This window comes from Callithrix jacchus, chromosome 11 (genome assembly GCF_049354715.1).
Source record: "Callithrix jacchus isolate 240 chromosome 11, calJac240_pri, whole genome shotgun sequence".
In the NCBI taxonomy this organism is placed as follows: Eukaryota; Metazoa; Chordata; class Mammalia; order Primates; family Cebidae; genus Callithrix; species Callithrix jacchus.
Window position 1 is genome coordinate 104703187 of NC_133512.1, and position 71398 is coordinate 104774584.

At 43.2% G+C, this 71398-nt stretch overlaps 2 protein-coding genes and 1 gene segment (V, D, J or C); all 3 read right to left on the reverse strand.

Moving 5' to 3' along the window:
- Positions 1-584: 584 nt before the first annotated feature.
- LOC144578430 (T cell receptor beta constant 1-like) lies at positions 585-49172 on the reverse strand. The segment is given in 6 exon segments: positions 585-846; positions 1156-1262; positions 2032-2049; positions 2500-2886; positions 5701-5751; positions 48882-49172. Coding segments are annotated over 6 exon segments (834 nt in total).
- PRSS2 (serine protease 2) lies at positions 18666-22231 on the reverse strand. The gene is made up of 5 exons (XM_009002942.6): positions 22179-22231; positions 20998-21154; positions 19687-19940; positions 19156-19292; positions 18666-18868 (listed from the first exon to the last, which is right to left on the reverse strand). Exons 1-5 carry the CDS (start codon positions 22216-22218, stop codon positions 18716-18718), a joined length of 741 nt encoding a protein of 246 aa, XP_009001190.3. The 5' UTR covers positions 22219-22231; the 3' UTR covers positions 18666-18715.
- A 1701-nt stretch (positions 49173-50873) lies between the features above and the next one.
- Positions 50874-56994, reverse strand: LOC144578242 (uncharacterized). The gene is made up of 2 exons (XM_078341988.1): positions 56848-56994; positions 50874-54554 (listed from the first exon to the last, which is right to left on the reverse strand). The coding sequence occupies exons 1-2, from the start codon at positions 56992-56994 to the stop codon at positions 54000-54002; spliced, it is 702 nt and encodes a 233-aa protein (XP_078198114.1). The 3' UTR covers positions 50874-53999.
- Positions 56995-71398: the final 14404 nt, after the last annotated feature.

The window sequence follows — 71398 nt, forward strand, 5'->3', positions numbered from 1 at the left end:
TAGATAACTTTATTTTCCATCCTTCCATGAGTGATCAGGGGACATTTTCATACCCATTTAATTCTAGAGAGAAATTTATAAACGGATTTGTAACTTAAACTGGAAGACACGTCTCCCATTAAAAGTAAGTTTCCAAGTCAGAGCATCTCTTCTTCAGAGCTGGGAAATCAACTTGGTGAACCAGTGAGGATGAGTGGAGTGCTCAGGAAGGGCTGCAAGGAAGGTGGCTGATGCATGCGGAATCCAGCTTTGTTCGTCATGGGGACATGGCCAGCTGGAGGGCGAACACACCTGTGTGGACTGGCTCTTCCTCTGAGCACTTTTTTCCTGCAGAACAGTATAGTTGGATGTAGAAAATTCCTATACTCAACATCTGTGTCTTCCTAGATTATTCTAGGAGTAACCTCTTCACCTTCCATCACTGCCTTTTACATTGGATTAATCTCTGCTATTGATCTCAAGGTGGGCCCCTCACCCCTATTATGTAAAGAGTCTCCATTTTTCTCGAATACCTCTGGTTTCTATCCTGATTGAGTGCGAGAGTCACAGGGAGTTTAGAGACAGCCAAGGAACTATCCAGACACTCACAAGTCAAAGTCAGGCCAGACCAGAACATTTTTATTGGTTCAGTCACTTAGGGATGCTAGAGTCCCCCTGGGTTAGGGAGAGTTCAGCCCTGAGTGTGCAGCTGTACATGCATATAGGGGGCAGATATTAAGAGGCACAGAGGGGCAAGAGCAGCTCTTCAGAAGCACTGGTGAAAGAAGAATGTGTATTGAAATCACGACAGGTTAGAAGCTCCTAACTCCACTTCCAGAGCTGACCTCAGAAATCCTTTCTCTTGACCTGCAGAAGAGAAAGTTTTGGGGATTATTAAGTGCTAGGAGTTGTGGGGATTGAGAGGAATTAATAGGGCCCATTGACCATACAAATAGTAAGGTCACAACATCCATTGAGTTTTCAGGTGACTCCAGCTTCTCCTTCCCAGCATGACCCTTCCACTGTGATCCTCCAGAGGTGCAAGTTGTCTTCTGAGGCATCTGAATGAAACTTTTTCCCTCCCTACTGCCCAGCTCCGATCCTGGCAGGGACTCTAGACTTCTGGGTCTGAGTTGCTTGGGGTGTCAATGTGTCACTTCCTGCCCTCCTGCTTACCATGGCCATCAGCACGAGGGCACTGACCAGCACAGCATACAGGGTGGCCTTCCCCAGCAGGATCTCATAAAGGACAGTGGCAGACAGGACCCCTTGCTGGTAGGACACTGTTGGCAGGGAGGAAGGACAGGGATGAGATAAGTGAGGAGAGTGTGGAAGGAGGCAGGGAAAATCATCGGGTCTCCTGTGCCACCTTTAGAATTTGGGACTATCACCATGGTGACAGTGAGACAACGGAGAGCTTTTGAAGGAATTGTAGAAGTAGGAATAGGGCTGATTCTCTGTTTTAGATAATTTTATTTTCTATCCTTCCACGAGTGATCAGAGGACATTTTCGTGCCCATTTAATTCACTAGAGAGAAATTTTCTTTTCTTTTCTTTTTTTTTTTTTTTTTTTTGCGATGGAGTTTCCCTCTTGTTACCCAGGCTGGAGTGCAATGGCGCCATCTTGGCTCACCGCAACTTCTGCCTCCTGGGTTCAGGCAATTCTCCTGTCTCAGCCTCCTGAGTAGCTGGGATTACAGGCATGCGCCACCATGCCCAGCTAATTTTTTGTATTTTTAGTAGAGACAGGGTTTCACCATGTTGACCAGGATGGTCTCGATCTCTTGACCTCGTGATCCACCCGCCTTGGCCTCCCAAAGTGCTGGGATTACAGGCCTGAGCCACCGCGCCCAACCGAGAGAAATTTATAAACAGATTGGTAACTTAAAGTGGAAGACACATCTCCCATTAAAAATAAGTTTCCAAGTCAGAGCATCTCTGTGCACAGGTAGCTCTTGTCTCCCCGACCCTCCAGTGTTTGTGAGTTCTCCATGCCCTGGTTCTAGATCAAGAAACATGGGACAGGGAGAGGAAAAGGAAGGGCTTACTTACCTGAGGTGAAGCCACAGTCTGAAAGAAAACAAGGGGAGGAAAATAAGAAACTTTATTTTCATAGGTAACTAAATGTAAGGTCAGATTTGCAGTTGGCACAGACTCACAGACCCAGACCAGCCTCCTCTGACTGCCTAGCACCTCCTTTCCTTGCCGTGCCAATGTCAGCCGCATTGTCCTTGCAACCCATGACATGTGGCAGCACTGAGGGGACTGGGGGGGCACCATTCAGATGAGAGTTACACAGGCCATTAGGAAGGAGACCCAGCTGCATGGCTCTGTTGGGCTGAGAATCTGGGGGAAGAATGAGGTGCCCAATGAGGTGCCACAGGTGCCCAAGTCTCCTTTACTGAGTGCACTGGTTCCTTTCTTTTTGGATCTGGTCTAGTCCTCTATCTGGATCTTTCCATTTCCCCTGGTAGCTGGTCTCACCCAGTCTCCTCCAGGCATTCCCCAGGACCCACTCACCTGCTCTGCCCCAGGCCTCGGCACTGACTTTCTGGGTAATGGGTTTGGCCCTTGGCTGGGTCCACTCGTCATCCTCCGAGAGCCCGTAGAACTGGACTTGGCAGCGGAAGTGGTTGCGGGGGTTGTGCCAGAAGGTGGCCGAGACCCTCAGGCGGCTGCTCAGGCAGTATTTGGAGTCATTGACGGCGGGCTGCTCCTTGAGGGGCTGTGGGTCCGTGCTGACCCCACTGTGCACCTCCTTCCCGTTCACCCACCAGCTCAGCTCCACATGGTCGGGGTAGAAGCCTGTGGCCAGGCACACCAGCGTGGCCTTTTGGGTGCGGGAGATCTCTGTTTCTGATGGCTCAAACACAGCAACCGTGGGTGGGAACACCTTGTTCAGGTCATCTGGAAAGGGAAGAGGGGTTGGGGCCAGGGATGCTCTGAGAGCTGTCTGGTCCTGGTAGGGGCTCTGTGTGCATGAGAGAGAGAGAGGGCTGGCAAGGGCCATAATGAAGCACAATGATGTCGTCCTGGGTCCTTATTGTTTGGGGAACAAACATCCTAGTGTCCGTTGCTCTCTCTCTGCTTTGCCCCTTCTTTCTGTGCTGTCCCATGGATGCGCACTGCCTCCTGTCTCCCCAGCTCCCTACGGTCACATTATATCCGGATTGTCTTGGCTGTTTTTACTCTGAGGCTCATCTGATCATTTATCCAGATAATGTACCTGTGTGTCTTGATTCTTCAAAGCCTTGCTTGCTGCATAGCTATGTAATCCCGAAATCTGAGGTAGGAGACTGTCATCAGTGGCAGCATTATCATAGTGAAATTGATGTTTTCTAAATATAATTTTCCTTCTTAAAATCAAGGTATATATATTTTTGTCTCTTGGGCTAGTACTGCATATTAGAATTAACTTTTCTTTTCTAGAAAAGACACTTTTCCATTACATCTGACTCCCCTACTTGCTCAGCACCTTTTTAAACAATTTTGTTTTCTTGCATGTAACCTTTAAAGAGCCAAACCTGGTCAATATCTGAGGTGATGGTCCACATTTACTCCTCCCTTGGGGCACAGGAGGGTGTGGTAGCTTGTCCAGGATGACTGAAATTCCATGGAAGCTGATGGTGGTGGGATTAACCCTTTATTATCTCAGAGTGTCCAGTGACCCTGACTGGCCAGGATTGGAATCCATTCACAGTTAAGCTTTGCATTCTCAAAAGCAGCACGAGCTCTACCACTGAGTATGAACAAACCACAGAGTCGGAGGGCCATTTCAGCAGAAGGCTCACCCTGTAGAGTCCTGGGCCCTTTCACATGCTTGACAGAGGAGAGAAAGGATTTCTTGGATTACTGGAAGGAATGACCTCATCTGAAGACACATGAGGAGTGGAGGAAACCACAATTTACCGTGCCCTTTGCTTGGCTCTGTTCCAACCCTGGGAGTGAGCTTTCGGTGCAGAAATGTGGCGAGCCTAGATATGTATTCTTTATCCGAATTTGGGAAATGTTTTCGATGGGAAAATTGATATGCATGTTTGGAAAAAGGCAAACCCTGTGACCCAGTGATGATAAGCAGCAGGAATGGAAAGGATTGTCACAAGTTGAGTCCTTTACCAAGGATTTTCATATTAGTTAGTCCCTTAGTTTATGTCTCTTGGAGAGACAGCTTAAGTTGCTTTTTAAGTTGTACACCTCCCCTGCCACAGCCCCTTGAAACCAGGGCTTTGAATCTGGTGATTTGTACTTTCCACTCAACTCCTTGGCATGTGTCCCCACCTGCACGAACGTCTGCCCAACCCCACACTTTGGTAGATCCTGTGTGTCTCATTCCTCCACCCTTGCCTGTGTCTCCATCCTAGACCTCATCCCCTCCCAACCCCACTCCACCACCTGTCTGCTTCCTCCCCAGCATGGGGAAGGTTACACTAGGGTTTCCTGGAGGGCCCCGTACCCTATTATTCCAGTACAGATTCTGAGGCTTAAGTCAATGGAGTCTCCTACCCATTTTATCTTCTTTATACCTTATCTGTTGCTAAGATAATGTCAGTTTCCAGTTGTAACACTCTCTTTGGACCTATGTCCCAAACACCTGCCAAGACCAGTGCACCCCAGAGACTCCCTGCAGCTCATGCAATGCTGTGGCACAGACTTCAGCCCTCAGGAGGCCTCAAGAGCAGCCCTGAAACCACCTATCTCCCCAGCCTGGTCCCCCCAACTCATGAACCTTTAAACTACCTCAGGAAGACATAGCTGGATCTTCTGCAACTGGTAGAGAAAGAAAGAAGGAGGAAGATAAAGGCACAAGCAGAGTTCTGTGCTGGATGCTGGTACTGGGTTGAATCGTAACATAGAGGATAGAGCTAGTCACCAAGTGGAGTCAATAATGCAGAGCTGCAGTGAGAATGAGAAGGAAAAAATGGAGAAGACGCAATTTAAAAAAGGGAAAGTGAAGCAACACATCCACTAAGAAATGAGAGATGAGAAGAGTCCCAGAAAACAATGAAGAGTGAGAAACACACAGCCCTGAAGACTAAGCAGCTGGGGAGCTGCAGCCAACACAGCAGAGCGACAAGCTGAGCGAGCTCCGGGGAAGGACGGAGAAGGCACAGCGCTCCAGGTAGGAAGGGGTGACCCTGACCTCCGTCCTTACACCCAATTCCCTTCCCAGCAACTGATCATTGCGGCCAAACACAGGCACCCCCGAGTCAAGAGTGGAGCCCCCATACCTGTCACGGTGAGCCTGGTCCCGTTCCCAAAGTGGAGGGGCGAATTATAGGAGCACAGCTGCAGAGGCTTAGATAAAACCCACCTGGAGATCTCCAGCCAGAGGGCAGGTCTTAGCTCCCTGCCAGCAGGATGGCTGCCTTTCTCTGCCTGGATTCATGGCTCTGGACTAAAGGAATTCTGTTAGGAAGAAGGCCTAAGCATACTGTGGGGCATGAGGGGCAAGAAGAAGCAGCTTAGGAGAGGCAGAGCCATGCACGTAAGAGGGAGGATGAGCTGAGAAGGGAATGAGGAGGCAGATTATGGACTGAAGATTTAGAGAAGAGAAATATAGGGCACAACCAAGACACACTAAAAGGGAAGGCAGGCACAGCTCTGTGGAACCCCACGGGGTAAGAGATTTTACTCAATCGCCCTCCACCAACGCTAAGAGGAGAAGCAGAAAACTCTGCCTCCAAAGGACAATGGCCCTACCACCCCGGTGCAGCAACTTACCTAGGACGGAGAGTCGAGTCCCATCTCCAAAATGCTGTGCTTGATTGTTACACAGTGTATCACGAGTGTGGCAAACCCCAGAAGAACCGCTGCAGGCCCTTCCTTCCAGAAGCTGCTTCCTCACAGAACTCCTGGGGACCTCACCACACGCTCCACTGACCCACATTTTCTGAGCTTTTCTCGGCTGCGTTCTCAGTTTCTGCCCTCCCCAAGGAGCCCTCCGGGAACTCCGATCTCATGATACACTATCCTGAAAGAAGTCTTTTACATACCCAAGATAGAGAGCCGTGTTCCACCGCCAAAAAACAGCTTTGCATTAGTTACACGACATTAAAGACTGGGAGGAAAACTGCCACCTGCTGCCTTCCACTCCTGCCTCCCCACATCCACCTGCCAGGTCCTCTCCTGTTCCTTAGTAGAATTTTAACCCCAGGAGGCAGGGGGTGGTACAACCCAAAATTCGGTGATTAGGCCCCGTGTGATCCCCCAAGTTCCCTCCTCTGTGTCCTTCTTTCTGTGTGAGGGAGAAAAATGGCAGGACCATGGTGGTAAGATCAGATGGGCACCCTTCAAGGAGACAGGAGATGCTCAAGGTGACCCCTTCCAAGCTGAGTCTACCCATCTCTCAGTAGGGGAAACTAACTTGGCACAGGCAGTCTATGAAACAGTGGAGCGGGACGCTGTCCCCTCCTTGTCTGCCTCATAGGTCTTCCTGATAAAAATACACTTTAACCTAAGCCCCGGAGACAAAGGCTCCATCTGGATTCCAGCCCCATTTAGCAAGTTCCCAGCTGTCCAGCCTTGACTTACTCACCTACAACAGTGAGCCGATTTCCCTCTCCAAAATATACGGTGTTTCCAGAACACAGCCTCCCAGGGCCACTTTAAAACCTCCCAGTCTCTGCTGAGCACAGCTGGGATTCAGGCAGAGGGTGGGAGTTTATGGAACTCTTCCCTCACAGAGACACCAACTTTGTTTCCAGTACTCCGTGTTCCCTTCCAGAGCTTGCCCAAGACCCAGGCAGGTGACAGAAAGAGACACAGAGTGGCCTCCTATAAAATCCAGCACAGGAATATGCAAAGAATCCTTAGAGAACCTCTTTCAGTGAAGCAGATAGAGAAGTATTGTGGCTTGTTAATTACCTATTAGGCTTTCTCTGGGCTCCCCAATCTCAGGGAACTATGAAGAGAGGCATCCTCCCCTTCCCTTTTCTGTCCCATCATCCTGGGCTCAGCGCTGACTCTCTTCAGAGTCTCCGGGAAGTTGGGATGGATTTGCCCTCACAAGAAGCCTCTTCTGAACTCAATCCTGGGATTTGAGATGACATCTCCCTCAATCTGGCCCCAGTTCTCTTTGACATTTCCCAGGACAGAGTCCTCCATCATTGCACCCCTCCTAGAGACCCCCAGCCTTACCTACAACCGTTAACTTGGTTCCTGAACCGAAGGTGTAGTCATAGTTAGCACATAAGAATACAGCCACTCTAAAAGAGACACTTTGAACCCACTTTTCCCTATGATAAATCTGCAAAAGTACCTGAAAAACGTCTTACCTACAACTGTGAGTTTGGTGCCTTCTCCAAAGAAAGCTTCAGTGTTCACACAGTGACAAGGGTCAAGGTGCAAATCACATTCAAGGCATAGAGGGAGGAGAGGGCCCTGGCTAGGGTCGTGGACACTGAGATTAGAAATTTCCTCCTGTGCTTTATGGGTATTGCACAGAACATGTTCGACATTTGCTTTTCAGGACCATGGAGAATGACAGAGTCCATCCACAGGGACCTAGGTCCCTTTCTCAAAGGATGTCCCATTCAAATGCTCCCTCTCTGAGGGTCCATCGAAAGGGAAAGGGTGTGACCTGCAGAGGAGGGCAGGGGCCCAGAGCCTGTGGCTCCATCCATAGCTACCCCTGGCTTCTTCCCGAGTCCTCTGGAGAGCTGGTCACCTCCGATGCACCTTCCCTCTGACCTTGTCCCCATTCTGTGGGGATTGGGACCCTCCCTGAGTCCTCTACTTGTGAGGCCCCGGAGGCATTCTTCTTATCTCTGAGTTTTCTCTGCCTGGGAAGCTTTAGTTCTGATCTGGGCCATCCTTGTCCACGGTCTTGGTCTGACATGTGGTCAGGAGTGAGGCAGAGGCATTCTGAACCAAATTGCATTAAGACCTGTGACCCAGGAGGAAGGAAGAGGAACTCTGGGAGTTGGAACCACCAGAGGGGTTTTTGTAAAGGTTTCCCATAGAATTGAATCATTGTGGCCCCCCTGTCCCCACAATGTTACAGCTTTGTACAAAAACAGCCCCTCCCATGGTCCGCCCCCAGAGCCTGGGAGAAACCACCAGAGAGCAGCTGCTCCTTTGAGGGGAGTGGAGGGTGGGTGACATCACCCCCATTGTGCAAGTTGATGGTGGGGTATGGCCCAGGCCAGGGGCTTCCTCCTCACCTCCAGGCACTGTCCTCAGGACGTTCTGAGCTCCTTAGAGCTAGGTGTCTTTGTAAGGTTGTTTACTGAAGGGGCTGGTCTTTCCCAGTACCCACCCCTCTCCAAGCTGTCGTCATGTTGGGGCACCTCCCTGTTGAGAAGCCACAGCCCCCATTGTCACTACCTGGCCCTACCCAGAGGGTGTTCATCACTCAAAGAATTTTAAGCTATTACTTAAAATCCAGAAGAAAAAAAACAAAAAACAAAAAACAAGCTTAATTGCATAATGATGACATACTTGCATGATAAAATATAAACAGAATCAAAATATACATGACAATCTGGGAAAAATATTCACAGTTCTCACCATCAGGGCTAATCTCCTCAACATATGGTGAACTCCTAGAAATCAATAAGAAAATAATCAAGCAGCCCAATAAAAACAGGCAAAGAGCAAATTGTTCAGAGAAAAATAAATCCAAACAGTACCTATCAGGAAAACAAATCACAATAATAAATGTAAAATTTAAAAAAATATTCGTCAAAATACACGTTTCACTAATTTGACTGAAAGTTGAATTATATGCCTATCAGTAAGGTCCTGGATAAATAAACTGTGATATGTTCACATAAGGGAGTAATATTCAATGCTAAAGAAGAATGAAAATATTTTGTATTGCTATGGAAAGTTCTCCATGATACATTATTAATCAGAAAAGAGAAAGTCACAGAATAGCATAACTAAATGTCAGCTTTGTCTAACAGAGTGGGGAAAAGAAATATCCTTTTGTATTTACTTGATTTTATATACAGAAACACTGTAAATATACAACAGAAACTGACAAGGGTGATGACCTATTAAGAATGAGTGGAGTAGGCTGAGTGCAGTGGCTCACGCCTGTAATCCCAGCACTTTGGAAGGCCAAGCAGAACAGATCACCTGAGGTCAGGAGTTCGAGACCAGCCTGGCCAGTATGGCGAAACCCCAACTCCACTAAAAGTACAAAAAAAAAAAAAAAAAATTAGCTGGGTGTGGTGGTGGATGCCTGTAATCCCAGTCAGCTGCTTGGAAGGCTGAGGCAGTAGAATCACTTGAACCCAGGAGGTGGAGGTTGCAGTGAGCCACGATCATGCCACTGCACTCCAGCCTGGGCGGCAGAGTGAGACTCCATCTCAAAAAAACAAAACAAAACAAAACAAAAGAAGTTGATTGCTTTCATCCATTGGAATGTGTCAAAGCCTCTTCCCAGTACCTTTCCTAATTGAAGTACATAGTTTATTTTGATCTATTTATGCATGTTTTCCTGGTTCACTCACCCCGTTTACCTATCAACAATTCATCCTCTAAGTTCGTCTTTCAGTCACCTAGTGGGGGCCCTCATCCTGACTGCCTTATGAGTAATAATGCCACTCTGTCTTGGCATCATGGTTTTTAAAAATTCCGATGGAGTTTGTCCAGTGTTGCCTCGCTGGACTGTATACCCAAGCGCGCATGCAGCATTTTTTCCATAATAAAAGCCCGGAAGACCAGTTAGGCAGGTATCAAGTTGGGCTCATTCATCCACGTGGGCAGCAGGGGGCAGCCTTTCCTTATTTTTTAGACCTAAGTACCTGCACTCTGCGCTCCGCCACTTGAGGGGGCGAGAAGAATGCGCAGCGCGTGGTGGGGCGAGGACTGGAAGGAAGCAGGGTTACTCCTCGCCTCAGTGTCGGGGGCGGACACGCAAAGAACATTTTACACGCGCAATTCTTGAAAGCTTTCCGGCATGTTCATTTCAACCTAGATTCCTTCTGGTGGTGTTCTCAGTTGAGGAACTGAAATCCGAAGAGGCTAAAATGAAGCCGCAGAGCTGACACGGCGCCCCCAAGACTCCTTCAACTCAGGGGATGCCGCCACTGTGAAGCCCACCTCCTGCAGCCAGACTGCCGGGCTCCCAGCGGCCCTGTAGCGTGGCTAAACCTCTTAAACTCTGTCTCTTTGTCTGTGAGATGGGAACACTAATGATACCTACCTCACGGGGTTGTGAGAATTGCACGAGATAGTGCATGTCGCGGTTAATCATGGTGCCAGAAGAGTCAGTAAAAGCGTTAGTGGCTGAGGCTGGGCGCAGTGGCTCACGCACGTAATCCCAGCACTTTGGGAGGCCGAGGTGGGCGGATCACCTGAGGTCAGGAGTTTGAGGCAAGCCCTACCAGCATGGTGAAATCCCGTTTCTACTAAAAATACAAAAAATTAGTCAGGGGTGGTGGAACGCGCCTCTGATCCCAGCTAGTCGGGAGGCTGAGGCAGGAGAATTGCTTGAATCAGGGAGGTGGAGCTTGCAATGAGGCAAGATTGCGCCACTGCATCCTACTTGGACAATAGGAGCAAAAGTTCGTCAAAAAAAAAAAAAAAAAGAGAGAAAAAGAAAGGAAGGAAGAAAAGAGAAAAGAGAGAAAGAAAAGAAAGAAAGATGTTAGTGACTGTTTTCAGAGAGATACTCTAACTGCTCAATAGGTTCACCTTGCCTGCCCTGTAGACAGAGTCCATTTATCAAGACAGGGGAATTGCCATAAAGAAAGAGTGATTCACACAGAGTTTTTTTTTTTTTTTGAGACGCAGTTTCACTCTTGTTACCCAGGCTGGAGTGCAATGGCGCGATCTCGGCTCACTGCAACCTCCGCCTCCTGGGTTCAGGGAATTCTCCTGCCTCAGCCTCCTGAGTGGCTGGGATCACGCAGAGTTTTAAAGGATAATTTGGTGGGTGGAGGGGAAAGCATTGAGTTGGGAGTGCTCATCAGTTGTGTTGGAGATGAAATCCCTCCTGTTTTCTTGTCAGTTCCTGAGTGTTGGTCACAAGACCAGATGAGCTAGTTTATCCACCTGGGTGGTGCCAGTTGATCCGTGGACCTTAGGGTCTGCAAAATGTCTCAAGCACTGATCTTAGGTTTTACAATAGTGATGTTATCCCCAGGAGCAATTTGGGGAGGTTTGGAAGCTTGCAGGCTCCAGCTGCATGACTCGTAAACCACAATTACTAATCTTTTGGCAAATTTGTGAGTTTTATAAAGGGAGTCTAGTCTTCAGGCAAAAAAGGGATTTGTTTTGGGAAAAGAGTGTTATCATCTTTGCTTCAAACGATAAACTAAGTTCTTCCCAAAGTTAGTTCAGCCTACGCTAAGGAAGGAAAAAGGACAGCTTAGAGGTTTAAAGCAAGACGGAGTTGGTTGGATCAGATCTCTTTCACTGTCTCAGTTACAATCTTGCAATGGCGGTTTTAATACCGGTCTAGGGATGCTTTATCCTATCCATTCTCAAGTTTTCAGCAGGCATCGGAAGACCTGGAAGATGTGTTCAAATGCACGTTGCCAGCTGGGTGTGGTGGCTCATGCCTGTAATCCCAGCACTTTGGGAGGCCAAGGGGTGCGCAGATCCCTTTAGCCTAGGAGTTTGAGACCAGCCTGAGCAACATAGTGAGACTGCCATCTCTACAAATAATAATAATATTATCTGGGTTTGTGGTGTGTGCCTGTGGTCCCAGCTACTTAGGAGGCTGAGCTGGGAGGATCACTTGAGCTTGAAAGATCAAGGCTGCAGCGAGCAGTGATCCTGTCATTGCACTTCAGCCCGGGCAACAGAGAAAGAGCCTATCTCAAAAAAAAAAAAAAAAAAGGCTGTTTGTTGGGCCCTGTCCCAGGATAGCTGACTCAGTGCGTCTGGGGTAGGGCCTGGCTTTTATATGTCTCATAAATTCCCAGGTGATTTTGGGGTTGCTGGCTTAGGGACCACTCTTTGAGAGCCATTCCTCTGGAAGGGTCTTTCTTATCTCAGCACATTTCCCTCCAGTCCTACTCCATGTTTATTCCTCCACTCGCTGGGTGCTTATAACAGCCCAGGCTTTGCTTAATCACTGGAGAAACCAGGATACATAAGACAAGATGACCCCCTTCAAGGAGCACACAGCTGATTGCCCAGATGGATGCATCCATTGCACCTGAGCACCTGAGCAGGACCAGGACGGAGGCAAGCAGAGAGAGGAGGAGGACTCCTGCCTCAGACTGGAGGAGATGGGGACAAGGAAGAATCAGGAAGACTTTCTGAGAAGGGTGAAGGGGAGGTTGGGAAGGGCTTCCAGTCTGAGGGTGCCACAGTGTCCAGAGACAGAGGCTGGAGGTGCATGGCTTGTTGGGTGAGCCACCAGGGTTTCTGAGCAGGGGAGGGGATGAGGAGGAGAGCGGTGAAGAGGCTGGGAGTGGAGGCAGGGGTGGGGCCCAGAGCACCCTACATTTCCATAGCTTGGAGCTTGGATTCTAGTTTATCACTGTGGGAGGTTAGAGCGATGCCATGACCAGGAGCTCTCTGAGAGCAGTCGTCTTGCCGCATGGAAGGGGATGATTGGGAGGAGTCCCTCAGGAGGTGCAGGGAGGCAGGGAAAGGGTGATGGTGATGGGGCTGGAGAAACGTCAAAGGTCAGAGCTGATGGGCTTTTCATCACCTCGGACAAAGTCATAGCAGGATGTGAGGCGGGGCACAGAGAGCCTGTGCTTTGAAGCCAGGCAAACGAGGAGTCAACCCCAGACCTACCATCTGTTGGGGGTAGGACGTGGGTAAACTAACAAGCCTCTCTGAACCTGTTTTCTTATCTGTACTGCTGGATTATTAACTACTCTGGAGGGGAGAGGAAACTAAATGGGGAAATGTCTATGCATAGGAATAGTGTATACGTGTTGGTATTATTATGTGGGAGGAATAAAAGGCCACCTTCTCAGGAGCACGAGGGATGGAGATTTATCTTCTTCCTTCCAGACACACGGGCCTGTTGTTGGGCAACAGGGCTAGCAGGATCATCTCCAAGCAGGACATCAGCTTGTGGGGAGCACAGGCTGGGTGAGCAGGAGCCATGTGAAGAGGGGCTTCCGGGGAAGCTGACACCGTCAGTTCTGGCCTTTCCCTGCATGTGTTTGCTCTGGGCACAGAGAGGACCCTGTGTAGTCAAAGGTGGCAGTGACGTGTTGCCAAACATGCCAGCATGTCACACATCAGCACATGTGGAGCCCACATAATTGCCAAGGCCAAGAAACCTCTTTAAGATCACCATTCTGGAGGGTGGAGGAGAGGAAGGAGGAGGTGGCCGTGCTGTGATGGAGGTGCAGGAGCAGGAGGGGCTTGCAGAGAAGAGACTCGGGGTGGTGTGTGTGTGGAGGGGTGTGGTGTGTGGTGTTCCTGGTACTCCAGGTGCTGCCCAGCCCCCATCAGTCAGGGGTGAACCCCCATGGGATAAGCCTGTGTGGTACCAATGACCACGCCAAGCTATACCTGTGACACAGGGCACTGCTGTGGCTCTGGTGGCTCTGGCTCACGTGGGCCACGATCATTCAGCATTCTCCTGAGCTGCTGCTTTGTCTGCTGCCAGCCACCGCTGAGCCAAGCATCACCTTCAGACCAGGCGGGAGCAACAAGAAATCAATCCAATTGCCTGTAGAAGCACATGATTACTCAGCAGTGCCATTTTATTTTCAGGGTTTTTGCCAAACTATTTACTACCTTGTTACGAGGGAGTGGTTTCCCGACTTCTAACTCTTCCCCGACCTTATAGTGACTTCCAGCTATGGCATGTAGCTCTGCAGGTGGCAGTGCCCCTGGGGCTCCCAGGGAGCCCAGAGCAGCCCCTTGTCTGGGCCCAGCAGAAGCAGCACAAGACACCCAGGCATCTGACCCTGGGGCCTCTGACACCAGCCGACCCAGCAGCCACCTAAGACCCGGGAATGGAGCCCTGTGGCTCTCTGGCCAGCCTGGGAGAGTTGGACCCACGGGCCTTTCTGGGCAAGGATTTAGAATATAAGGAGGAGCTGCTGAAAGATTATAGCTCTGAGCATGACAGAGTATCCCCACCCTTCCCAGCTCCCCTTCCCCCCAAGCAAAGAGACGGTGCATGGAAACATCACAGCTTCACAGGTGACTCAGGCACCAAAATATGTGTGTGTGCAACTAGGGCCAACATGACAGTGGCCCCAAAGCATTTAACATGCTCATCGAGGATGCCCTGGATGGTCCCCTGGACTTCCATGACAGCTGTCCTGGGCAGTCTCCTGGTGATGAGAAGGAAGGCCTCTGCCAGCCCTGCAAGGATCCGGCTTGAGATTCTGGCACCGCACCTGCCACCGCCCCTCAGTGCCTGCCGCTGAGCACCATGGATGAGCAGGACTCTCCCATCTCCAGAGCAAAAGCTTCCCAGCCAGAGGCTGCCCTGCCTGCACCCAAGACCTTGGCAAAGCATCTGGGGCAGGAAACAACCATGAGAGAAGCTTTCCATGACTTTCAGAGAAAGTGGTGCAGCTGCTTTGTCCTTTTTATCTCTTCTCCTCTCCTGCATTTTTCTCCATCTCCAGGTACAGTTCAGGATGTGGATGCCTCTCCCCACACAAAAGCATTTGGGGTTCATTTCTGATACCCACTTCATCCCCATTTCCCCCATTTAAAGTCAAGTCTCACCTACCTGTTTGGGTCACAGAGATGTGTGTTTTAAAAGCCTTGAGGAAGGAGCCAGGGCTCCTGAAATGATTATTGGTGAAGTGGATTTATGCTTAATTTCAGTTTAAGAGAAAGCTGCTGTGTCTCAGCCTAGGACAGGCAGCCTGTTAGGGCCCTGGGTGATGAGGGAAGCCCACAGAGGCCCAGGGTTTGTCACCTGTGGTTTCCAGTGTCTGCAGAGCCAGAATTGAGCTAATTCTGAAAAAAGAGAGAGCTGACGGGCAGTCGTATGGTAGGTTGCTATGGTGCTTGTTGATCTCTCAAATTCCAGGTTACAAGATCCATGCATCCTTGAGGGGCCCCTTCCCAGCAGGCTCTGGTGGCTACAGACTGGTTCAGGTGTGGAAGATCATACCACTTTACCTTTGAAAAACAAACAACGAAAGACAGATGGAAACAAGAACTCTACCAGTGGGCAGGCCAGAATTCGCTTCTGGAAAAGGGATATTTGTAGCTCTTCTCCACATTGGCCTTCAGAGAGCTTGGCTACAGAATGGCCATTACTAAAAATTCAAATGATAGAAGCTGCTGGTGAGGCTGCACAGAAAAGGGAACACTTACACATTGTTGGCGAGGTGTAAAGTAGTTCATGGAAAAATCAATGCAGAAAGCAGATTGGAGATTTCTCAAATAATTTAAAACAGAACTACCATTCCACCCAGCAACCTCTTTACTGGGTATACACCCAAAGGGAAACAATTGTTCTGCCAAAGAGACACGCACAGTTGCGTGTTCGTCACAGTGTTATTTGCAGTAGCAAAGACATGGAATCAACTAGGTGGCCATCAGTGGCAGACTGGATAAAGGAAATGTGGTTCCTACACACCATGGAACACTATGTAGCCGTGAAAAGAATGAAATCATGTCCTTTGCAGCAACATGGATGGAGCAGGAGACCATCATCATAAGCAAATTAGCATAGGAACAGAGAACAAGATACCACATGCTCTCATGTATAAGTGGGAGCTAAGCGTTGGGTCCACGTGGATATAAGGATGGGAATAATAGACACTGTGACTACTTGGGGGAAGAGAGGAGGGTGGAAAGGGCTGAAAAACTACCTATCGTAACTGTGCTCACTGCCTGAGTGACGAGATCATTTGCACCCCAAACCTCAGCATCATGCAATATACCCATGTAACAAATCTGCACACGTACCCCCTGAATCTATAAAGTTGAAGTTATCTTTTTAAGTAGAGCTTGGGGCAGGAGTGGTGGCTCACACCTGTAATCCCAGCACTTCAGATCACTTGAGGTAAGGAGTTCAAAACTATCTTGACCAACATGGTGAAACCCTATCTGTACTAAAAATACAAAAAAAAAAATTAGCTGGGCATGGTGGCGGGTGCCTGTAGTCCCAGCTGCTTGGGAGGCTGAAGCAGGAGAATGGCTTGAACCTAAGAGGTGGAGGTTGCAGTGAAGAGATCGTGCCGCTGCATTCCAGCCTGGTTGTAGTTGAGCCTGGAGGAGATGTTTTGGGTGAAGGCTGAGGTGGGGCTCTTCGGAGCCTCTGTGAGCAGGAGGACAGAGTTGCAGCTTTCTGCTTCTTTGCCCTTCGGTCTGGACCTACAGGTGACCAGTACCAGCCTCCATCCCGAGCACACATTCTACAGGGCTTCACATCTCCCAGTTCCATGTGAGCAAATGGACTGGGAAAGCTGTGTGACCTGAGAAAAGGCAACCCCATGGCCTGGCTCTCACACAGCATTTTGTCTTGGATTTTGGATAAGCATTTTTTTTTTTTTTTTTTTTTTTTGCTTGTTTTGTGTTTTTGGTGGTGGTGGTGGTTTATTTTAAATGGATCACTTGGAAGACATCCCTTGGTTACCTGTGATTTTCATACCCTGTTTCTGCCGGCAACTGAGTGGGGCGACTCACTTTTCTGTGTAAAGAGTCCAAGTGGCCCAGGTAAGAGGTGGAAGCCGCTGTCTGGAAGGCCTGTGGGATCCCTGTGTCTGCCTCTTGGCTTCAGGTAACCAGCTGCGCTTTCACAGGAATGATCTGAGCGGAGACAGAAAACAGTGGAAACTAACACGCCCCTCCCAGCCCTGTTTACGTGAAGCATTTGGTTCTTCCCTTGACTCTTAACTGATGATGATATTCAGACGAGGCATTGACATTGTGGTAAGAAAGGGAAAAAAAGGTATCTATTTTCCTGTCTATCTGTTTGGATGTATATTTCCACAAGCAGACAAATTCAAGGCTGTAAGGTAGACTAGGGTCTGCATTTGGATTCCATACAAACAAAATCCACGTTGAACAAAGTGACATTTGTACACAGTGACTTTCTGTGTGACCTGTGTGCATCTATCCATCATGTGTGAGCCCTGAGCCCTGTTTTCCTCTGAAGATAATGAGTGGTAGCCATGTCCTCACACAAACCACACATCTGGAGCCCCGATGGTCCTCTCAAGGTAACTGATCTTACACACTTACTGTTTACCAAACAAGTGCCTGGTGCTTGGGTGTGTTCTGCGGCCTGTGGCCTGCAGTCCCCTGTGTTTGCCAGGCATACTGTGCTCCACGCAGAGGTTTTACTCTACATATCACTGCAATTCGCGTGCTGCTCCGTGGACACTTGGAGGCCTGTGCTCTCTTCCCTGTAACTGGAATTGTGCTCTGAACCCATATGTCTTTCTTGGCTGCGCCTGGCCCTTGGTACCAGCTCCCAGGGGTGTCTACAACCACTTGGGACAGAAGGTGAAAGTGGGATTCCAGAGAGAAGCTTGCTTGGATCTTCGGTGACAAGCTTGGATGAGCCATGGCCCCAACATGGGCTCTGCTCAGAATTGGCAGGAGGCTTCAGCAGTGCCACAGGTGCCATGGGTCCTGTCTCCTCCCTCTGCTGCATCCAGTGAGTGCAAGCAAGCTGACATGTGGCCAGAGTGGCTGGATGGTGTCACAGCCCTCAGGTGTCTTTCCTTCCACCTCTTTTTTGAGATGGAGTCTTGCTCTGTTGCCAGGCTGGAGTGCAGTGGCGCGATCTCTGATTGCTACAACCTCTGCCTCCAGGGTTCAAGCAATTCTCCTGCCTCAACCTCCTGGGTATCTGGGATTTCAGGCACACACCACCACACCCAGCTAAGTTTTGTATTTTTAGTAGAGATGAGGTTTCACCATGTTGGGCAGGATGTTCTCAATCTCTTGACCTGGTGATCTGCCTGCCTTGGCCTTCCAAAGTGTTGGGAATGCAGGTGTGAGCCACTGTGCCTCCTACCTTTTTAAAGAGTCCCAAATAATTCACTTGAAGTGTCTCTAAGGGAAGCACGTTTTACAAAAATGAATCCTTCTTCAGTTAATTGATCGAATGGGTGAATCCAGGCCCTCTCTACTTTCTTTCCCTGGCTAGAGTGGGGAGCTGGTGATAGCTGTGGGATTCACTGCGGTGTCCTAACCCCAAAGGCAAAGAAGACAAAAATGCAGCGTGCAGAGCTGGGCTTAATTCCCAAGTCGCAGTCTGGCTCCCACTGCAGTAGGGGGAACATCTCTCTAGCCTCCTCACAGAGATGGAACTAGGAAATTGAGGGAAGAATTGGGGCCAGGGAGATTTACTTGAGTCTGATTTTGCAGGTGAATAAGAAGGGAGGGCTTGGTTGAGGGTTTGGTGCCGACATTCCTGGGAGAGGCACGTCATCACCATCAGCATTTGTCATTACTGTATTTTAAGCAGTAAGATTCAGCTGGTCAGATTTTTGGGGTTGCCTCGAGGATGCTGACACATTTTCTGTTCTGTGATTGTTCTGAAGGCAGAATAGCTCATGCTGCTGTGAGAAGCCCAAGTTAAAATCAATCCCCCACAAAAGACCACCTTTCTGAAACACACTTTCCTCTAGAAATCAGCCCCCCTTTTCCCCAAGTTTCTTATTACTTTTAGATTCCATCTCTTTGTATGTGCTAATCTAGTGTACCATGGAACGTATTTTGGGAGCTGAGGGCTGTATTTATCTTTAAGGGGGACAGCCCCATCTGACCTCAGATTGGAGGATACTTTCTAGTGTGAAGGAGCACGAGGGAACAGGCACAGACACAGTCAGTGACAGCAGGGTCACTTTATTGCTACAGGGACTGCAGAGGACCAGGGGCTTCAGCTGTTGGCAGCGATGGTTTCGTTAATCCAGTCCACATAGTTGCAGACCTTGGTGTAGACTCCAGGCCTGTTCTTCTGGGCACAGCCATAGCCCCAGGAGACAACTCCTTGGAGTTGTCCATTGCAGACCACAGGGCCACCAGAGTCACCCTGGGGAGAAGAGACAAGTTGTATGAAGAGAGAGCTGGAGGAGGAATATAGTCACATTCACTCTGAACCTTAAAAGACCCCTTTCCAGCCAGCTCGTCCTTCTCACGATGGCCATTCTCTGTTCTCCCTAAGTACATAACATGCACCCCTAAGGGAGCCTTCCTCACTTCTTCATAGTGGCACTGCAGGGAGCCTCCTTAGCCCTGCCACCTTGGGAGTTCAAATCTCCTTCCTGGGTGGGGCCTGGGTATCAGTGGGAACCTCAGCATGGGAAGGGGTCAAATCACCTGGCAGGAATCCTTTCCTCCCTCGAGGAAGCCCACACAGATCATGTTTTCAGTAATCTTTCCAGGGTAGGAGGCTTCACACTGAGCCTGGCTCAGCACAGGAGCGTCCAGGCACTGCAGCACGTCTGGGTAGTCGGCTGTGAAGACCAGGAAGAGATCGAGGAAAGCAGAAATGTGGGTCAAGCCAGAGAAGGAGACAGGAATCTAGGAGGGAACCCTGAGGGCTGCCTCCGGGGAGGACTCCAAAAACGTTAAGTCCTGGCAAGAGACTCTGGCTTTTAGTTCCCAGAATCATTGTTGAACCCCTCCCAAGAGGTGATCACAGCAAGTTCTCTATTTTCCTGTCTTTTCATTTTAGGAGCCAAGTCCTTGAGACCTTGCATCTCTCTGGTACCCAGTGCAAAGCCTGTGTGTAATGAGCACAAGTGATGTGTCTGAATCCCAGAGGCAAAGGATTCGAGTTAAGGAGCACACTTGGTTCTGGAAAGTGTGAGGATGGAGGGAAGGAGAAGGACAGAGAGTCGCACTCACCTCCAGAGCTCGCAGTGTTGCCCCAGCCAGAGATGAGGCACTGGGTGCCAGCGGCTACACAGGCGGTGGGCAGAGAGATGGTGGACACTCGGGCATTGATGACAGCAGGTGAGGAGAGCTTGATCAGCATGATGTCGTTGTCCAGAGTCCAGCTGTTGTATTTGGGGTGGCGGATGATCTTGGCTGAGTTGATGAACTGCTCATTCCCCTCCTGGACTTCGATGTTGTACTCTCCCAGTCTCACTTGGATGCGGCTGATGGGCAGGGCAGGCGTGGTAAGGACCTTCTCTCACTGCCAGGGCACTCACCCCCCCTTCCCCAGGGTCCTCAAGCTCCCTGCTCATGGAAAGCTCTGGAGGCAGGGAGGGGGTGGGGTGTGTGGCCATATCACATGTGCAGTAGAGGGACATGGGTCAGTGTAGGTGTGAGACCCAAGATCTTTCTGCTTCAGAGGTTGGTGGTGATGGAGTAGGGAGGAGGCAAAGGGATCCCACCAGAGGCTGCTTCTCAACCCGCCTTCCTAGCCTCTTCCCCACAACCTCCACAGGCACTAGCACTGTGGCCACCAGGAGCTCCTTGAAGTTTTTCCAGCATTCTTCACCCCATGCCTTTGCTAAGTGTGCACAGCACCTGTTCCTCCCTCCCTTCTCGGTCTGGTGAGCACCACCCCTTTGTTTAATCTACTCCAGTGGTAGCCGAAGCAACAGCATCTCTTGGGAACTTGTTTAGAAATGTAAATTCTTGGTCCTTACCCACACCTACTGATCAGAACCTTGGAGCTGGGACCCAGTGGTGTGTGCCTTAACAAGCCTGCAGGTGGTTTTGATGCATACTCAGGTTTGAGAGTTCTTGGTGCAGGCAGTGGGTCTCAGCTCTCTGTCTACACTCTACAGTTATAGAGGCAGAATGTTAAACACACACTGATATTTGCATCCTCTTCCTGAAGGTTGAGTTAATTGCCCTGGGATAGGACACAGACATCAGTATTTTTAAAAATACTTGGGTGGCTTTAATGTGTAGCTAACCAGCAAAAGGTACTTGCCTCCTTTTCTTACTAGCTCTTACCACCCCGAGATCATCCCTGCCTGTTTTTATGACCATAGCCCTCGCTGTTTCACAAATTTGCCTGGGTGTGAGAGGTTCCTGTCTTGTGTTCACTCTCTGTTCAGGAGAGTCAGCTGCTGTCAGCAAGTTTCCTTCTCCATCACCTCTCCCATCCATCTTACGCAACCTCAGTGCTCCCCTGGGCTGAGTCCAAGCTCTCCCAGGGGGCCTGGCTGGGAGTTTTGCAGTCAGGGGCCCCACACTTACGACTTATAGCAGTGAGCTGCTGACACCACCCACTGATCGCTGATGAGGGAGCCACCGCAGAAGTGGTAGCCCGAGTTCAGGGACACCTGGTAGGGGACAGAATTCTCGCAGGGATAGCCCCCAACGATCTTGTCATCATCGTCAAAGGGGAAAGCAACTGGAGTGGAGATGGGAAGGGAGAGACCAAGTCAGTAGCATGTTAGGATGTCACTCCCAGCCTGTGGGTGCTTCCAGCTAATTAGAAATCCTTAACAAGCACAGTGAGGCTGGGCAAGGGAGGAAGCACTGCTGCCCCCTCATGAGCATCACAGGATGTGGCTCCCAAGTCTCTGTGTCTTCAGTGTACACAGCTAGGTACCTTGCGGAGGCTCAGATCTCTCCTGGGGTCACCAGGCTGAGGACACAAGGAATGTCCTCACAATGCTTCCGGTGGGATAGGAGTTAGGATGTGGTTGCCTCACCCACTGAGTGCTTCTCGGTTATTCATCACCTGTGTACTCCCCCTGGCTATTTGAGCCCCAGATTGTCAGGATATTTTGGCCAAACTAGGAAACCCTCTGGTTGTGTAGACGTGGCCATGACCAGCTTCCCCCACAACTCAAATCTCCGCAGTGAAGGCAGAGTTGAGGGCAGTTCCCAGGCTCACTTCAGCAGAACAAAGGTAGATCTTGTTATGGGCCAATAGAACAGCAATTCTAAACCTTGGCTGCATGCCTGGAAATGTTAAAAATCATCTGGGAAGCTTAAAAGCCCAGGACACAGGCTGCACCCCAGACAAATGAAGTTAGAATTTCTAGAGTTGAGTCTCTGGCATGAGTAATTTTCAACCTCCCCAGGTATATTCAAGGTTATGAGTAGCTATAGAGGTGCTATTCTGGTGCCGTGGGAGCCAAGCCTGAAGGCTGAAGCCTGCTGTTTCATTTCCTTGGCCAGCCCCACCTGGTCTTCCTTCCCAGCTTCTCCAGCCACAGCTTGGATACGGATGAACGGCAGTGTGGGAGTAAAATCAGGGAGAAGGTGAAACAGGTGAGGCTTAAAGAGAGTCCAGGGAAGGAGAGATGCCAGATGGAGGAAATAGAATATCAGAGCATAGTCAAAATAGGAGAGGTGGCAAGAATGGTAGGGAACCTGTCTGCCAGGAAAGGGGGTGGGTGGGTCCTGAGGCAGGGCGTGAAACTCACCAGCAGCTCCCACAAAGGCAAGGATCAGGAGTGGATTCATGGTGATAGAATGTGACTGACCGGTGGTGGAGGGCCGTCTTTATACCTGCCGAGGATCGGGAGAGGAGGTGTCTGTGAGGTGAGAGTCACCACTCCTCCCAGCACAAACACACCTGCAGCTTTCCCCTTCTCAGGATCTTGCATAAGCTTGGCTATGTTTGGCCACTCTGTGGGTTTGTGATTCACAGGTGATAAGGAATCTTGCCTTCTGAGGGCCGAGAGGGAGACCAGCTGTTTCCTGGAAGGATACTGGGATGGGGAAGACAGGAGAATCCAAGCCCTGGATCACACAGCTGGGCTTTGTTAGGGAGAGGAGATGAAAATTAGGAGGGAGAATGGCCTGGCTGTTTAGGAATATTTTTAACTATTGGGGATTTATTTAATGTACTTTAAGGAAGGGCAAGTGCTGGTGGCAAGCTTGGCTTTTCAGTGTCCTGGAGCCCCCATGAGAGGAGCGAAGTCTTATCTAAGGCTCATTCCTGTGAATATAAAGATGCTTCTCTCCAGTCACTGTGCAGGAAGGGCAAATCCAAGGTTTTGGGGAATGAGAATTCTAACACTGAGGGGTAAGAAGGGAGACACAGCATTCCATAGGATTCTGGACTTCCAGATGGCTCTCCTTCCTACAGAGGCTTAAGGATGGGGAGTGTTTAAAAGAAGGAGGGGACACAGTTTAGGTAGGAGCTTACTCAGTGCACCTGGAGGGTGGAAAACCAATGGTGCACTCCTCCCCTTCTTCAATGTGAAGACATTTGTCTTTCTCATGTGCATCCTGTCATGGGTTCTCTTTATGCAGCATCACGGTTGCCCTGGCAGCCTGCACTCAGGGTGATGCAAGCTGACCCACCTGCTCAGGGCTGACAGCCTGAACCCAAATGACATGCCCCAAATCGAATGTCAGAGTTTGGACCGTGGTAAATCTGGGTTATGATCTGATTTGAGAATCAGCAGGATGTAGAGATTTTAGCACATGGTAAACGAGTCACATATTGAGTTCAATAACAAAGACGTGGAGGGGTGGGTCTAGGATTTTCCATTTTAGATACAGTGAGATTATGCTGGGCTCAGTGCGAAGTGCATCTTCCCAGAGAATATCCTGATTTGGGCCCTACCAAGGCTACTAAGACACAGTCGTGTGATTGACTGAGGCACATCCTGGCAGAGCAGTGTGGAGATGCATATGCTGTCTGCACTCGAGTCTAATGATGTAAGGAAAGGAAGAGCTTCCTTATGAGGGTGCTTTCCCTCCTCAGCAACTCTGAGCTCAGGTTGGTGATGGGCAGGAGTGAGCAAAGTTCATGATTGAATTTTTTGAAAGGTAAAAGAAGCAGGGATGTTCTGGAGATGGTGAACAAAGTGAGAAAAGCTCAGAAACTTGGTGGTGGAATTAGACATGGCCGGGGGCTAAAGGGAGGAAGTAAATGGAAACCAGAGGGAATTGAGAAAATGCCAAAGTGGGGCCCATGGAGTTGGGAGGACACAGACTTCAGGTTCAGCTCCTGGCATGACCGCCAAGCCAGGAGACCCACTGCTCAGAGATCCCCTCTACACCCAGTACCCTCTCTAATCACTAATGGGCTCATACCCAACTCTGCTATACTTAGATGGTGCATGATGCCTGACAGCTTTATAAGAGTTTTCACATAAGCAACAGTGGTACATTGCTTTTTATTTATACTGAGTTTCACAGTTTAACTTCCCACAAACATGCTAATTGTGATTTGTGCAGAGCAAAATTATTTCCATTTATAGAGGAAGAGACTGAGATTCAGAAGGGTTCTGTCTCACCCAAGGACACAGATCTTGGCAGAGCTGACCATAGGCCAACAGAAGCTATGGAGAGTGTTGTGAAGTGTGAGAATTGCTGCAAGTGAAATCAAAGATTTATTGAGGATCAAGGCAGAGGTCTCCAGAGGACAAACTGTACATTTTTTTTTATTTTGCTTTTTTTTTTTTTTGAGACGGAGTTTCGCTCTTGTTACGCAGGCTGGAGTGCAATGGCGCGATCTCGGCTCACCGCAACCTCCGCCTCCTGGGTTCAGGCACTTCTCCTGCCTCAACCTCTGGAGTAGCTGGGATTACAGGGACGCGCCACCATGCCCAGCTAATTTTTTTTTGTATTTTTAGTAGAAATGGGGTTTCACCATGTTGACCAGGATGGTCTCGATCTGTTGACCTCGTGATCCACCTGCCTCGGCCTCCCAAAGTGTTGGGATTACAGGCGTGAGCCACCGCGCCCGGCCCGCTTTTTTTTTTTAGACAGAGTCTTGCTTTGTCACCAGGCACCAGGCTAGAATGCAGTGGCGTGATCTTGGCTCACTGCAACCTCCGCCTCCCGGATTCAAGCAATTCTCCTGCCTCAGCCTCCCTGGTAGCTGGGACTACAGGTGCACATCACCACGCCCAGCTAATTTTTTTGTATTTTTAGTAGAGACGGTGTTTCACTATGTTGACCAGGATGGTCTCGATCTCTTGACCTTGTGATCTGCCCGCCTCAGCCCCCCAAAGTGCTGGGATTACAGGCTTGAGCCACCGTGCCCGGCCCAAACTGTGCATTTGATTCCTTCCTGGTGCTTTTCTTCCTGGCAGAAATAGATGATTGAATTAACCTTTCTCCTGGCACCTTGTTTCAGAGCCTCACCTTGACACAGTTCCAGACCCATTCAGGCCATGACTGTCATGTAAATGCCACACCTCTGCTTGTGGATAACTGGCCAAGCCTGAGGTAGCTAGGTCTTGGAGCATTGTTAATAGGTTTTTTTTCCTGTGTTGTCCCAATACATATTGTTTTGTTTTGTCCCCTTGTCATGGGGTCTTTACAGAACTCCTGCCTTAGGGGATAAGGAGAGACTCTTGCTCTAGCAACTGTAGATACCAGTGTGCACTGGACAGGGAGGTGATCCTTGGTAGAAGATGGAAAACTGCTTTGGAAAAGGGGATTTTTTTTTTTTTAAATGAAGTCTCGCTTTGTTGCCCAGGCTGGAGTGCAGTAGCCTAATCTTGGCTCACTGCAACCTCCACCTCCTGGGTTCAAGCAATTCTCCTGCCTCAGCCTCCTGGGTAGCTGTGATTAATGGCATGCGCCACCACGCCTGGCTAATTTTTGTACTTTTAGTAGAGATGGGGTTTCACCATATTGGTCAGGCTGGTCTTGAACTCCTGACCTCGTGATCCTCCTGTCTTGGCCTCCCAAAGTGCTGGGATTGTAGGCATGAGCCACTGCACCTGGCTGGGAAAAGATGATTTTTGGATCAGTGCTTGTGGCTTTGATCCTCTGTCTGAAGGGGAACACTCAAGAATATGAGAATTTTCTGTATATAGAGCTTGAAGACTAGCCTTCTCCAGTATTTTACACTCTTCCTGTAACTATCGCAGTATAGTCTGAGGTCAACTTCCTTCAAAAAGTAATGACCTTACAGACAAAGAAGATAGCTACAGGTAGAGACTGTTACCGTATATTCTAGACTCAGAGTGTAGGCTAAGTTCAGATCCAGCTGCCCAAGCTCAATTTGGAGGACATGCCATTCTGGGTACTGTTCATTCTGAACTATAGATTTGGTGGTCTACTCCCCCAAGACATCTTTCTGGCTTATATTTAGTGCAGAGCATACAAACCACTGTTCTTCAATTATGATAACAGTGAATCATTTCTGTGTGGTTATTATATATGATATAACTTACTATACATCATATAACTTACTATACAGCTTGTAACTCACGTAAGTTAAGAATGTTTCATTTTTATCATCACAATCACCACTGAGATTGTCCATTTTACACATGATCAAATGAGCTTTCTGTAGCTGAAGTGACTTGCTCAAGGCCACACAGCCAGTAGGTTGTAAAGATGGGATGTAAGTATGGTGGTCCGACTCTAGGGCATGCTTGCTCGGCCATAGGGCATTCTGCTTCCCCTCCTCTGAGTTGATCCTTGGTGCAGCCTCACTGAGAAGGTAGGCAGCAGATATTGTTCTCTCCTTTTTACAGATGAAAAATCTAAAGTTCAGAGGTCAAGTGACTTCTCCAGGGTCACTCGGCTAAGGAAAGCAGAGATCATGCTAGAACCTTCCCTATTCAGACAAAGTTCATTCCCCTTCATTTTGCTACATAGTTGAGTCTTTCAGACCTCCTAGTAGTCTGAAAAGTGTTAGATTCCAAATTACTTTAAAAAAAAAAATACTTTCTTCTCCAAATCCCACCAGATCTTTCTCCTAAACTCTAATTCAACTCCTCCGTGGGCTCCAGTATTCTTTATCATTCTCTAACTGGATTGTCAGATTCTAGGCTGTTTTCCCCATGAACTTCCAGCTCCTCTCCTCATCCGTTATATTTTTTTCTACGCTACTTAGAAATTTCCCCCATGGCACAATTTCTCTTTATCCAATAAAGAATTGTTTTTATTACTGTCTCATCCCAGGAATCACTGAATCTGGAGTGTGAACGGAGTGCTCTGTGTGATTCAGAAAAGTCTGACTTGTAAGATAGAGGCATAGAGTATAAGTGGGTCAAGACTGACCAGCTAAAGGGAGTAGCGCAGTCCTCTGTGCCTGCCTCCCGCCCCTCCTCTTTCCTGCCTCCCACCCATCCTCCTGCCTGCCCAGCTGCTCCCCACCTTGAATCCATGGAATACATGCAAGTTTTATGCCCAGAGCAAAGTTTATAGTTCTGTTTATTCTTCAGGCTTCCGTATATCAGTAAATGGGGACGCATCTAGCACTTGAAACAAAACCTAAATTATTTTAAGGATAGATTGATTGCTGTAATATAATGGTGAGTCTTTCTGTTCACATTTCAGCTACTACTTGACCACTCTCCCTTGTTTGGCCTATTAGAGCTGCTTAAGTGAGTCCAGGCTCCCTTAGACAGGAAGCAGAAGAAAGCCAGGACAGAGTGTAGGAGAAACACACATGCAGGCTCTTATTATTATAACATCTAGGATCTGTTTCATGATACTCAGAGTTTAATATATGATGTGTGTATTTATTTTTCCAAATTGTACTAGCTCTAGACTGAGGCTCACAAGCTAGGTTTCGTGATAAATCCAGTCAACTGGTTTCCTTCTACTCATTTAGCTTATAAAACGTCTAGACTGTGTCATCCATTTGGAAGGCAGCCAACGGGTCAGTCATTTCCTCAAGATCATTTTGCCCAGGAGGACCTTCAAAAGGCTCCCAAGGCTCAGAACTGAGTGCTCCATCCACACAGGAACCAACACAATTCCAGTGGAGAACCTTCCACACCAGAGCCACTGCATTTGAGCAGGTTCTGCACTTTTCCTCTCTCTGGAACCTGTATCATCTGCTCCATTTCCCAGTCTTGGGTAAGGCAGCAGAGTGGGGTTGGCATATGTAATATGTGCCTTTCTATTCAAATGTGAAGCTTGTTATCCACAGCCCTCCTTCAGTGCTGTAAAACGCTGGAACTTATTCCTCCTATCTAGCTGTAATTTTATGTCCTTTAATCTTTTCTTATCCTTTCCCCCAACTAAAGCATACATTTAAAACAAGAATAAGAAATACAAAGTTTGAAGTGCTCATTCCTTTCCTGTTAGAATAATCTAGTTAATTTTTTATGGGCTTTGATTATCTAAACTCAAATGCCTTTGTAGAGTTTTCCTCCAGGGAAATCCACAGCAGGTGTATAAATTTTCCTCTTTTTTTCATATTTATTGACACACAAATATTTACTGAGTTCTTCCAGTGATATTCCAGGGGTTGTTCCAAGCTATTTGGAAGCAGCAATGAAGAAGATGGAAAAGGTTCTTGTTTTCAGGGCATTTGCGTGCGCATGTGGATGCATTTACGCACATGTGAGGAGGTATAGAAATGGGATGCACGTACACTGTTTTCAGTAAATGATGAGTACACATTACTAAAATAGGATAAAGTGATATATAATATCAGATGACTGCTGAAGTGCTGTTATGTAGGGTGATCAGGAAGGGTCTCTTTGGGGAGGTGGCATTTAAGTTAACACCTTAGTAAAAAGGAACCAGCCATTTGCAGGTAGAGTTAGGGGGGCTTTCATAACTTTCTTCTGAGTCTATAACAGAAAGAATTCAACACACACAGCCAATTGCTATTTAAAATTACATAATCCTGCCATCTAGCCTATGGATATATACCTTGTCATGGGTTTTGATTGTATGAAGGATGGTCATCAGTATATTGAACTATTCTTATTAAAGTTAATGTAAAATATTTTTGACATGAAATGGCATTAATGAAATATTGTTGGGTTAAGGGAATAAATTCTAAAACTATGTATTGTATGATCTAATTTTATTAATTGAGTGATTTTGACTTTTTTTATTTTGATATGCATATTTTATAATACCATGAATTTTTTATGTAATTAAAATAGCTAAAAGAAAAGCAATTGTAATAATAAAATTTTCTGAGAGAGGGCCATACTTATTCTTGAGGAAGGAATTGATAGTGGTAAATACATTTTTACAGTGAGAAATACATTTAGGTAGCAACTACATTATTTGATTATTTTGTCTCTGTGCTTTTTATACAGATAATTGCATCGCTTTCTTATTTAAAAAACCTTCATTAAAAAGCTTGCTATTATTCTTATTTTCTATAGAGAAATTAAGGTGTAGAGAAATTGTGTAACTTGTTAAGGTTACACCTAGAGTTAAAGCAGAAGAACCAAGTTTTAGACTTAGGTTTCTCTCTTGACAAAGTTCAAGTTCCTAGCCACAGTGCTTTACTGCTTTTAAAGAGACTATTTTGTAACATGGGAAGGTGCTTTATAATCCAAGGTTTTGCTACAGGTAAATTTGTCAACTTCATATGGTAATGGGAGCATGAGGCAGGAAGGTAAGCTAACACCGTAGCCGTGAGGTAAAACGGGTATACGTATACATTCCTGTGACCTGGAGAATTAGTGCACATGGAAAGTGGAGAAGGCCCATGGGACCTTACATGAACCAGGAACTAGATAGGAATCACTCCTTTATAAAGCTAGGTACACAAAGAGCCACACTGTTAGTGAGAGGACGAGCTAGAAAACTAATTGTAGAAGCAGTTAACAAAGTCTGATCTTGGCTTTGGGTGAAGGATTTAAGCTCGTTTTCTCTGAATAGTCATGGTCACTGAACAGTCAGCCCATTGGGGTTTGAGACAGACATTCTATGACCAAGAAGATGTATACTGAGATTTATAAAATAAAATAATATTAGGTCTGTAGCACCCCAATTTCTTGACAGAGGTGAGCATGAATATTTCCTAGAAAACCCACTTTCATTCCAGTATTTAAAGAATTCTGAAAGATGAATTTATATCAAATTACACAATACACAAGGAAATAAACCACCCTGAATGAGAGCCAGCAGACTACTGAAAACCAGATGTAAAAAGGCATCAAATGCTGGCATTATCAGATAAAAATTCCCAATAGATGCTTAATATACTTATAAAAAGAAAATAATTTTAAAATACACAAGGAACAAGATGAATAGCCTCTTATATTTGTAAATGACCCAAATGGATTTTCTAGAAATAACAATTATATAATTTAGATGAACAAAGTCAGTTGAATTAGAGGCTTATTGGAATTGAGGTGTGAATTAGTAAACTAAACAGTAGTTTTAAAGAAATTACCCAGATTGCATCACAGAGAAGCAAAAAGAAGAAAAATATGACTGAATAGGGAAAGAGACTAGGTGATAGTGTGAAAGAAAGTGAACACAAGCTATGGCTACGCTTCTGGCCATCCTTCAATAAAATGTGGTCAACAATCAGGTAAACTCATTTAAGGTTTGGCCCTGAGGGGATTTCCCTTCACTATCATCTTTCGTAACCATACTTGTGTTAGACTGTAATGATCCTTCCAGGGTAACATGAATACCCATCTAAAAAATGAGCCCATGTTTCTCAATTGTGAATATGGAATTTCCATAAAACTGTGGGTGTGGTTTGAAGATAAGAGGAGAAAAGTATGAATTATTTCCGTGAGATTCTGAGGTGTGCTCTTGAAATTGAATTGTGCCTTCTTCCAGCTGTGCTTAAGTATGGTCTTAATGATATATTTTCCATTTATTAACAGAGAGAATTCTCTGGGCACAGCCAGCTTTACAGTTTTGCAGATCAGATACCTTGTTCTGAATGCCATTATGAAGCATTCATTACAGAGCCAGTAGCAACTTTTCAAAAGAAGAATGGTTGTTGTCAGGTAAAAGTATGGCTTTACACCAAAACTCTGCACCTGTCTGCTGGGCAGTTTGCCTGGTGGCCTTGGACGAACTCAGTTCTCCCCCATTTCTTGCTTGTAGTTCTCAAGAATAACTATAGAATGTGCTGGGAATGTAACATCCTGAGATAAGGAGGAACTGGCCAGAACAGCCTGGGCTCTGTTCCAGTCCCGCCTAGAAATATGATGTCCTTCAATGCTTTGCCAAATACGTCAAGTTGCTCTAGGATATAAAACCCAGCGTTGCTGCTCTCTGGGGGGTCCCTCCGTGGCAGTGCAGGTAGGGAAGGCACAGTTAAGATTTCATCCACACTGGGCAGCCTTACTGAGCCTCGTGGGACTGGCTTTGGCTTTCCTTGAATCTTTGGCATCTGTTTTCCCTTGTTGCCTCTATGTAAGTAATAAGCACTCTGTGTAGTTTGTGTGTGAGAGCGATCTTTCTCTCTGGAATCTGGAAAGCAGCAAAAGTACAGCCCAAGATGCAATGGTCTGAAGTTGCAAATCAAGGCACAGTGAACTTATTCCACCCTGCCTTGTGGTTCTCTTACTGGGGAATGCCAGGAGCTCCATAGAGCATCCCTATCTACTGTAGGTTCTTTAAGAACAACTGGGTCTGCTTAGTCTATGGCTCAAGCAGCAGGAAGCTTTTATCATGGGCTTGTTCTGCCACAATACCCTCTCTTGCACTGACCCCAGCTTTACGGATTACATACTAAATAGAATAGAGTAGCACAATCAAATGCAGCATATCCAAAGTTCAATTCAAAGTCCAAAGAGGACTAAGCATTGCACCTCTTCCTTTGTGGTAGATGACCTAAGGCACAGCAGCTTACTTCTCACATTAGAGGAGATATTTCAACATGCCCCAAACCTGCGGACCACTCCCAAACTCACCATTGTAGAAGTTTCCTGAACTTTGAAGATTTTATATTGACTTGGGATGCATGTGTCATATCGAGGCATCTAGAAGACTTTATAATTCCTATTCTCTGAGAACAACCAGCTGTCATCAATGTAATGTACCAGGTTTGTTTCAAGATGACTAAAGTTCTTCCAAAATACATTATGATCAAACACCAGCTAAATAGAGTCTTGAGATAAAACAGTTAAAGGCTGTGACTGACCCTGCCACTTGAAGAAAACTGTATCTGATTGTTTTTGTTGGGTATTTCTGAGCATTCTTCTGGAAGAAATTTTACCCTCAACTTTCCAGAAGCCACTCTTCCTGCCTGTGGACAGAACTCTGCAGCTAGTCTTAGAGATGCTCTCCTCATCCGCTGTCTACCCATTCATACCCATGCTCACCCACAAGCACAGAAACAGCTGTGTCTGCCCAAGAGCTGTGGTTTCCTCCCTCCGTCCCACCTCAGCAGGGCCCTCAGGCTCACGAGAGGGGAGCTGGGTAGGAGGGAGCTAAGGTTCCTGCTCAGATCTTTGATCTGTGCCCAGCACTGTGTCTCCAGCACTGCAGAAGTATATGCCGCTGTCTTCGGGACTCATGTTGCTCACATTCAGAGTCAAGAATGTTAGATTTGGGCGGCTAATGGGAAACTTGTCTTTGGCAAATCCTTTCTCATATGTGGCCTCAGAGCCCTGATTTGCAGTTGCAATCAGTGTCATGCTCTGTCCGGGGAGCTGATGGTACCAGAACATCAAGGTGACTTGGCTATCCACATGACACTGGATTGTCATGGAGGTTTCACGTTGACAGATACCCCTGCTTGGCTTTTGAGAGACGACAGCACCGAACACAGAACCTAGTTCCAGAGAGGTATTCATGGGAGTCGACAAGCTTGGGGTTAGACGTCTCCCTAGGCAGGAAGGTCTCCTTTATCTTTCCAGTACCACCTCAGCTCCCAAAGGACCCCAGGGCACTGCCTCCTTTTTGTTGTGCCAAGAATTACTCTGTTTTGGTCCTTTACTCAAACATAACCCCTTCATTTTCTGTCTGGTGGATTCAGACTCTCTAGAGAGAAAGTCTTTTCACTCCTCTGCCCAGTGTTACCGTTAATCCCAGACTCCTCACAAAACAAGGCTCATACCTCATCCCAGGAGAAGGAGCAGGAGAGTCAGCATCTTAAAGTGATGGCCTCTTCCCTAAGAAAAGGCACTAAGAAGTCAAACTCAAGTTCATCTTTCCTTCCCACAACATAGTTCCTTCCTGCTCTGTTCTCCTCCTCTAACAGGTGGTTGAGTTTCTGCAGGGTGTGAAAATATCAGTCTTTCCCCCTAGTGGAATCGTGTGGTTCTTCACTTAGGATGAGTCTTCATGCACAAGCATCGCAGCAGGCACTGGCCACTCACCATGGTTCTCCCATCCCTTGTCCATCCATCATTACCGAACACCGGTCTGTGCCACTGTCTAGGTATAGAGCAAAGAGTGGGGTGCAGAATTGACTTCAAAGAACTAAAGGTAACACTTTAGAATATAAGGGAACCTCATAACAGTGTCTTAACTGTCTGCTGGGTCTTCATGATTGTCCCAAACTGAACTCATTCTTTTCCCAACACATACACAGACCAATAAACAGGCTCTTATTCCTCAATTCTCCTGCCCCAACAAGTGGCATCCCCACTTTTCTTCCACTTTAGGCTCAAGAATTCCATAAGCCTCTTTTCCCCTCACCTACCTTATTTGTCAATTCACACATTAAATGCGTTGTCTCTTATATCTCTTTCCTTGTTTCAGTTATCATAGTCATAACTATTTTTTTGGTCTTTGTTTAATTCCTGGACACTTGCAATATGGTTTTTTAAAATTTCAACTTTTATTGTAGATACAAGGGTATATATGCAGGTTTGTTACATGGGCATATTGCACCCAGGTAGTGAGCCAATGAAAGCAACAAGCCCAAGAGGAAAGAGTTAAGTCTTTAATTACCTCCTTCAATAGTGTAAGCAAGAGTCTAAAGGTAGAGAAATCACTGACTCCCCCCATTCCATTTTTCCCCATGGAAACAGCACTGGTCAAGGGTTAGCTGGATTAGTACATTAGACATGTTGGGGGCCTTGCAAGGCAAAAGTAAAAACTCAGTGGGTACTGAGAGTGGAGAAAAGTGTCTTTAAGCCTCTCTCTTCCTCTCCTATTAGGAGGCCTTGACAGAGGTACCTGCAGAAGACCTCTGCATAGGCCTTGAGTAAAGAGACCTAAGAATGAAGGATCCTGAGCTGGGAATATAAACATGCACAAGGGCGTGACCAACCAGGGGGCCTTGACTGCAACTCCCTTCAAAGACTGCAGTGTATTAGCTGTGCACCGAGTCTGGGGTGGGCAGAACAGCCTCCCATACCCTGTAAGCCTGCCAGCTAAAGCCTTTGTAATTAATAACCTACGGCCTGAAACATCATACATAAGCTTCTAACCAAGAGTGAGACCGCTTATAAATTCTTTGTGTGTTCATATACCTTCTAGATTAGCTTTTCAGTTTCTTAGAAAACAAAAACCGTTGGGATAACAATTGAGATTTTAATGACTGTAGATAAAATTTAGAGAGTAATCATTTTAACATATTTAGTCTTTTTTAAAATTCCCACTTTTATTTTAGATACAGGGGGTATATACGAAGGTTTGTTACATGGGTATATTGCATCCAGGCAGTGAACATAGTACCCAAAAGGTAGTTTGTCAACCCATGTCCACCTCTCTGTCTCTGCCCTCAAGTAGCACTCAGTCTCAATGGTTCCCATGTTTATGTTCATGTGTGCTCAATGTTCAGTTCTCACAAGTGAGAACATGTAATATTTGGTTTTCTTTTTCTGCATTAATTTACTTAGGACTATGGACTTCAGCTTTATTCATGTTGCTGCAAACAACTTGATTTCAATCTTTTTTAGGGCTGTGTAGTATTCCATGGTGTCTATGTTTCTTCATCCAATCTGTCATTGATGGGCACCTCACTTGATTACATGTTTTTGCTATTGTGAATAGGATGCTGATGAACATATGAGTGCATGTGTCCTTTGATATAATGATCTGGTTACCTTTGGATATATAACCAATAATGGGACTGCTAAGTGGAATAGTAGCTCTGTTTTAAATTATTTGAGAAATCTCCAAACTGCTTTCCTCAGTGCCTGAATTAATTTGCATTTCCACCAATAGTGTATAAGCATTCCCTTTTCTCAGCAGCCTCATCAGCATCTGTGGTTTTTTGACTTTTTAATAATCCCACTCTGACTGGTGTGAGAATAGTATTATTAAAATGAGATGTATGATATCTCATTGTGGTTTTGATTTGAATTTCTCTGATGATTAGTGATGATAAGCATTTTTTTTCACGTGTTTGTTAGCCTCTGTCTTCTTTTGAGAAGTGTGAGTTCATGTCTGTATTCACCTGTTGTTGCATTGCTATAAAGAAATACACAAGACTGGGTAATTAATAAAGAAAAGAGGTTTAATTGGCTCATGGTTCTGTAGGCTCTATAGGAAGCATAATGCTGGCATCTGCTCCTGGAGAGGCCTTAGGAAACTTACAATCACGGCAGAAGGCAATGCGGCAGCAGGCACATCACATGGCCGGAGCAGGAGCAAGAGCAAAAGGTGGGGGGAGGGGTGCCACATGCTTTAACACAGTCATATCTCCTGAGAATTCACTCAGTATCTGAAGGACAGAACTTCCCCCCACGATCCAGTCACCTTCCACCAGACCCTACCTCTAACACTGGGGATTACAATTCAACATGAGATATGGGGAGGGACAATAGCCAAACTACGTTGATGTCCTTTGCCCATTTTTGATGTTCTTTTGTTGTTGTTGTTGCTTCTTGTTGAGTTGTTGAAGCTCCTTATACCAGAATGTATTAGACCTTTGTCAGATGCATACTTTGCAAATATTTTCTCCCATCCTGTAGGTTGTCTGTTTACTTGATAGTTTCTTTTGCGATATAGAAGCTTTTTAGTTAATTAGATCCCACCTGTCTATTTTTTGTTTTTGTAGCTATTGCTTTTGGGGACCTGGCCAAAAATTAATTGCCAAGGCTGATGTGGACAGGGATATTTCCTAGGATTTCTTCTAGGATTTTATAGTTTGAAGTATTACATTTAAATATTTAATCCATCTTGAGTTAATTTTTGTATAAGATAAAAAGTACGAGTCTAGTTTTATTCTTCTGTATGTGGCTATCCAGCTATACTAGCACTATTTATTGAACAGAGTCCTCTACCCATTGGTTTTGTCAGCCTTGTAAAAAATTAGATGATTGTAGGTAGTTGTGGCTTTATTTCTGAGTTTTCTACTCATTTTATTCTGTTTCATTAGTCTATGTGTTTGCTTTTGTACCAGTACCATTCTGTTTTGGTTACTGTAGCCTTATAGTATAGTTTGAAGTTGTGTAGTGTGATGCCTGTAGCTTTGTTCTTTTTGCCTAGAATTGCTTTGGCTATTTTGGCTGTTTTTTGGTTCCGTATGAATTTTAGAATAGTGTTTTTTTCCTTAACACTATGAAAAAATGACACTGGTAGTTTGATAGGAATAATGTTGAGTCTATAAATTCCTTGGGGTAGTATGGTCATTTTAATGATACTGATCCTTCCAATCAATGAGCATGGAATATTTTTTCTGTTTATTTGTGTGGTCTCTGATTTCTTTCAGCAGTGTTTTGTAATTCTCCATGTAGAGATATTTCACTTCTTTAGTTAGTTGTATTCCTAGGTATTTCATTTTTTTGTGTGTGCCCATTGTAAATTCTTGATTTGACTTTCAATCAGGGCATTATTGGTGAATAGAAATACTACTAATTTTGTACATTGATTTTTGTATCCTGAAACCTTGCTAAAATTGTTTCTTTGTTCCAGTAGCCTTTTGGCAGAGTCTTTAGGGTTTTCTAAGTATAAAATCATATCATCAGTGAAGAGAGATGGTTTGACTTCCTCTTTTTCTATTTGGATGCCTTTTATTTCTTTCTCTTGCCCATTTGCTCTGGCCAGGCCTTCCACTACTGTGTTGAATATAAATGGTGAGACTGGTCATTCTCATCTTATTCCAGTTCTCAAGGGGAATGTTTCCAACTTTTGCCTATTCGGTATGATGTTGGCTGTGGGTTTGTCTAAGAAGGCACTAATTCTTTCGAGGTATGTTCCTTTGATGTCTATTGTGATAAGGATTTTTATCATGAAAGGAATGTTGGATTTTGTCAAAAGCTTTTTCTGCATTTATCGAGGTGATCACATGGTTTTTGCTTTTTAATTCTGTTTATGTGGTGAACCACATTTATTGATGCGTGTACACTGAACCACCCTAGCATCACAGGAATAAAGACTGCTTGATTGTGGTGAATTACCTTTATGATGTGCTGCTGGATTCAGTTGCTAGTATTTTGTTGAGGATTTTTATATCTGTGTTTATCTTGGATATTGGCCTGAAGTTTTCTTTTTTTGTCATATCTCTGCCAGATTTTGGTATTAGGCATCTAGCTTCACAGAATGAGTTAGGGAGGAGTTACTCCTCCTCAACTTTTTTGGCATAGTTTCAGTAGGGTTGGTACCAGTTTTGTTTATACATCTTGTAGAATTTGGCTGTAAATCTGTCTGGTCCAGGGCTCTTTTTGGTTGGTAGGTTTTCTTTATTATTGATTCAATTTCATAGTTCAATATTGGTCTATTCAGTATTTCAATTTCTTTCTAATTCCGTCTTGGGAGATTGCATGTTTCCAGGAATGTATCTGTCTCCTCTAGATTTTCTAATCTGTGTGCATAACATTTTTCATAGTATTCTCTGGGGATCTGTTGAATTTTTGTGGGATCATTTATAATGTCTGTCATCTTTGTCATTTATGAGTGCACTTATTTAGATATGCTCTTTTTCTTCTTTGTTAATCTAGCTAATGGTCTGTCAATCTTGCTTTTTTCTTTTTTTTTTTTTTTGAAAACCCAACTCTTGGCTTCATTGATATTTAGTATGGATTTTTGCATCTCAATTTCATTAAGTTCTTCTCTAATTTTAGTTGTTTCTTTACTTCTGCTAGTTTTGGGGATGGTTTGTTCTTTTTTTTTTTTTCTAATTCCTTTAGGTACAAGATTATATTGTTAATTTGTAATCTTTCTGACTTCTTGATGAAGGTATTTAGGGGTATAAACTTTTCTCCTAACATTGCATTAGCTGCATCCCAGAGATTTTGGTCAGTTGTGTCTCTATTTTCATTAATTTCAAAGAATTTCTACATTTCTGCCTGAATTTCAAAGTTCACCCAGGAGTTATCTATGAGTAACTTATTTAGTTTCTATGTATTTGTGTAGCTTTGCAAGATCTTTTGATATTGGTCTATTTTTCTTGCAGTATGGTCTGAGAGGGTGCTTGAGATGATTTCAATTTTTTTATTTTATTAAAACTTGCTTTATGACTGAAGGCATGGTTAATCTTAGAATATGTTCTGTGTGCAAATAAGGACAATATATATTCTGTGGTTGTTGGGTGAAGTGTTCTGTATTTGTCTATTAATTTCAATTGGTCAAGTGTTGAGTTTAAGTCCAGCATTTCCTTGTTAGTTTCCTGCCTTAATAATCTGTCTAACACTGTCAGTGGGGTGTTGAAGTTTCCCACTACTATTGTTTGGTTGCCTAAATCTTTTCGTAGGCCAAGAAGAGCTTATTTTATGGATATGGGTGCTCCAATGTTGTGTGCATATATATTTAGGATTGTTAGGTCTTCTTACTGGATTGTACTCTTTATTATTATAGTAATGCTCTTCATTGTTTAAAGTCTGTTTTATCTGATATAAGAATAGCAACTTCTGTCCTTTTTTGCATTTGCATGGTAGATATTTTTCCCTCTTTTTATTTTGAGCATGTGGGTGTTGTTACATGTGAGAGGGGTCTCATGAAGGCAATGATGGTTGGGCCTTGTGTTTTTATCCAGTTTGCCACCCTATGTCTTTTAAGCAGATGTTTAGCCCATTTATATTCAAGATTATAAATAGATTGGTATGTGTTGTTTTGATCTCGTATCTGTGTTGTTAGCTGGTTGTTACATAGACTTGATAGCAGAGTTACTTTATAGTGCCTGTGGGCTATGGAGTAAGTGTTTTATGGCAGCAGGTTCTTTAGATTCCATATTTAGACTCATTTAATGACTTCTTGTAAGGATGATCTACTTAAAAAAAAATCCCTCAGCATTTGCTTGTCTAAGACGTTTTTAAATTCTCCTTTATTTATGAAGCTTAGTTTGGCAGGATATAACATTTTTAGTTGAATTTGTTTTCAGGATGCTGAAAATAGGCCCCAATTTCTTCTGGCTCATAGTTTTCTGCTGAGAAGTCTGCTGCTAGCCTGATGGGGTTTTCTCTGTGTGTAACTTGATCCTTTACTCTAGCTGCCTTTATAATTTTTTTTCTTTTATACTGACCTTGATGAATCTGATGACTATGTGTCTTGGGGATAGTTGTCATGTAAGGTAATTAACCAGGGTTCTCTTTATTTATTGGAATTGAATTTCAACCTCTCAGCAAGATTAGGCAATTTTTTGGTGTTTTTCAAAATATTTTTGAAACTGCTTACTCTTTCTCCTTCTATTTCAGGAATGGTAATGGGTCATAGATTTGGTATCTTTACATAAATCTATATTTCTTAGAGATTTTTAATTTTTTTAAAATTTTTACCTAAGTTTATTCAAAGAACTGGTCTTCAAGCTCTGAGATTCGTTTTTCAGCTTTGTCTATTCTGCTGTTAATACTTCTTATTGCATTATTAAATTCTTGCAGTAAATTTTTGAGCTCTAGAAATTTATTTTCATTATTTCTTAAAATGGCTATTTCATGTTTTAGTTCTTGGATGATTTTGCTGGGTTGCTTGGATTCCTTGGATTGAGTTTCAACTTTCTTCTGAGTATCAATAAGCTTCCTTTCCACCTAGATTCTGAATTTTGCGTTTGTCATTTCAGCCATTTCAGACTGGTTAAGAACCATTTCTAGTGAGCTAGTGACCCATTTGGATGTAAGGGGATGCTGTGGTGTTTTGAACTGCCAGAGTTCTTGTGCTGATTCTTTTTCATCTGGTTGGGTTGATGTTCCTTTAATTGAGGTGTAAGTTGAATAGGGTTGATATGCTTCATTTCTGGATGCTTTCTGAGGGCGAGGGCTTTGTACAGAATCCATACGTGTGGGAGAATTCTTGCACCTGGTTTCACATCCTGCATATATAAGCAGGATAATTTTTAGTGTTGTAGTTTGTGCTGCTGTGATCCAGTAGATGGCGAATAAGAGTAATGGCCAGTAGTTAGACTAATATCCAGCTTGTGTGGCTCTTGTACTTTCTTGTTCATAGGCATGCTCTGAGGTGGGTGGGGGAGAGAGATGGCCCCTTCACCAGGTTTGCTTCTAGCACTTGTGGGGAGCCACCTCCAATCCCTGGCACTGCACCTGCATTTCTTTTGTTAGGTGTTCTAGGTTGCAGGAGACTCCTGAGGCAGAGGCTGCAGCAATCCCTGGACATGATTTATATTTCCGTATTTTAAAACTGTCTTTCATTTTCTTTAGCAATTACCTTTAGTTTTCTGTTTACAGGTCTTGCATGTCTTTTGCTAAATTTAAATGTTCTATTTTTTTTAACTTAAATTCAAGTTTTAAAGTTGAATTATCTAATCGTTTACCATTAGCATACAAAATATAATTGATGGTTGTATATTGCAATAAATTTATGTATGAATTTATTAATTTGACAATTAATATATAGTTTTCTTTTAATATTTGCATGTAAGTAGTCCTTTCATCTCTAGAAAAGTTTTTTCTTATCTTTCCGATCTTTAGCTTTTTAGTATTTTTCTTGTCTATATGCATTAGCACAATATGAAATAGGAGTGGTAAGAGTGAACATTATTGACTTGTTTATAATCTTGAACAAGTTTCATATTTAAGAAATAAAAATGAGAAGACATTTAATATTTCTGTCATTAAGTGTGACATAAGTTGTTGGTTTCTTTTGGGTGCTTTTATTAGATTGAAGAAGTCTCCTTTTTCTAATTTTCTGAGCGTTTTTGTCATAAAGGGGTTTGGAATTTTACCAAATTTTTTTTCTATCTGTAAGTACAATCAAATAGATTTTTAAAAATGTGTTAATAAGGTGAAATACATTGATTAATTCTTTAATATTAGATCAAAGTTGCTTCTAGAATAGACTATTTAAATATTTGAATAATGTTTTTGGATTCTGTTATGATTTTTATTTGTTGGCTTTTTGCTATACTTCTTTAATATTTTTAGGGCTGTTCTAGAAAATAAAGTATGATACATTTAAAACCATTTGTCTTCTTAGTGTATTGTAGAAGTACACCTAAAATATAAGAAATTGGCAACTAATAGATCTCTTTTCCCTACTTTCATCCTTTAAGTTTTAGTAACATTCTGTATTGTATATATATTTTATATATCCTATAATATAATGATGAAGTTTTGCTTTAACTAGTCTTACATATTGTGTAGAATTTTTAAGACTCTTTAATATCTGACTACATTTCAGTGCTTCTTTTGTTCTTCATTTCTTCCTCATAATCCAAGCTTATATCTGATATTATTTCTTTTTTACCAAAGAGAGTTTCATTGCCAGTTACTATCCTGTAATTCTATTGTCAATGAATATTTTAATTTTTATTTATCTTCAGATAACTTTACTGTGGTATTTTCATTTTTGCTGAATAATTTTATATCAAATTCTGGTTGACTTTTTCTGTTTCTTGTAGCACTTTAAAGCTACAGTTCCCTTCTCTTCTGGCATCCACTTTAAAAAAAAATTATCATTATTCATGTCTTTGTTCCTGGTATGTATAATTTTTTGTCTGGCTGTTTGAAGATTTTGTCTTCTTTTCTAGTTTTTTACAATTTGTGATGTGCCTAGGTAGGTTTTTCTACAGATTTTTTTTTCTGAAGCTTTTATGTCTTCCAATATTTTTTAAATTAGGCTGGTTTATAAAATATTGTTTTTGATTCATGCTTTTTATATCTCCTATTCTTTCACTCTTACTCCAATTATACACATTTTATACCTTCTGATATTTTTCTAAAGATCACTGAGGCTATTAATATTTTCATAATTTTTTATCCTGTTCTCTAGATTTTGTAATTTCTATAGATATAACGTCAAGTTCCTGAATTTTTCTTCTGCTGTCTCTAACCTGCTAGAAATTTTATTTAGTGAGATTTTATTTCATTTTCAAATGTTGCAGTTTTAATTTTAAATTTTTTAGTTATTTTTTATAGTTTTCATTATTGTTATAAACATTCTTATTTTATTCATTATAAGAACATTTTCATTTATATTTTTAAACATGATTATAATAGCTAATTTAAATTTCAGTCTACTAATTCCAGCATCCAGGAAAACTCAAAATTTGTATCCACTAATGGCCTCTTCATTCAAATTAGGTCATGTTATTTCTTCTCTTCATATAACTAGTAATTTTTGCACTGTATCTTAGACATTGTCAATGATATATGTAGATTTTGTTTTATCCTTCTAAGGATGGCTGGATTTTTGTTTTAACAGGCATTTAACTTGGTTTGATTTATACTTCAAATTCTATTTCCTATAGCAGGCAACAGCCGAAATCTCTATGCAGTTATTGTAGGTTTAGCATGGCTGATTACAATATTCCTCTTACATGCATAGTTTAGGCATCAACCAGAGATTCAAACAGAGTTTGTACGGAGAACATTGGGTTGTTCTTTTTTGAACTTTCCTTTTCTTCAATATCTTTTCTAATTCTACAGCTGGATTTTAAATAGGTTTCTATTTGACTGGGACCTACCTTCCAGCAAAAACTACAAAAGCAGAAAACTTAACAGGAAATGTTGACTTCCCTGTAGTTTCTACCTGCTATCTGGTTGCTTTGCTGTGTCTTAAGGTAGGCTTTAAAAATGTTTATCCTGAGTTTATATTTGTTATTTGTGGGAGGGTGGGTCTTATAAAATTATAATTAATTATTACCAGAACTGCATCAATCTTTTAAATGGCTTGGAAAAGTCAGCAGATTTTTGTCTTTTGGTTTCTAGTATATTTGATATTGCTGAATAATCTAGATTCTTTTTAGTGGGATCACCTTCTTCATGATGGATCTGGAGTTTTGATAGGCCATGCAAATTCATGCTAGAAAATTGTGGATGAGTTACTCAGATGTATCATGTAATAGATCCATAGTCTTCATTTTGGCACTGTTTGAAAATGCAACCCTGGAATCCTTCTGCTTTAGTCTGGACCAATTAGTTCCACTGCCCAGCTTTTATCCTGGCACTTTTCTTTGTTGTTTTTCTGAATTAGATTTTCTACTTCCTGGATACTATTTTTTTTTTTCTTTTTGGTTTGCTTTCTCTGTTTGCTGAGATACACTACCCAGAATTTTCTAAAAAAGCCTGAGATGGAGGTAAAAATTTTGGACCCTAACATAATTTAAAATGTCTTTTTTTGCATTTTATTAATATCTTGTTAGTAGAGAAATCTAAGATTAAGATGATTTTCTATCAGAATTTTATACATACTTCTTGCACCTTTTTCAAAGAATTCAGTGTTGCTGTTTAGAACTGTGATGTCATTCTACTTTTGCATTTATTTATGGCTTTTCTCTAAGTATAATTTTGATTTTTAACATTTTCTTTGCCTTTTGTAGTTTAAAATCATTTAATCCCCAGTGTTCTAACATCATGAAGCTATGCCTTAGTTTCAGTTGTTTTACATTAATCATCCAACAACAGGCATTTTAAAATATGGGGCTTATGTTTTTTCATTTCTCAGAACTAATTTTTATGGTATTATTTCTCTGACAATTAAAAAACTTGTTTTAATGTAATTTCTCTTGGACATCCATTGACTCTCCTGTGTTCATCCTTCAAGTCACTTGTATTTTCTTTTATGTTTTCTGTTATTTAACTTCTTGAACTTTTTGTTCTATTTTCTGGGATGTTATATTTAGTTTTCTTTTGACTCTTATTTAAAAAATTTATTTTGGCTTTCTTAAAGTACATTCACATATATATTCTTATTTATCTTATTCTGTTTTAAGGATGACATATTTCTTATATCTGTCTGGGATAGAAAGAAGCATTTACATGATTGTTACTTAGAACTCCACTTTTTTTCTTTATTTTATATGCTTGCCTCAATTTTCTTTGTTCCCACTCTTTAATTTCCTTTTTTGTTTCTTGATTTTTATTTTCCTTTCTCTTCTTTCTTTTAATGTCTGTCTCCTTTCTTTTGCTTTGTATCTTACAAATGTTAGAAACTTTGTATACTAGTCATCTTTGATTGTATATTGATTTTTAAGAGGAAAGCACTAAAAACCTGACTGGGAAGCCTGGTAATATGGATGGTACTTGTATGCTAGGAGATTATACTTGAAGAGATTTGGTGGGGAACCAGTCATTTTGTAAGGAACACTGAAATATCAGTATTTGTAAGTCTCTTTTCTATGGGTGCTCAATTTCTTCAAATAAAAAAATATTATTATGTTACTGTGGGTATAGTTACCTAGTTGTTCTGTGCCAAAGGCAGTGGAGAGGTGTTGAGAGTTAATTCTTTATGCATCTCTGACATTCCTGCACATCTTATATCAAGTTTTCATTTGGGCTACCTTGTCAAGAATGTTTGTATAGCAATCAGCCTGGAAGATAGAGAAAACATCTCCTCCTGTATCTGTTTGCTATAAAACATAATAAACATAATGCACCCCTGTGAGACAAAGATTGATCAGGTTTGGGAAAAGCCACAGCATCCAGAAGCTGCTCTGCGTCACTGTTGGGAAACTGAGTAGAGGGGCAGGCACAGGTTACTTATAGACATATGAAGCTCATGCTGCCTGCTGTATTGAGAGTGTTAAAAATACTTTGTCTGTGATTCAGTAGTCTCTTGTCTTCTGCTAGCATTCATGGAATGGAATGTTGTCGAGCTAACCTCCTAGCTTACAAGTATCATTAGTCAATTATCCAGTTTCTCTTGTTGAGAACTGTTAATGGTATGAGATTTTACATCTATAAATAAAATATAGATGTAAAATATTATATATATATAATATTATTCTCTTTGTATTTAGCCCCTTGTCTCTTATCACTCTTGATATGCCATGTAATTCCAGGGCTCGAGATCTTCTTATTTAGTTTCTTAGAATAAACTTTTAGTTTCCTGTCAGAAAGGGGAATGTTGGCTACTAGCATTTGATGTATTGCTTAGATGGTCTGTGAAGGGTGAGGGTAAGGGATTTCTGTTTAATTTATAAACTAGTCATCTATAACTCAATTTTCTGCTTTGGGTATCAACTATACACACTCTCTCTGATCATAATTTTTAATAAATAAAATGGAAGAGAGAGTATAATCAAAATTTGAAGAAGGGCAAATACAGCTTTAATATTCAGATAAGAGCACGTAATAGTTATATACCTAGAAACTATAAGTTAGCAAATTTATCATCAGCTCTCTTCTTACCCTACCACCCTACACATGCATAAAATATAACTGATCATTAAATATATAGATTTATAAGCATTTGGAAAGCAGAATGGCAATAATTAAGAAGTAATATGGCTTCATTGAGGGCAATGTCTTCTGAACACTAATCTATTATTTTTAGACAAGAATGTAATATATGAGTACATCACGTCAGAGCATCCCAAACCATGAGTTCTAACATTACCATGTAACAATTTGTCTGTCTAATGTTACCATTAATAGACTGTAATTATTGGCTTCTTATGTTAGACAGGCAGCTGTATGGTGTCTGGTGATGTGTATCTCATCCAAGATACTTCACTGCACATTTTCAATATATGCTATGTGATATGGTCTGCCTGTGTCCCCATCCAAATCTCAACTTGAATTATATCTCCCAGAATTCCCATGTGCTGTGGGAGGCACCCAGGGGGAGGTAATTGAATCATGGCGACCTGTCTTTCCCATGCTATTCCCATGATAGTAAGTCTCCTGAGATATGATGGGTTTATCAGAGGTTTCCACTTTTGCTTCTTTCTCGTTTTTCTCTTGCCACCACCATATAATAAGTGCCTTTCACCTCCTGCTGTGATTCTGAGGCCTCCCAAGCCATGTACTGTGAGTCCAATTAAACTTTTTTTCTTCCCAGTCACAGATATATCTTTATCAGCAGCATGAAAATGGACTAACACAGTAAATTGGTACCAGTAGAGTGGGATGTTGCTGAAAAGATACCCAAAAATGTGGAAGTAACTTTGAAACTGGGTAACAGGCAGAGGTTGGAACAGTTTGGAGGACTCAGAAGAGGACACGAACATGTGGGAAAGTTTAGAACAACGTAGAGAATTGTTGAATGGCTTTGACAAAAATGCTGATAGTGATATGAGCAATAAGGTCCAGGCTGAGGTGGTTTCACGTGAAGATGAGAAAGTTGTTGGGAACTGGAGCAAAGGTGACCTTCATTACGTTTTAGCAAAGAGACTGGTGGCATTTTGTCCCCACCCTAGAGATTTATGGAACTTTGAACTTGAGAGAGATGATTTAGAGTATCTGGCAGAAGAAATTTCTAAGCAGCAAAGCATTCAAAAAGTCACTTGGGTGCTATTAAAAGCATTCCATTTTAAAAGGGAAACAGAACATTAAAGTCCAGAAAATTTGCAGCCCGATAATGCAGCAGAAAAAAAAAAACCCATTTTCTGAGGAGAAATTCAAGCCAGCTACAGAAATTTGCGTAAGTAGCAAGAAGCCTTATGGTAATCCCCTAGACCATGGGGAAAATGTCTCCAGGCCATGTCAGAGACCTTCATGGCGGCTCCTCCCATTACAGCCCTGGAGGCCCAGGAGGAAAAAGTGCTTTTGTGGGCCAGGCCCAAGGTGTCCATGCTGTGTGCAGCTTAGGGACTTGGTGCCTTGTGTCCCAGCCACTCCAGCCATGGAGGAAAGGGGCCAACATAGAACTCAGGCTGTGGCTTTAGAGGGTGGAAGCCTTGGCACCTTTCATGTGGTGTTGAGCCTGTGGGTGCATAGAAGTCAAGAATTGGGGTTTGGGAACCTCCGCCTGGATATTGAAGGATGTGTGGAAATGCCCAGGCAAAAGTTTGCTGCAGGGCCGGGGCTCTCATGGAGAACCTCTGTTAGGGCAGTGCAGAATAGAAATGTGAGATTGGAGCCCCCACACAGAGTTCCTACTGGGGTACTGCCTAGTAGTGCTGTGAGAAGAGAGCCACTGTCCTCCAGACCCCAGGATGGTAGATCCACCAACAGCTTGCACATTGTACCTGGAAAAGCCACAGACCCTCAATGCCAGCCCTTGAAAGCAGCTGGGAGGGAGGTTGAACTCTGCAAAGCCACAGGAGTGGAGCTGCCTAGGACCATGGGTACCCACCTCTTGCATCAGCGTGACCTGAATTTCAGACCTGGAGTCAAACGAGATCATTTTGGAGCTTTAAAGTTTGGCTGCCCTGCTGGATTTTGGACTTTCATGGGGGTGGTAATTTGGCCAATTTCTTCCATTTGGAATGGCTGTATTTACCTAATCCCGGTACCTCCATTGTATCTAGGAAGTAACTAGCTTGCTTCTGATTTTACAGGCTCATAGGAAGAAGGGACTTGCCTTGTCTCAGATGAGACTTTGGACTGTGGACTTTTGGGTTAATGCTGAAATAAGACCTTGGGGGACTCTTGAGAAGGCATGATTGGTTTTGAAACATGAGGACGTGAGATTTGGAGAGGATGGGGCAGAATGATGTGGCTTGGCTGTGTGCCCACCCAAAACATTACTTGCATTGTATCTCCCAGAATTCCCACATGTTGTGGGAGGGACTCAAGGGAAGGTAATTGAATCATGCTTTCTCATACTATTCTCATGGTAGCGAATTTGACTCTGATTATCAAGATGAAAATAAAATATAAAAACTGTTCTTGGAGTTATTTCTAAACAGAACTTATCTCCAATCCTAATGTGACAGAAATATATATAATAATCAGTATTCGATAATTTTTCATGGGGGAAAATTGCAAAGCACAGAACAACAGAAATCGGAACATCACGTTCCACACAAAAACATTGCCTTTCTCTACAGATCTTCTTGCCATCCTTGTCACTGGTGAGCAGCAAAAGTTGCAATGACCCATTGGGTTTTGTTTCTTTGATGTTGGTGGTAATGCTCTTGGGGAAGTCTATTCCAGACAGGCAAAGAGGTGTGACATCTCAGAGCATGGATGACCTCACAGACGTTGCTGCCCTGGGTCGTGATGCTTTTTCAGCATCCTTTTAATCAGTGTCAGTCTGAAGCTTGTATGGCTAAGCAAGTGCTCAGAATTCTCCTTCCTGAACAGGATGTAGTAGTTAAGCACTGTAATTTTTAGAAGGTGGTGAAAGAATTTCTTCTATCAAACCTTGTGTGTTATCTCATGGTAAATGCTGCAGCCTCAAGCACCGCTAGCTTGTATCCTTGGGGCAAAAGAGAAAGGATTTAATGATATTTTAGGAAGATGTGCTTTCTCCGTTCTGGATTTGACCTCAGCCAGGAGAATTGTGATTCCTGCCTTTTCTCAGAGAAAGAATCTCCCTCTTCATTCCTGTAGAATCTCTCACGGAAACATTATTTCTTCCTTTCAGTAGTTTCTCTTCCCTCATTTACTTGTATTCAAAATCAGCTCAAGTCCTATTCCATACAAACATAATCTGGAATAGTAATACATATTGATTTAATTTTTTCTCTGACTTCTTCCACTTAAAAATTTAGCACTGAATCAAAACACATTTTCATATGCCTGTTTTGTCTTGCCAATAATAATTGTGCAAGTTCTCTGCAGTTTGGGATTTCTAATACCCTTTACATTTACTTGTATTTCCAAAGCACTGTTAATTTTTACTGGCAGAAGAGTATGTGTTTTATTCTTAAAAACTGACAAATACACACTTTTTCCAGAAGATAGTGAGTACAGTTATAGCCTAATTCCTCCACCTTCTGCAGCATAGTTTGATCAGAATTTTTCCCAGAAAAATAAAATTGATCAGAGAACCTGAAGGAAGATTTGCTTTAATCAGTTTTTCTCTTTCTAAATTGAATAACAGAATTCAAATTCCATAAACTTTCTCTTGAATCAGCACATGGACAGGAAGAATCATCTAAAGAATTTAGAATATGTTAATGTCCTCTAGTGAAGTATCAACCAAGAGTAAAACACTAAGCAAAGTAGAAAATGCACAGTAAGAGAGACAAGGATAGAAAAGGGAAGGTAACATTAATTAAAGAAATGGTAGAACCGGGCTAAGTGTGAATATGCGAGAGGACTTATCCTCCTTGTTGGGACTCGGGAATTTACAACACATTGGATTGGGAGGACTAAATCTAGAACAGTCCCTGACTTGTAAAGGGGTGAGAAATCATATCTCATTTTCTCCTTGCAAAGAAGGGTGCTTACGGAGCTAGTTTCTCCTTAGAGGTCCCTTGTTTCTGTTGAGCACGAATGTGCCGTTGGGGCCAGCGCCAGTCCTGAGTTAGGGCCTCTTCTCTCTGATGTCTGCTTTTTGTGCAGAAAGGATGTGGCTGTGCTGCGCTGTGGATAAGCTGCTGGCACAGAGGTACACAGATGTCTGGCTGGTGCTGGCAGACCCCAGAATCAGGGAGAACTGCTCCTTCTTCTCTCTAGAGACATTGTACCCATCAGGAACATCTCCTTTTTCATAGTTTTTAATATCATATGAGAAATAGATCAGCCGTAGCCCCAGACCTGGGTCTTGTCGGTACCAGAACATTCTTCCATGGTCCATATCCTGGACACATTCCAGAAAAACTTTCTCTCCCATTTTTTTGACTAGATATCTCGGGTTCTGGGTTACTTTCACTTCCACGAGGCCTGTGAGAGACAGATAGCAAGGGTGAAAAAAAAAAAAAGGCCACCAGGAAGCATGAGGAGAAAAATAGCTTTGAATACAAGGCTTCAAAATAGTAGGACAGGGGTTGCCATCAGCTCCCCAGACCCCGCTACTCCCAGGACTCACCTATTTCCAGGAAACAAAAGGCCACACTACAGAGAAGCCTGATTCCCATGGCTGTTTTGAAGAAAGAATAGGTCTTCTCCAAGGACGAGGCTGTGGGTTGATGGTCTGTGATGTCATTGTCCCAGCCCACACTCATAACCCCTCAGGCATTGTCTAGACTAGAAAGGGTATAGAGGTGCTAGAGAGTGAAGGGCATCCCTTGTTCTCAGGGAATTGTCACTCTGCGTGTGTGTGTGGGTGTGGGTGTGTGTATAGAAAAGCGTTAACACAGCGGGCCTGAGACCACTCTCCTTAGAAGGTCCAGCTTGCATGGTTGGCTCTTGATTTGCATCTGTGAACTTGAATTTGGGGAGTGTTCCCACCATCGGTAACTGGTAAGCGTGGCTTACTGTGCCTAGACTGCTTGCACAAACCATGTGGATTAGGCCAAACACCTGTTCCACTTCAAGTCTGAAATTCTGCTGCATGATAGGCAGAGGGTGCTGATGTGATCAGCTGAATTATTTTGTGAGGGTTGCCATAAGTCACCCCAGACTGGGTCGTTTAAACAACAGAAATTTATTTCTCACACTTCTGGAGAGAAAATAGATGTCCAAGAGTGGGGTGTCAGGAGGGTTGGTTTCTTGTGAAGCCTCTCTCCTTGGCTTGTAGATGGCTTCCCCTTGTGCCTGCACATTGCCGTCCCTCTGTGCATGTTTGTGTCCTAATATCCTCTTATAAGGATACCAGTCATGTTAGTGAAGACCTCATTTAACCTTGACCACCTCTGTAAAATCCTTATCTCCAAACATAGCCATATTCTCAAGCACTGGAGGTTATAATTTCAACACGTCGATATTTAATGACACAATTCAGCTCCTAACACCAGCCACCAAAAGTTCTGGAGGTGCTGAGTCTCTAATGAGCTTCCCTGGGCAGAAATATTGTTCTTACGTTGCTGCATTTTCAGTGTTGGGATGAGACTGTGCTCTCTCGGCAAGCAGAGAACATGAGGAAGTCTCATGTGAATTTCTCCAAACTCTACCATGTCTTTGTTCCTTGTGATCATAGCATTCTTACTACATCCTTGTAACACATCTTTGCTATAGGTACAAGGGCACGCCGAGTCCCATGAATCCTGCTGGTGAGTCTCAGTCTTTGAAAGTGAAGGTAATTTTTTTTTCCTGAGCAACTGTGATTAGGAAAACCTTACCATTCTCTGTCTGTCTGTCTGTCTGTCTGTCTGTCTGTCTGTCTCTCTCTCTCTCTCTCCTTTTCTCACTTTAAAAATATGCTTTCTTGACAGCAGTCTTAGTTTCTCATACAATATACTTAATAATTACTATAAGTTGCATATTGGTTAGAAGGGCAGGCTTTGGAACTATGCTGCCTGGGTTTGAACCTGGTTCAAATCCACATGTGTAGGTTCATGTGAGTGCTCACATGTGTAGGTTTACCTGATGGGGTTGGGGAGATGGTGGTGGACCAATAATGGGGTGGTAGCTGTAGACGTTTAGCCCCAGGTGCAAGCCATAAAGGGTGCAAAGCATTTGAAAATAATCATAAAATCCAAGTGAAATGATTTTGCTTTTATTATCACCACGTGCCAGAAATTCTAAACAGTTTTGGTGATAAAAGACTCCTTCAATGCAACATCTGTCCTTCTGTGATAGGCTTATTTCACTTAGCATCATGTCAAACACATAGAAGCAGAGAGTAGAAGGATGATTGCCAGGAAAATGGGAGACGGTGGTGTTGGGTTGCCATTCAACTGGTGTAAAATTTCAATTATACAAGATAGTTACATTCTAGAAATCTGCTATACAACATTACCCCTAGAGTTAACAATATCATACTGCACACTAGTTTTGTTTAAAGGTTAGATTTCATGCTAAGCGTTATTCCCACAGTACAAAGAAATCTCACCAAGTAATTCTGGTACACATCGAGAACCACTGATCAAAACGAAAGGGTCAGATACAACTGTCAGTGCAATGCTTATACTACATTTTTCAGTAGTATTTTCCTTGTGGTTGTTTTGCTAACATTTTTCCTTAAAACATTCTAATGGTCTAAACACTCTTTGAAACTGTATCTATGCACGATACACATCAATCATAGTCACACAATAGTTTTTAAGTTGTTTGCAATAATATAAAATAGTTATAATTATGACTATATTCCTCAGCTTTGACATTACTGCGAACATCTAATATCTAATCCAACAGACTTGGCCTTACCATAAATCAAGCATACTGGCACAGCGACCCAACACAAACACCCTTTGAACTTCAGTTTCACTAGACTATTTGCTTACACAGAGTTTTACACCTGTAAACATTCTTATCTTTATTACAGTTTTTTTTTTTTTTAATTTTACAAGACACGAAGTCTCAAAGCTTCTACTGGCAAAATCTGTAAGTGCATAGTGTAGTCTGACCTACTTAAATGAAAAGTATTAGACTAAGATTCAAATTGTCTCCGGCACACAGGTGAACATAAAGGGGACCTGGAGAGGATCCCTGAAGACTGTCTGTAGAATGCAGCCTTCTCTAGTAGGTAGTGTGAGGGGGCACTGGATTGATGCAGGTAAGTTCTAATGAAGAGCCCAGGCTGAGGAAGCCCTACTGAGGAGACAGCAAATGAGAACGAAGGGAAAGAGGACACTGACAGCTCAGTCTACAGGTGTGTTGTTACTGGGGTTGGACTTTTTTTTTTTTTTTTTTTTTGAGATGGAGTCTCAGCCTGTCACCCAGGCTGAATGGCTCGATCTCGGCTCACTGCAACCTCTGCCTCCTAGGTTCAACCGAGTCACCTGCCTCAGCCTCTCAAGCAGCTGGGATTACAGGTGAGCGCCACCATGCCTGGCCAATTTTTTGTATCTTTAGTAGAGACGAGGTTTCACCATGTTGGCCAGGCCGGTCTCAAACTCCTGACCTCGTGATCCACCTGCCTCAGTCTCCCAAAGTCCTGGGATTACAGGCATGAGCCACTGCACCTGGCCAGGGACAAACTTTTACAGAACAGGGCACTCAGAGCTCTGAAGTCTCAGTGCAAGGAGCTGGGAAAGGCTCCTGAGTGCTTCTGTGATGGCAGAGGCTTCCTCTGGTGAGGGCAGGCTCAGGAAGGTTAGACCATCTCTTCCTGTGGCAGCCTTTTCTGTGCAGAAAGGAAGTGGCCGTGCAGTGCTGCAGTTAACTGATGGCAGTGTCTGCAAAAGGATGGAGGTCTGGAGGTTGTAAGAAATGCTCAGTCTTATCTCAAGAGACACAAGTCTATTAGAGACTTTCTAATTGTTTGTTCTCTAAGCACCAACTGAGAAATAGATTACTTGTAGCTTCATTCCTGGCTCTTGTCTGGCTCAGCACATATAGGTCATAAAACACATTCTGGTTGTATTAGAAAACTTTCTTTTTTGACTCTGAAACTTGATAAACTGAAATTTCAGTGACACCAGCATTCATGGACATTGTGGATAAAAAGAGAGAATGTGGGAAATATACTGATGTGTAACCACCAGGAAAAGGCTTAATGCAGGGTCTAGCAAACCAGGCTCAAGGACATCATACCTCTACCCATGACCTACCTATTCCAAGGGGACAAAAAGCTATAGAACAGAGACATCAACAGCTGGTGAGTTCACAGTGGTGTCTCGGTGTTGGTGTTAGCTCTGTTCAGGCTGTTACAAGAACCCACAGCAGAGAAACAACGCAGTCAGTGATTCAAGGAAATAGTCTTGGAGGAAATGACTTCTAAATTGGTCTATGAAGGAGAATTTCCCCTGATCCTGGAGTTGCCCAGTCCCAACCAGACCTCTCTGCATGTCTGCACCAGGAGTTTCTTCAAAGGGCTGCACAGCCGGCTGCTCTCTGCACAAAAAGGGAAGCTGCAAGAACAGATGAACACCAGACATAGAAATGATATTCTAGGTAGAGTGACCATTGCAGATGAAGATCCAGAAGTGAGTCAGCAGTGGACGTATTTGGGGACCTGTGAGAAGTGGAAAATTTCTGGAGTAGATGCAGGCAGTTGTCGTACTTGAAGGATAGGGGAAGTCAGTGTTAGACTGGTGGGTGGATAGGCAAAGGTCACATCATGGAGGGGGCTGAGAGACTTGCAAACTAAGATGAATTTGAGACTTTAGCTAGTTAATAGAAATAAGCCAAAGGGTTTTAAGCTTGAGGGAGTGTTTGTGGGTGGGGGCAGGTCACAAGCTTGCAGGTAGGGTGGCTGCTTGACAGGTGGCTAAAGGAATCCAGGTGAGATCAGTGAAGTTAGGAAAGTTAGTAAAATTTGTGATGAATTTAGTACTTAGAGAAATGCAGGATGGGGTGGTGGATTCGGTGTGGAAGGGGAAAGTCAGAGAGACAGTGAAGATCAGTCCTGCGGCTCTGGCTTGGGCATTTGGACGGATGGCAGGACCATCCGCTGAAAGGAAGAAAATAGGAGGTGTTGGATTTTGTCAATAATCCAAAACATGGTGTTCCTCCAAGTGACAAAACCTCCTGAATAGGACCTGGAATACAGGACTGAATATTATTGAGAGCCATTAGATTGGAAATGGAGTCTTCAGTTTGGGCAATAGCTTAGTCAAATTTAAAGATTTAAGCTCCACAAGAAGAAAGGATTGGAGAGTACCCTGGCACTAGGCCTAACGCAGTTAGCTTGTCCTGCTGAACCTTGAAAGCTCATTGCTACAGCAGGTAGAGGATGGACCCCTGGTTCCGCAGAGCAGCTGCACTGCAGAGTCCCTGAGGCTGGGGAGTGGGGAAGAGCTTCTGTGGGATGATGGAGGAAGTTTTTCCTGCTGGTCGGAGAGGGGTCTCCTGCAGGAGGAGTCTCCTTGTTCTTGCAGCTGCCCTCCGTTTTTGTGCAGAGAGCAGCTGGCCGTGCAGCACTGTGGATAAACTGCTGGCGCAGAGGTACAGAGAAGTCTGGTGGGGGCCGGGCGACTCCACGATCAGGGGGAAGTTCCTCTTCTCTTTTCGAGAGACACTGTACCCTTCAGGAACATCTCCCTTATCAACCAGATCAACATTATTTGAATAGTCGATCTGCCTTAGGCCGAGCCCTGGGTCTTGTCGATACCAGGACATATAATCATGGTTCATATTCTGAGAACAAGTCACCGTCAACTTCTTTCCAGTCACTGTGATGAGGTATCTTGGGTTCTGGGTCACTTGGGCTTCCAAGGGGCCTGTAAAGGAAGGGGACAGAGTTAGAGGCAGAGCTGAAGGGGATCTCCAATGCTGAAGACTTTAGGAGATGCCTTGGGCTGAGATCTACAAAACAAGGCCAAGAGTTGCCCATGTGTTCTGGGACTCACCTGCTCCTAGGAGCCAAAAGACCACATAGCCAAGGAGCTGGGGGCCCATGGCATCATCAGACAGGTGTCTGCCAGTTCTGGGGGCTCCAGTTGGTTTCTGTAATGTCTCCACCTCTTCAGCTATTTGGGCCTCAGAGACATTTTCAGGAGAGAAACCACTCCCACTGCAGCTCAGAGGGCTGAAGTGTACAAAGGCAGCACAGCCGACTCAGGCTGGGGACATCTGTGATCAGTGTCATTTTCCTTAATCTGTGTGAGGCTGCTTCTTTTTATATATGTGCCACATTTTCTTATTAATACAGTCCTGTACAAATTGTCAAATATTTGTGTATTTTGAATCTCAGGGTATAAAGTGGTATAACACATTCGATTATCACTTAGAAGTGTGAGAACATAAAGCTTATGCTATCAAAAGCTACATCGTCTTTTTTTTTTTTTTGAGACAGAGTCTTGCTCTGTCACCCAGGCTGCAGTGCGGTGGTGTGATCTTGACTCGCTACAACCTCCGCCTCCCAAGTTCAAGCAATTCTCCTGGCTCAGCTTCCTGAGTAGCTGGGATTACATGAAAGCTGCATTATCATATTTTTTGAAGTCATTTCTACTCTGGCAGAAAAAAATCCAAATATATCCCTGACTTCATTTATCCACTGGTATAGATTTTTAGTCACTATCTTTTAAAAGAGTCTATGGTATAAAATCTCAGATTCACATCATGAATTATTCTGCTAGTCTACACGCTGTTTAAAATCCAAGACACACAGCTTCTTTGATCTTCAGCAAAATTGACTTAGTCATTGTCGCTAGAGCTAGCAGCTGCTTCCACCAACGATGTCATCTGGAGCACCTTTCTTCTTTTCTCCTTCTCTCTTCTTCCCCAGAAGAAGCTGGTGAAAGACAGATGCAACATCTGCTCCCTGCAATAACCTCGGAGTCTCTCACCAGCCAGCTCAGCTTCCTGCCTGCTTTCGGTATGAGCTTTGCTTTCTTGCTGCACATGGAAGGTTTCTGTCCCTGGATATTGTGTCATAGGCCGGCAGTGTTTGAGCCCAGAGTGTCGAGCTCCTCTTAGTTCTTCCAGAAGCTGCTGGTACTGCTCTCTTTTCAGCCTAAGTATGTTCTTCCTGCACCGAGGTGTCTTTCCTAGAGTTCCCCAGAACGTCTTGCACCTGAAACACCTTTGAGCTTTTCTTAATTCTTTAAATGAAGGTATATACTTACAGTGCTCATTGTGATTTCTGACACATGTATACCTTTGACTCCTCGTGCTTTGCAGGAACCAATGTATTTTTGGATGGTAGAATGGAAGGAGGCTACCCCATTCTTTCCAATTGCTTCCTACCACAGGTAGAGCCTCACAGAACCCATCATTGTTTTGCCAAATCATTATCATCTCCAGACAAAAAGGGCCCCCCTCCCAGTTTTCAGGGCTACCCTCAAACCTCAGAGATGAGTTCCTTGCCCCTAGACTCCTTCCTGGTGAAAGGTGTAGCTCTAACAGTTTCCATTCCATGCACTGAGGATGGAGTAATTCTTATCAGGACCTTACCTCTGATCTAAGGAGTATTCTCTCTTTTTCTATTTCTGCACCACTCCTTTCTATAGGGAATATAGGGAGAGAGCTTGGCTCTACTTCAGCTATAGGTGTTTGCATTGTCCTGGCAAATCCTCCGTATCCTAGCTGTGAGCTCAGGTGTTCTCAAGACAGGGAAAACAGCTTTCATTCTAAAAGCCCACCGCAAATAAATAGTTTCATGTTACTTAGTAAACTTTGCCATCCCAAAGAGCAAAACCTTTCACAATTTACTTGCATCCGCATAGCTAAGCTCACTCTTAGTGGACGTTGGATTTCCCCACATTCTGTGGTTTCAGAGTTGAAAGGTACATAATTACACTTCAGAGTATTATAATTTTCCCAATCTCTTTTCCTATTATTAAGATTTAGGAGGTAGCTAATTCTATATTCTGTCCCTCTACTAACTAATTCACTCTCCTCAGCTACATGGCTTCTCCCTCTCTGTTCCTTTGACTATGAGGCTATTCTGTTCTCTCTTCCTTTTCTACATTAACCAAAGGCACTAAAATGCTGCTGTTAACCCGAGGCCCCAATAGCCTGACAGCAGCAGCCACTGTTTGACTTTCTCACCCCTCCTCCCTGCGACATTCCCTTTGGTCTTGTCTACCCAATTCCACCACATTTAAGAATTTTGGAAACTTACTCTATTCCACTTCCCTAATGTAGGGCAGACTCCTGTGTTCCTAACAGCAGGAATGGAAAGCAAACAGAACCCTCTAGACAGCTGGGCACTCGGAAACATCTCCCTTTGTCTTTGCATTTTAATGGAAAGCATTTCATTCTCCGCCATGCCATCCCTTCCTCTCCTGCATACTTTTTCCGTGTTTGCTCTCTTCCTTCTCCTTTTAGAGACTGCTTATTCACCCATCTGGGGCAACAGTATCCTGACAAAAGTAATTAGGCTCACACCTACTAAACTGATGAACTGCTTCTTAAAAACCCTTGTAAGAGAACCTATGCTTTGTCCCTTTAAATATATAGCAATCTTTTTTTTTCCACATGATTTTGAGCCCAGGTATTCTGTAGAATTCTCACCACCTTCAGATTCTATTTCACTGATGCTCGGGCCGTTTCAGTTCTGAGAAAGTCACTCCAGTCCATGTGTTTTCTTGTACTATATGATAACTTTTGGAAGACCCCAATGAGAGATATTTATAATTATGGTTTTTTAAAATTGATAATACAGTATTCCATTTTATCAACTTTCCCTCCCACCATTATCTGCATTTTAATGTTTCTATTACAGGAATATGTTAGTTAGTGCCCTCTAGTGGAATATCGCAGTGGTTGGCAGAATGGTCTCTCAAAGATGTCCAAGTGCTGATCATCACTGCAACCTGTTAACTGTGTTCAGTTAGATCTCAAATGGGAATTAAGGCTGCAGGTGCAATTAGGACTGCTAATGAGCTGACCTTGTGATAGGAAGCGTTTCCTGGATTATCCAGGTGGATCCAATTAATTACGCACGTCCTTAAACGTGGAGAACCTTTCCCGGCAGTGTTTAGAGGGAGCTGTAAGTAAGTATGGAAGTAGGGTCAGAGCAACAGAACACGCTGCTTTTGAAGATAGAGAAAGCAAGCAACAAGGTAAGAAAATTGGTTCTCCCTTAGAGCCTTCAGAAAGGAAAGCAGATCTGCCGGCACCTTGGTATGGGCTGGGTGAGACCTATGTTGGTTTCTGAAGTATAGAACTGTAAGATGATACATTTGTATTGTTTTAAGCTGCCAAATGGGTGGTAATTTGTATAGTAGCAACAGAAAGCTAATACAACCACGAGACCAAAAATCTGTGGCCAAATGTGTGAGAGTAATTAGAATGAGAACAGTAAAGGAACGAGTATTATCAGAGTGCAGAGTCTCTGGGGCATCCTGAGTGTATGTGGGGGCTCATAGGGCAGGTCGCTGCGCCCCTGGGCTTTGACATATCCACTCGGTGAGGACGTGGCTGCCCTGATAGACTGCTGCTGCGGAGGGATACAGATGTCTGGTTAGTGCTGGATGATTTAAGAGTTGGGGAAGATGATTAGTTTTTCCTTTTTTTGGTTGGAATGACTATGCTGACTCAGGGCATCTTTTTCAAAGCTGCCAACTTCAGAGGAGTAATTAATAGACTAAATTTATCCCGAGCCCTGGATCTTATGGATTCCAGAACGTTTGGTCTGGTTGATAATCTGAAAACATTCCGTTACAAGTTTCCTGCTTCTCTGACCAGGTTTATCAGCACTGCACAGCCAGCTGCCCTCTGCAGAAAGAGGGCAGCTGCAAGAACAGATGAATACCAGAGAGAGAAATGGTATCCTAGTTAGAGTGACCGTTGTAGATGAAGATGCAAGAGTGAGTCAGCAGTGGAGACATATTTGGGGACCTTCGAGAAGTGGTGATACTTTGTTACTCAGGGTCTGCGCTACTTTGACATTCATGAGCCCTTAGAAAAAGGATGCAGAAAGTGACAACATAGCCCACCAAGAACCCCATGTGAAAGCCATGTGGAAGAGCCTGTTCCCAGAGCCTGGACACACCAGGACCGTGATGTTCCCATGTGCTTTCTGAGAATACCTGCCCCTGTGAGCCACAGGCCACACACAGATGAGTGCCCCAACAGCTTTTCTCCAGATTAGGTCTTTTCCTCACAGAGTCTTAGGAAGACATGCACTTCAGTTCTAGAAGAAATTGTTTTTTTCTGTTCTACATATTTTCTAACACAGTTTTGTTCTCCAAAAGACATCTTTTAAAATTTGTCAAGTTGGTTTCTTCTGAGGCTTCTCTCCTTGGCTTGCAATAATGATTTTTTTTCCCTGTATCTGTTTTCTGGTTTCCCTTTGTGTGTGTCTGTGTCATAAACTCCTGATGAGGACACCAGCCATATTGGATTACGGCCCACCCTAATGAACTCATTTTAACTTAATTATCTATGTAAAGACCCTATCTCAAATATAGTCTGTCACATCATAGGGCGCTGGGGTTTGGGACGTCAGCATATGAATTGAAGAGGGTAGCATAATTCAGTCAAAAACAATGGAAATAATAAAAGTATGTACCTTAATGGCCAGGCACAGTGGCTCATGCCTGTAATCTCAGAACTTTGGGAGGCTGAGATGGGCGGATCACCTGAGGTCAGGAGTTCAAGACCAGCCTGACCAACATGAAGAAATCCTGTCTTTACAAAAATACAAAATCAGCTGGGTGTGGTGGCACATGCCCATAATCCCAGCTACTTGGGAGGTTGAGGTAGGAGAATCGCTTGAACCCTGGAGGCAGAGGTTGCAGAGAGCCAAGATCACACCATTGTACTCCAGCCTGGGCAACAAGAGCGAAACTCCGTCTTAAAAAAAAAAAAAAGTACTTATCTTACATACTTGTTGTAGCAATTAAATCAGTTGCTGTGAATAAAGAGGTGAAAAGATTGCCGTGCATACAACTGTTCAAAATATTTTCCCTACTGCCACTTCTATCACAATACTTCCCTGACTGTCATGTCTGTGCCGGTCTCTGTGTTGAACTACTCGCATAGTGTTTCATTCAACGCTCACCCCACTTCTGAGAGGCTTGTATCATTTACTTCATTTTATAGATGTGAAAACTGAAGGCTTAGAGGGCTTAAGTCACTTTCTAAAGCTACTAAGTGTCAGAAGCTGTCTGACTGCAAATTCTGCACTTTCAACCATGATGTGTAAATATTTCAATTTCTCTCCATGCTTGATGTTAGATATGATGGCGAATTTACTGTTCAACGATTTGACTTTTCCATTTCTTTTAGGAATTGTTTTCCAATCACTCCAATTTCTACACCTAAAACAGAATTAATACACTTTCGATTATTGGTGTTGTCTCTTGCTGGCTGTCATCCCAAGTTACTGGTGGAAGGTATCTGAGTTATCAGCAGTGAATCCCTGCTGGTCTGCAGCAACATCGATTCTTGCCTCCTCAGAAGAAAATTCCACTGAGGGGCATACTGCAGCAAAAGAGGCCAAGGCAAGTTTCACCGCAGGAGTGGAAGCTTATTAAAAAGGCTTTAGAACAGGAAAGAAAATAAAAAGCACTTGGAAGAGATCCAAGCAGGTGACTTGAAGAACAAGTGTGGTGTTCAGCCTTGATCCTAGGACTTCATAGGCTGCCGTCCTGTGCCCTTTTCTCATGATTCTTCCCTTAGGACAGGCTGCCTGAATGCGGTACCCTCCTTACGCTTGGGAAGTGAGCATGAGCAGTGTGTTTAGGAAGTTGTGTGTGTGCACATCTGAGGCTTTCTTCCTTTTTCTGATGAAGTGCCCCTGGAAGGTCATACACCACCATTTTGTCTCTCAGTGTGCATGCCTGGGTTCACTTGCCAGATACCTGAGATTTTATTGGCAGCCCTATATGCTTCTCCCTGGTGCCTGCCTTCAATTGTCATGTTAATGTTAACAGCTGTGGATCAGCAGGAGATTGTCTCTCCCTGGCTCAGGCTGCTGAATTATCATTTTTAGAGAGGCAATGTGATTATCTCTGAATCAACAGCAGATCGTCTGACATTCCTGGTCTGTGAGGGGAAGGGAGCCTTCTCATGCCTATCTAACTACCTGTAACATCCAGGCATCCCAGACTGTCTCCCCACATTTCTTGCAGGCTCAGGGTGAACCTCCCAAGCAGGATTGGCTTTGTTTACATGCTAAAAGTGTGATTTCCATATCAACAGCAGGAATCTGTTACCTTTAGTTTTCCTTTTAGCTTATTACATTATTACAGCAATTTTAGTCAAACTGCATGTGTACTTGTACCCAGGTTGGCATCTTAAATGGAAACATATATTGTTCTAACTGTGTTCATTTGCTAAACATTCATGTTTCATGTATAGATTTTTGTGAATGGCACATAGTTTTAACTGCTTATCTAGATGCTCCTACAGAAACAGACATCATAGGGTATAATTCTTCTGAGGGGCAATGTGCTAATTTCTTGTACAAAATGGTTTCCATTTGTGTGCTTCCATTGTGTGGGAAGGAAGCTGGACAGTGAGTGAGCTTCCTTTCTGAAATTTATGATCACAAGAATGGTTTCTACTCTCTTGCTGTTCAGAGGGTCACTTTCTACATTTTTTTGTTACAACATCCTTACTTTTCTCAGTGGCAGCACCTTTATGACTGAGTGCTACTTAGCTGGGTCCATGCACATTATTCTGCAGGAAAGGAAGGAGTTATTCCCAAGATGATGAATGCTCTCTCTGAGGATAGAAACAGCTGTAGGGCTCTCTGCTGGAACATTCTAATCCTAAACCTGTACAGATGAGGAACTTGTAGAAATGAAACCTGCAAGAGCAGAAACTGGTAGAATCTGTCACAAGTAAAAGGTCCCAATCAGACTCCAAGACAGGGTTCTTCGATCTTGTACAAGAAGCAGTTCATGAGGAGTCTGAGTAAAGTGAAAGCAACTTTATTAAGAAAGAGGAATAAGGCCAGATGCGGTGGCTCAAGCCTGTAATCCCAGCACTTTGGGAGGCCGAGGTGGGTGGATCATGAGGTCAAGAGATTGAAACCATCCTGGTCAACATGGTGAAACCCCGTCTCTACTAAAAATACAAAAAATTAGCCGGGCATGGTGGCATGTGCCTGTAATCCCAGCTGCTCAGGAGGCTGAGGCAGGAGAATTGCCTGAACCCAGGAGGCAGAGATTGCGGTGAGCCGAGATCACGCCATTGCACTCCAGCCTGGGTAGCAAGAGTGAAACTCCGTCTCAAAAAAAAAAAGAAAGAGGAATAAGAGAATGGCTACTCCAAAGACACAGCAATCCTGAGGGCTGCTGGTTGCATATTTCTATGGTTATTTTTTGATTTTATGCTAAACAAGGGGTAGATTATTCATACCTTCCCTTTTTAGACCATATAGGATTTCATCCTGATATTGCCATGGCATTTGTAAACTATCATGGTGCTAGTGGGAGTATAGCAATGAGGATGACCAGAGGTCACTCTCATGGCCATATTGGTTTTGCTGGGTTTTGGCTGGCTTCTTTACTGCAACCTGTTTTATCAGCAAGGTTCTAAACACTTGTATCTTGTGCTGACCTCCTATCTCATCCTGTGGCTTGGAATATCTTAGCTGTCTGGGAATGCAGTTCAGCCTTATTTTACTCAATGTCTGTTCAGGATGAAGTTGCCGTAGTTCATATATCTTAGACATTTCCCCCTTCCCTTTTATAAGAGAACCCTTAATCCTAAGATTGTAGAGGGACAAAGATCCATCTACCGTAACTTCTTTAGGCTGAATAGGGGCAATGATATTCCTTCCTAACTATTAGGGTCTCTTGTGTTCAGGGTATAGAGGAGGAACTCAGTCAGAAAGCTTCAGTATGGTGAGGGCCATTCAGAACTCTCGAGTCCTGACAAAGGTGATATCTGAAAGATTACTAAGAATTCAGTTTAAGAAAATGTTTAGTAAGCTTGGACTCCATTCCTACATAAAAAGTAAAACAGCAATATAACAAAATAAGCAAAATTATTCCAAGTAAACTAAATTAGAAGGCTCTTCATGAACTGGGCAACTACTGGAACCAAGCTGACATGAGGTGACTATCCAATTCCAATACATGCCCAGAATTAGAATACTGATCCAGATTTTTACATTGACAAAATGTCTTGTTTTTTCAGAGTAGCAGGCAGAGGTCACTGTTTGGTTTGCAGAAATAAGCAGGGCTAGCCTAAACTGTAGAAACAAATTTAACAACTGATGAGACTAGAATTCAATGACAAGTGTAACATAGTTCTTGAAACATATTCTCTCTCCTGTTTCCCATTTTTACTAAAAACAAGTCATAGTAAGACTAATTTGCTTTATTATACTTGGCCTGATTATTTGTATAAAGTGCAGCAAGAATAATTATTTTTCATATTGACTTTTAACATTGGGTTTGATGGAACTTTGTTTCTTAGAAGGAATCTTAGATAAGACTGAGCCCTACCATGAGTTTGTACCCTCAAATATCTATGAGTTGAGTAAATTCCTCTCCTCTTGGGATCCCAAGATAACTTGGGGCTCCTGGATCTGTTAGAAAGTGACATTGTTTACTTACCACAGGTCAGAAATCATGTACAGGGACTGTTGTAGCAAAGGTCTGAGGCCAGCTCCCCAAAGGCCTTTTATTGACTTGGCAAGTCAAGTTTGATCCCATAAAGGAGAGTACACCATTTTGTCAAAGCCTTGGCAAAACAACCAGTTGCTCCAATTGTGTCCTATTACAAAAGAAAGCAGATTCTTATTGCACTCATGCAAATAACTCTATTGCCATAAATTAAGAATACTCACAACTAATTCCCCAAATCTGGAGAAATCAGGTAAAGATAAAATATGTTCTCAATTTTGTTCACACAAGTATACTTTACTTGATTGCTAGAAGCTATAGTAGCTCAAAAGAAAAGTTTCCTTGACTTTGAAACAAAAAAGATTGGCAATATTTTACTCAACAATTTAAGAATATTACTTTAGACTTTTGCTAATTTAGTCCATGAAGTTAACTTCTGTTCTGCTTGATATTCATGCACATTTCAGCTCTCCCTGAGTGCTGAAAGGTTTTCCTCTGTTCTGATGTCACAATGTCCAAAGTTATCAGAAAACCTGCATTTCAGAGCACTATAGATGCCTACAGTTGATTTTAAACCACTTTTTAAAGGGGACCAAAATGAGACAATAATTATCTGTGGACAACAAAGTCTTAGGACAGATACAATTAAAGCCAAAATTGACTAGAAAAATTTGGTTGCCTCTGTGGCACGTGATGATTTTAATTAACAATTGTTAATAATAAACACTAAGACATATCAGAATTATAGAAGTTTTTTATGATTGTGGGACATGTACCAATAACACATTTATGCAAATACAGCCCCCCAAAAACCAAACACCATTTTGTATTTGATAATGCTTTTTGTATGATTGTAATATTAAATAAGCCAAATGTCACTGTTGCATTCATACATTATTGATGTCAAACCCAATTCTTAGTAAAACTTTATAGACAAATGTATTCAGTCTTAATTATGTTGACCATAAGGTAAGATTTTTATAAAACTTTTATAAGCCTTTACAAGTTTTTTTTTTTAAAGAGCAGATTAGTGCTTTTATTCCACTGTCCAGTCTCCAGAGTAACTGAATAATACCCTTTTAATTTTAGCCAATATCCACACAATTTCTTATACAATTATTTTTTCACAAGATTTCCACAGCTTGCTTGAATACTCAGCTTTATCCTAACTTGAAATGATTCTTTAATACTTTAATGTAGACAAAAATCTGAATTCCCACAATTCTCTCTCTCTCTATATATATGTATACACACACATATACATATATATACATATAAATAAAGTCTACATTTATATATATATTTTTTACCAAAAATATATTTCACTTTCTTTACACAAGTTGCAGGTCTTATCTACAATCTAATGGCTTCAAGGTAAGTGAATGGAAAAATTTTCAAAAGTTAAAGAAGTCATTTATGACCTTCAAGCATTTAGCAGTTTAATATTTGACCTGCCTAATTTAAGCCAAATGTTTACCTTTTTGAAGATATTTTTATTTTACTGATAATCTTTAAAACTGTTTTTATTTCTGGAAAACTGCTAAGTCACAAGAACTAAAAGGCATTACACTTTTTACTTTTTTGACAAAATACTAGATTTAAGCTCTCATTATTGTTAACTCCATTAATCAATGCTCTTTTAGAAATAAACATCACACACATAATACACATAAATACACACAGAAGAAGATACAAAAACGCATCCCCTGAGATAGGACTAGAACCCTGAACACAGACTTCCATTGTGAAAAGAGAAAATGTGGCCACATGGTTACAGCTTCAAGCTCCCAAGGATATACAAGACAAGAAGGAAACCTCATTCAGTTTTTTTTTTTTAGGAACCTGCAGCGAAGTTTGTAACTGACCAATTTGCTGAGTTGTCTTGAAAAGTGAGTTTACAGGTGTCCTAAACTAGTGTTTTATCATAAAGTACCCCTCTTTATGACAGAACAATACAGAAAAACACACAAAGCACACCAGATTCACTACAACTTATGTCTAGCCTCACAAATCCTTTTTTCCATTAATCAAAACTTTACAGGAGATAAACAGTGATTTTTACCATTCATTCAACCAGTTTGCACAGAGAAAGAGAGACAGATGGGGAGAGAAAGAGAAAGAGGAAAGCATTGCCTGAGGCAGGGTTGGGAAGGCAAGGCACTCAGAGGCCGAAGACCCACCCATTGCAGAGACACTCAACAGTTCAAGTGGCTGCTTGATGGTTGTGAAGGGACGTTTTCCATCGGCTCTCAAGTTTTCCCTTTTAGGAAGGAAATAGTTCCCCATGTCCCATGATCCTATACATGCCTAATCCTGTCACCACAGCTGTCAGCAAGGAGTTCAAGGCAGGTTAATCCAAACAGAATAGCAGTTAACATCCCGTAGTGCAAAACCTATTCTTAACTGAGAGGGATTTTACCAAGAGGGATTTTTCTGAGAGGGGCCACTAAGCCCCTACATCTTAGAAAAGGACTCTATCCCAAAGTCATTCAAGTCTTATCTTTTATTAAGAAGGGACTTTAACCCACTCTGCCTTAGGAGAGACTCTGACTTCCCTATTGGGCCTCCATCACAATCCCATTCTTTACCCGGGTAGGTTCTCCACCGCTTACCCAAAGTCATCAGTGCTACGGTCTATTTCCTTGGGTTGTGGGGAGGTCTCCTTAGCAGCTTTCCTTCAGGGTTTGCCAGGAACATGTTATGGGACCCCAACACTTACCCAAAGTTATTTTGATTCCAGGGTTTCCTCACTATAGTCCCTTCATCGTCACCAGAAAGCAGTTACAGGAAAGGCTCTTTATCCAAAAACCCCAAGAGAGGGTTCTTGGATCTCACGCAAGAAAGAATTCAGGGGGAGTTTATAGCATAAAGTGAAATCAGGTTTATTAGGAAAATAAGGGAATAAAAGAATGGCTTCACTATAGATAGAGCAGCCTTGAGGGGTGGTTGTTGCTGACTTTTATGGTTTTATCCTGTTCATATGCTAAACAAGGGATGGATTATTCATGCTTCCCCTTTTTAGACCAAGAGGGTAACTTCCTGATGTTGCCATGGCATTTGTAAACTGTAATGGCATTGGTGGGAGTGTAGCAGTGAGGATGACCAGAGGTCACTCTTCGTGGGTCTTGGCTGGCTTCTTTACTGCAACCTGTTTCATCAGCAAGGTCTTTATGACCTGTATCTAGTGCTGACTGCCTGTCTCATCCTGTGACTTAGAATGCCTTAATCATCTGGGAATGCAGCCCAGTAGATTTCAACCTTATTTTACCCAGCTCCTGTTTAACATGGAGTTGCTCTGGTTCACGTGTCTCTGAAAAATCCACCCTTGAAAGTGGAATCATCTGATTCAAACTCCTATTTTTGTGCTTTTGCCTTTCAGGCTACTTCCCAGCATGACTTCCTTCATCAGCTGCCTTTTTTCAGCTGCTTGGAAATAGAGCCTTATAATAGTTTTCTCTTACTGCTGTACCCTATTACTGCAAGCTTAGTGGCTTTAAACAACACAAACTTATTATCTTACAATTATTTTGGTTAGCAGTCCAGGATGGGTCTCATTGGCACTTTGCTTTTTGGAGACTCTAGGAGAGAATATATTTGTTTGTTTGTTTTTTCTCTTCTAGCTTCTAGAGGACTCCCACATTCCTTGACTTGTGGCCCCTTTCATCATTTTCAGCCAGCAACAGCAGGTAGAATTGTCACATCACTCTCACCATAGTCACTTTTAAGTACCTTTGTGTTTACATTTAGGCCACCTGCAAGTCAGGATAATCTTCCTGCCTCAGGGTTAGCTAATTAGCACACTTAACTATCTACAAACTTAATTATCTTCTATTATGTATGGTAACATAGTTACAGGTTCTGAGGTTTAAAACTTAGACATCTTTCAGAGTTATCCTACCCACCAGTAACCCTTAGACAAAAAATGAAGGCAGGGGTGGTTAAATTTAAGGAATATACTTTGGAAGAAGGAGAGAAGAGGCAAACCCAGGATCAAATCACTGTAGACATTGCTGATTTTTTTTGGTTTCTTTTTTTAACAGACACATAATGAACACCTGTTAAATGTCAGGTGCTGTTTCACACCTGAGAATAGAGGCATAAACACAAAAGTCAGCCTCCTCACCCCTATATTAATTGTGTCTAATCATTCATTAAACATGGGTGCCATGCATAGGAGAAGATTCTGGGGAAGGAATAATGGAAATATATGTCCTTTGACCACAGAGATTTTGTAGGCCCATGGTAAGATCACTATACCAATAAACACGATAATCTGGTATTTGCAGAAAGGGAGAATTGTGTAAGGTACGGAGAATACAGAGGAAAGAGTCTACAATCTTTTTGGGAAAACAGCATATTTCACATAGTGCTATTTTTTTAAGTTATATTTGAAAGTGCAGAATAAATTTGCAGATGTGCCATGTAAGGGAAATACTGTGCACAGCGTGTTTGGAGATAGGGTTCAGCGTTGCTTACAGCAAGTGGGACTGTGCGTGGTAGGTGTGGCTGGATTTCATACTAGGTTTGTAATCATAGAAACCTTTGTATATGTAAAACTATTTTTTTCACCCACCCATCTCCTTCCTAGATGGATTTAACCCCTTGCCACTTTCCACCACACCCACGGCTCTCCTGGTTCACCACGATGTAGGAAAGTAGAAAATTATTTAACAGACTGAAGAAGAATTTGTCAGCATACTATACACAGGTGTACTGGAAGAGCTGGTGAAGACATAGAGACAAAGGGGTGATTATATTGCATGTGTTTCAATCAAGCTGGATATGATCTGGTCATTTGATTTTTTTCACCTTCTCCTCTGAATGTGTCTGAGATTCTGAAGCACTGATCCATTCTTCCTACTCATAAGAAGCAAATGTTTTAGAATAAGAGTGTTGTTATTCAGGGATGGTAGAGCTCATGGATCAGAGGCAGCTGCCACTGAAAATACAGTTTGTTAGCTACAATTCCCAAGAAGAAGGGGCATGGCACACTATTCAGGGCCATACAGGCCCAGTTTTTTTTTTTGTTTTTTTTTTTTTAAGGTGGAGTCTTGCTCTGTCACTCAGGCTGGAGTGCCATGGCATGATCTCAGCTCACTGCAACCTCTTTCTCCTGGTTTCAAGCAATTCTCCTGTCTCACCCTCCCCAGCAGCTGGGATTACAGGGGCATACCACCATGCCTGGCTTATATTTGTATTTTTAGTAGAGACGGGTTTTCACCGTGTTGGCCATGCTGGTCTCTAACTCCTGACCTCAGTGTGATCCACCTGCCTCAGCCTCCTAAAGTACTGGTATTACAGATGTGAGCCATTGCCTGTAGCCCGAGTTTTTTTTTTTTTAAGGACTGAAACAAATTATTTGAAACCCAGTCATACCTTGTCACCTTTTGCCCAGCTGAAACTTCCCCTCCCTGTAAGGTTGGTGGCTATATGGTCTATTTCTCATTCCCCTGACCCAATACACTCCAGAGCTGCTGACCATGATAAAACCTAATGGCTGGGCTGGGCACAGTGGCTCACACCTGTAATCCCAGCACTTTGGGAGGCCGAGGCAGGCAGACAAGGTCAGGAGATCAAGACCATCCTGGCCAACATGGTAAAACCCTGTCTCTACTAATACACAAAAAATTAGCCAGGCATAGTGGTGTGCACTTGTAGTCCTAGTTGCTTGGGAGGCTGAGGCAGGGGAATCACTTGAACCTGTGAGGTGGAGGTTGCAATGAGCCGAGATCATGCCACTCCACTTCAGCATGGTTACAGAGCAAGACTCTGACAAAAAAAAAACAAAACAAAAAAACAAAACAAACAAACAAAAAAACGATGGCCAATGCTACTGCAAGTAAGTTTCCTTTTTCTGGAATGTTTTATTTAAAGTAACATTTTACTTTACTGACCCATGACCCCCACAGGAAAGCCTAAGGAATAATGCCCGTGGACCTTAATAAAGGCATAGTTCCACAGGCCCTCCCTCACCCCCTCCTGCCTTACCTGCCCGAACTGGATGAGCTCCCTGCCATCCTCACTCTTCTCATAGGCCCCTCTAACCTCTTTGATTTCTGTGAGTAATAAATTTCTTCTTTCACACATTTTTGTTTTCACTTCCTCACTGTGTCTCACCTGACACTCACACCTAAATCTAACTCCCCCTCCGCTGAGACAGAGGTCTCCTAGAGAGTGGCTATATTGGTTTAGGGCTAGTCTAAAAAGAGAGAGCTCAAGACCTAGTTGGAAAAAAAAGATAGCAATAGGAATCACAACAGTTGGACAGAAGATATAAGGAGTGACAGGAAACATTGGCAAGAACCTTTATTGTGGTTTTCACTGAATGATTGAGTGAGGAATGGTAGCAGGCTAAGTAGGTTTAGCATTGGATAGTTTGAAAAATTTGAGCAGGTTCCAAGGTGCAGGGATTATCTCAAGTTGTTTAGTACCTGGCCCTGTGGTAATTACGGTAGGAAAATAGGAGCTCAGAGTATGAGAGCCCAATAAAGGAGGTGTTTTGGATTGCTTGATCTAATATGAAAGGCATGCTCTAGGTTGCTATCCTTAGGAATTAGCTAACCCTGAGAGGGTCAGTCTTTCCAAGATCAGCAAGTTCCCAGAGGTAAAAACATCAGAAAATATGGATGTCAAAACATGGAAAATACAGACAATAAGAAGGCATGATTAATGCAGTATGCCCTCCTCAGTATCCAACTGACAGGGTTTGGCTCTGTGTCCCTACCTAAATCTTACCTTGAATTGTAATCTCCATAATCCACATGTGTCAAGGGTGGGACCAGGTGAAGGTAATTGAATCATGGGAGCAGTTTACCCTATACTGTTCTCGTCATAATGAGTGAGTCTCTGGAGATCTAATGGTTTTATAGACATCTGGCATTTCCCCTGCTGCCACTCACACCGTCCTGCCACCCTGTGAAGAAGGTCCCTGCCTCTCCTTTGCCTTCCACCGTGATTGTAAGTTTTCTGAGGCCTTCCCAGCACTGTGGATCTGTGAAGCAATTAATCCTCTTTGCTTTATAAAGTACCCAGTCTCGAGTATTCTTTGTAGCAGTGTGAGAACAGACTAATACACCAGCTCTAGTGGTCTTACTGTGGGAGGATATGCAAGTGACTCAAGAAGAAAAATGTAGAGCTCTTGTCACCATCCTAGACTCTAGTGTGAACTTGACATTATAATATGTTGCTATTTTTTCTGGTAAAGGACTAATTTTCCTTTTTTCAAAATATTAAAGGGATAGTCATGAGATTTTTTCATTTTAATAAACTTAGATTGTATATATTGTAGACCATGGGGAGCCACTGAAGGATGCTGCAGAAGGAGTGATTGAAAGAGATTTTTGTACTTTGGAAGATTATACTTGGGTATAATACTAATACTAAATTAGATGGAATGAAGATTAATAAGGAACTAGAGCTATTAATGAGATCTTTTATATTTATTTGGTAAGCTGGTAAAAAGGGCATAAACATGGCAGTGGTTGCAGTGATTGAGATAATAAAAAAAGAACTAAGATATTTAGGAGTTAGAAATGAAAGGGCTTACATGCAAATTGGGTGTCCAAGGCAAATAAGGCATAACTCTCTGTGTTCATATATTGCACAAATAAATAACTCAATCCATCAAGTCAGGAATTCAGAGGAAATGCAGCTTGGGAGGGAAATACGATATGAGTTTTAACGTTAGGCAGAAGTGTTCAGTTGGTGTCCTGAATAAATTTAAGTTCAAATACGGAATCAAAATGGAAGGTACGGATCTCGAATTCATTAATCCATGAGCGGTGATTCTTGTGTTCACAGTCCCCATCATAGAGCAACGAATAGCAACTACCTCATGGAAAGAGAAAGGAGAAGGGACTGCTGCCTTCTCAACAATTCTTCTCTCTGAAAGTACCTCTTCTTTCCTCATATGCTTATCTTTCTTCATCAATGGAATTGGTGGCGATTCATTTCTGTGAAGCTCATCAGTGTTTGAGGTACCCTGAGTTATCTCTGTTTAATTGTGGAAGGGTGAATTAATTCACAAGAAGAGAAACTGTTTGTTGTTCTGAGACTTTAATCAGTTTCTGGATCATCCCATAGTTCTTCTTCAGGCAGTTTTCACCAGCTTGCTGGTAATAAAGTCACAGTAGATGTTCTCCTGTT

What these genes read in the sequence shown, in the direction of transcription:
- LOC144578242 (XM_078341988.1), bottom strand. Translation starts at nt 56,994, where the DNA reads ATGGCGGAGAATGAAATGCTTTCCATTAAAATGCAAAGACAAAGGGAG. An exon ending in CATTAGGGAAGTGGAATAGA is followed by an intron (nt 54,555 to 56,847) that starts GTAAGTTTCCAA and finishes TAAAGTCTTCAG; the next exon opens with CATTGGAGATCCCCTTCAGC.
- PRSS2 (XM_009002942.6), bottom strand. Translation starts at nt 22,218, where the DNA reads ATGAATCCACTCCTGATCCTTGCCTTTGTGGGAGCTGCTG. An exon ending in TGCCTTTGTGGGAGCTGCTG is followed by an intron (nt 21,155 to 22,178) that starts GTGAGTTTCACG and finishes TCTCCACTCCAG; the next exon opens with TTGCTTTCCCCTTTGACGAT. An exon ending in GCAGCTCACTGCTATAAGTC is followed by an intron (nt 19,941 to 20,997) that starts GTAAGTGTGGGG and finishes CCTGCCCATCAG; the next exon opens with CCGCATCCAAGTGAGACTGG.